The sequence below is a fragment of the Pseudophryne corroboree genome, chromosome 4 (genome assembly GCF_028390025.1).
Source record: "Pseudophryne corroboree isolate aPseCor3 chromosome 4, aPseCor3.hap2, whole genome shotgun sequence".
NCBI lineage: Eukaryota > Metazoa > Chordata > Amphibia > Anura > Myobatrachidae > Pseudophryne > Pseudophryne corroboree.
Window position 1 is genome coordinate 928,697,787 of NC_086447.1, and position 72,089 is coordinate 928,769,875.

Consider the following 72,089-nt stretch of genomic DNA (forward strand, 5'->3'; position numbering starts at 1 on the left):
TGCCCAACTTGACAAGCCAGTTCTGCTTCTCTCTCCTCGGTCCCACGATGCAGGGAGCCTGTTGCCAACAGGACTCCCTGAAAATAAAAAAACCTAACAAAATTTTTTCCACAGAAAACTCTGGAGAGCTCTCTGCAGTGCACCCATTCTCCTCTGGGCACAAGATCTAACTGAGGTCTGGAGGAGGGGCATAGAGGGAGGAGCCAGTGCACACCCATAGTCAAGTTCTTTTTAGGTGCCCTATCTCCTGCGGAGCCCGTCTATACCCCATGGTCCTTACGGAGTCCCCAGCATCCTCTAGGACGTAAGAGAAACCTGATTTAAACACAAATTTTGTATTGCGTCGCAAACTACCTCCCTGTCGGGAAGAGAAACTAGTAAGGCCGATTTGAAAAAAAAAAAACAGCGAGGAGGGGCGTCTTGAAACTCCAGCTTGCACTCTTGGGATACTATTTGTAATATCCAAGGGTCTAGGTTCGAACGAACCCAAAACCGACTGAAGAGTTTCATACGGGCCCCCACCGGTGCGGACTCCCGCATAGGAGTCCCAACGTCATGCGGTGGAGGTGGCAGAAACCTGGGAGGACTTCTTCTCCTTGGAGCCTGACAAGGCTGGAGATCTTTTACCTCTTCCCCTTCCTCTAGTAGCAAGGAAGGAAGAACCCCGGCCCTTTCTAAATTTATTTGGCCGAAAGGACCGCTTCTGATAATGGTGCGTTTTCTTTTGTTGTGGAGGAACATAAGGTAAAAAGGATGACTTACCCGCGGTAGCCGTAGACACCAAATCATCAAGGCCATCTCCAAATAAGGACATACCTTTATATGGTAAAGCTTCCATACTTTTCTTGGAGTCAGCATCAGCATTCCATTGGTGAATCCACAACGCACGCCTAGCTGAGACAGACATGACATTGGCCTTTGATCCCAAAAGGCCAATATCCCTTGCAGCTTCCTTTAGCTATGCTGCGGCGTCCCTATGACCTAGAGTCAAGAGCACGCTATCCCTATCTAGGGTATCTATATCAGATGACAAGCTATCTGCCCATTTTTCGATTGCACTACTCACCCACGCAGATGCAATGGCAGGTCTGAGTAGCGTACCCGTGGTGACATAAATGGATTTCAATGTATTTTCATGCCTACGATCCACAGGATCCTTAAGGGCTGCTGTGTCCGGGGACGGAAGAGCCACCATTTTGGACAGCCGTGATAGAGCTTTGTCCACAATGGGGGGGGGACGGACTCCCATTTTTCCCTATCCCCAGAGGGAAACTGATATGCCACCTGAATCCTTTTGGGAATCCGAAACTTTGTCAGGACTCTCCCAAACCGTATCAAATAGAGCGTTCAGTTCATGAGAGGGAGGAAACGTTACCTCAGGCTTCTTTCCCTTAAACATACAGACCCTTTTGTCAGGAACAGCAGGGTCCTCCGAGATCTGTAATACGTCTGTTATCGCCACAATCATGTACCGAATGCTCTTTGCCAATTTTGGATCTAATCTGGCAACACTATAGTAGACACTGGAGTTAAGAGTCCGTGTCGGTATCAGTGTCTGCCAACTGGGCAAACGATCTTTTTTATGACCCCGAAGGGGTCTGGACTTGCAACAACGCATCCTCCACAGATCTCTTCCATGCCTGGTTCTGAGACTCAGATTTATCCAATCTTACTAATAAGAGCCACATTTGCATTCAAGGCATTCAACACATTAACCCAATCAGGAGTCGGCCGTGCCGACAGGGTCACTCCCACAGCCGTGTGTCCCCCCAACACAGTCTCCTCCTGGGAAGAGCACTCCGCCTCAGACATGCCGACACACGTGTACCCAACACTCACAGACACACTGGGCATATAGGGGACAGACCCACAGTAAAGTCTGGCAGGGAGTTTGCCAGCTCACAACCCAGCGCTTCACCAACGGTTCTGAAACCCAAATTAATGCCTCAGACCTGCAGCGCTATAATAATAATATGCACCAAAATTACTGTGCCCCCCCCCCCCCCGTTTTGCAGCCTGTTACTTGTACAGCAGTGTGAGGAAGGACCAGCGTCTCTGCAGCCTGTGTAGAGAAAATGGCGCTGAGCTGGGTGAGCTGAGAGGTCTAAGCCGCAATGGCGCGCTTCAGACCCGCGTTTTTTCAGTAAATGTTTATACTGGCGGGGGTAGGACAGTGTCTCCGCACCTATGTCCCCTCTTGCCAGTCTGTTTTGAGAGATAGATAGATATGCCCGAGGAGACGACAAACTTTGAGAGAAGGAATTACACAGATAGTGGCGAGATTCATACCAGCTCACACAACATGCAAATCCGGCCAACATGCCGGAAAAAAACTCAGCAACAGCTGAAAACCTTAACGCAGAACTTACTTAGGAACCAGGCAGAACTGAACTATAAAACCAAAGCAAGAAAACGCAGCGCTGGGCGGGCGCCCAGCATCCTCTACGGACTACGAGAAAAGGATTTACCGGTAGGTAACCAAAATCCTATTTTCTCTTACGTCCTAGAGGATGCTGGGGTCCATATTAGTACCATGGGGATGTACCAAAGCTCCCAGTACGGGAGGGAGAGCGCGGACGCTCCTGCAACACTGCTTGACCAAACTTGAGGTCATCAGAGGCCAAAAGTATCGAACTTGTAAAACTTGGCAAACGTGTTCGACCCAGACCAAGTAGCTGCTCGGCAGAGTTGTACCGCCGAGACAACCCGGGCAGCCGTCCAGGAAGAGCCCACTTTACGAGTAGAGTGGGCCTTTACAGATTTCAGACACGGCAATCCTGCCGTGGAATAGGCATGCTGGATAGTGAACCTGATCCAGCGCGAAATCGACTGCTTAGAAGCAGGACATCCAATTTTCTTGGGATCATAGAGAACAAACAGTCACTTTTCCTATGATGAGCCATCCTCTTCACGTCAATCTTCAAAGTCCTCACTACATCCAAGGCACTTGAAGCAATTGAGGAGTCAGTAGCCACTGGCACCACAATAGGTTGGTTGATATGGAAAGCCGACACAACCTTAGGCAGGAACTGTGGACGAGTTCCGCCCTGTCCTCATGGAAGATCAGATAGGGCTTTTACAAGATAAAGCCCCCAATTCAGACACGCGTCATGCAGAAGCCAAGGCCTACAAAGTGACCGCCTTCCACGTGAGAAACTTGAGATCGGCCTCCTGTAGAGGCTCAAACCAAGCAGATTGCAGGAACTGCAACACCACATCAAGATCCCATGGTGCCGTAGGCGCCAAAAAGGGAGGCTGGATGTGCAGAACCCCTTTCAAAAAGGTCTGAACCTCAGGAAGAACAGCCAATTGTTTTTGGAAGAAGATGGACAAAGCAGAGATCTGGACCTTAATGGAGCCCAATCTGTCCCATATCCACCCCTGCTTGCAGGAAAAGGAGAAAACGTCCACAAGTTGAAACTCCACCGCCGGAAACTTCTTGGCCTCACACCAAGAAACATTTCTTCCAAAGGCGATGGTAATGTTTAGACGTTACCCCCTTCCTGGCCTGTATCAGGGTAGAAATGACCTCACTCGGGATACCTTTCCGAGCCAAGATCTGGCGTTCAACCGCCATGCCGTCAAGCGTAGCCACGGTAAGTCTTGATAAGCGAACGGCCCCTGCAGGAGCAGATCCTCCCGAAGAGGTAAAGGCCGTGGATCTTCCAGCAGAAGTTCCAGCAGATCCGCGTACCAAGCCCTCCTTGACCAGTCCGGAGCAATGAGGATTGCTAGAACCCTTGTTCTTCTCACGAGCTGAAGAACCCTTGGTATCAGAGGAAGTGGAGGGAACACATACACTGACTTGAACACCCACGGTGTTACCAGTGCATCCACCGCCGCTGCCTGTGGTTCTCTTGACCTGGAAAAGAATCTCCGTAGCTTCTTGTTGAGGCGGGAGGCCATCATGTCTATGTGAGGAACCCCCCCAGCAACAGATTACCTCCTCGAACACCTCCGGATGGAGGCCTCACTCCCAGTTGTCTACACCCGGAATGAAGATTGCCGACATCGCCACCGCGTGCCTTTCTGCCCAGATGAGCATTTTTGACACCTGACATGGCAGCCCTTCTCTTCATACCGCCTGGTCAGTTTATGTAGGCCACTGTGGTCACATTGTCCGACTGCACCTGAACAGCCCGATCCTGTAGAAGGTGTGCTGCTTGCAGAAGGGCGTTGTACATGGCCCCGAGTTCCAGGATGTTTATTGGGAGGAGTGATTCTTGATCCGACCATCGTCCCTGAAAAGTTTCCCCCAGAGCGACTGCTCCCCAACCTCTTAGACTTGCATCTGTGGTTAAAAGGATCCAATCCTGAATTCCGAACCTTCGAACTTCCAGAAGGTGCGGAAGTTGCAGCCACCAGAGGAGTGAAATCCTGGCTTTCGAAGACAGGCGTATCCTCTTGTGCATGTGTAGGTGAGAGCCCGACCACTGGTCCAAGAGGTCCAGCTGAAAAGGTTGAGCATGAAACCTGCCATACTGCAGAGCCTCGTAGGCGGCAACCATCTTCCCCAGAAGTCGTATGCATTGATGAACAGATACCCGTGTAGGCTTTAGGACATCCCGGACCATTGTTTGAATCACCAACGCTTTCTCCACCGGGAGAAATACCCTCTGCACTTCCGTGTCGAGGATCATTCCCAGGAAAGACAGCCACCTTGTCGGCTCCAGATGAGACTTTGGAAGGTTCAGGATCCAACCGTGCTTCCTGAGCAGCTGTGTCGTGAGCGCGATGGACCGCAACAACCTCTCCCTGGACGATGCCTTGATCAGGAGATAGTCCAGATATGAAATTATGTTCACCCCGTTTGCGGAGAACCATCATGGGTTCAAAGACTACGTTTAGAATAGGTCGTACCGAACCATCCGGTTTTGGTACCACAAAAAGGTTCGACTAATAACCCTTGTTCCACTGCTGAAGTGGGACCGGAACAATGACCTCTGACACCACCAATTTTCTGATAGCCTCCAGAAGAATTGTCCTGTCTGCCAGCAGGGCTGGCAAGCCTGACTTGAAGAGACGGTGAGGCGGGGGATCTTGAAACTCCAGTCTGTAACCTCTGGACACTATATCCAGGACCCAGGGGTCCAGACCCGACGACACCCAGACGTGGCTTAACTGCCGGAGTCTTGCCCCCACCTGACCCTCCTCCAGGCCTAGCTGTGCACAGTCATGCGGAGGACTTAGGGGTGTCAGAAGCGGGCTTCTGGGCCTGGGAACCTGCGGGAGCAGGATTCTTTCCTTTGGCACGACCACCTTTGAAGAAGGTGTTCGAAGGCTTATTCTTTCTAGGCCTCGCGGGCCGAAAGGACTGTGACGTGGTAGATGAAAAAGGCTTCTTCGTAGCCGGTGCAGCTGAGGGGAGAAAAGGAGACTTATCCGCGGTAGCCGTGGCAATCCACGCATCCAGCGCCTCCCCAAAGAGAGCCAGACCTTTGTATGGTGGGCCCTCTACACACTTCCTGGATTCCGCGTCCGCAGACCAGTTGCGCAGCCAGAGACCCCTGCGAGCCGAGACGGACATGGAGGAGATCCCTCAGCCATGGAACCCAGGTCTTTCATGGAATCCACCAGGAACCCTGCAGAATCCTTAATATTACGTAAAAATAAATCAACGTCACCTTTGTCCAGTGTAGTCAATTCCTCCCGCAGAGTGATTGACCACCTGGCAATAGCTTTAGCAATCCAAGCACAGGCTATAGTAGGCCGCAATATAGACCCTGAAGCCGTGTAAATGGATTTCAGCGTAGCATCCACCTTGCGATCTGCCAGGTCCTTTAATGCGGTAGATCCCAGGACCGGTAATACCACCTGTTTGGACAGCCTGGAGACAGAGGCGTCAGCTATCGGTGGGGACTCCCATCTCTTCCTATCTTCCTCTGGGAAGGGAAAAGCCACCAAGACTCTCTTGGGAATCTGGAATTTCTGTTCCGGAGTTTCCCAGGCCTTTTCAAAGATAGCATTTAATTCTTTGGATGCCGGGAAGGTGAGGGGGGGCTTCTTATCTGTAAAGAAGGCCTCCTCCACCTGTTCCGGAGCGGTGTCCGAAATGTGTAAAACATCCCCAACAGCCTCAATCATCAACTGCACCCCCTTGGCAAGTGATGCTGTCCCCCTCAACACATCCCCGTCACCGTCTGCAGTGTCAGAGCCGGTGTCCGTGTCATCCTGCATAATTGCAAGTGCACGTTTGTGAGAATGTACCGCAGGGGACTCCGAGGAGGCAGTATCAGACCATACAACCATAGAAGACAGGAGGACCTGAGTGGCATGCTCAGTCCTAGCAACCCTATCAGAAATCTGAGAAATAGTCCCCTCAGAGAGACTAACCATTCTGACTCTCTAGCTGGGATCTGTGCTAAAACAGTGCAATCCTGATTACATGGAATGGAGTTTTCCTGGGAAGACCAATCGTCTGCAGCATATGAAACCGTGTCCCTAGACATGTTGTCACACACCCTCAAACACCCCACAAACACACAGGGTACTGGGCAGACAGAGTTTCCTCCCCCAAGAATGGCAGAGAGACACAGAGATTGGAGCCAACCCACACACAGCGCTGTTAGAGTATAGGGAGACCCTAAACCAGTGCTGACTGTTTCCCTTAATAGGTGACACAGCCTTAAAACAGTCTCCTCCCCTCCCCCCCCCCCCCCCCCCCCAATAGCTGGAGTTGTTCAGGAGGGACCTGGCATCCACTGGCAGTGAGCTGCAGGCTCTAAAATGGCGCCGAACGCTGCTGGGTCCGCTCTGAGAAGCTCCGCCCCCTCAATGGCGCTGTGTTCCCGCTCAATGGAGATTATACTGGCCGGAGGAATTCATGCTGGCATGGATCCGTAGACCCCAACAGGCTGCTTGTGGTCAGTGTAGGGTCCAGAGCTGGCCCAGGGCGCCCCCCCCAGCACCGCACCGCTGAGCCTTCCAGAAGCGAGGTTAAGACTGCGATCCTACCCTCTAGCCGCCTTCTTTACACTCTCCCCCCGCTTGCTGAGGGGGGACAGTGACTCACTTGCCTATCTTCAGCTCCCTGAGGGGGTGGCGGCTGGCTGCCGGGGCGAGTGTTCCCCTGCGGCGAGGCGCGATCAGACCCCTCTGGAACTCAACGTCCAGTCAGCGGGGGCAGTGGCTCAAGACCCCACAGGGCGGACACTGCCCCTTCCCCCCCCCCTACCCCTCACGTCCAGTCAGCGGGGGCAGTGGCTCAAGACCCCACAGGGCGGACACTGCCCCCCCCTCCCCCTCAGTCCCACGCTGCAGGGAGGCCATCGCCAGCAGCCTCCCTGTAAAAAAACAAACTCTGAAATAAAGAAAAATAACTTTTCCTAAGAGAACTCTGTAGAGCTCCCCTAGCTGTGACCGGCTCCTCTGGGCACAGTTTCTAAACTGAGTCTGGTAGGAGGGGCATAGAGGGAGGAGCCAGCCCACACGGTTAAACTCTTAAAGTGCCAGTGGCTCCTAGTGGACCTGTCTATACCCCATGGTACTAATGTGGACCCCAGCATCCTCTAGGATGCAAGAGGAAAAAAAATCCCAACTCATTTAGGGCTAATTCTCACCTGTGTGCTGGGGAAACGGGTAACACACAGAAAGATGAATGCACACTTTAGTAACGGTTTAGGTCCCAGATTAAGCGGCAGTGTGAGATGGGGGGATTCTGTATATACATGTATAGCTAGAGTGGAGCAGACGGTGCAGTTACTATGGGGCCTCTGACCAAGTCCATATATTTGTCTACAAAGTCCCTAGAATTGCCCGCTAAGCAACTGGGTCTGGATGAGAAGTGAGATATCAGCGCCCATACAGCTGGCGGTCTCTCCCTCTCCATTACGAGCCTTAGGACAGTTATATCAGGTATGGTTCCCAAAGACTGGCGTATAGCGGAATTATTGCCAATATTCAAAAAGGGAAGTAAAGCTGAACCAGGTAATTATAGACCAGTTAGTCTTACATCTATAGTGGGGAAAGTATTGGAAGGTATTCAGAAGTTCCTTGAAGCAAATAAGGTCATTAAAAGGAACCACCATGGATTTGTGAAGGATAGATCACATCAAACAAACTTATGAAACAGTAAGTGCGAACCTCGAGCAGGGTAAAGAGGTGGATGTAATCTTTTTAGACTTTGCCAAAGCTTTCGACACTGTACCACACATGCGACTTATCTACAAGCTGGAAGAAATAGGGCTAGGAAGCACAATATGCACTTGGGTCAAAAATTGGTTAGACAATAGGGAGCAGCGCGTTGTGGTTAATGGATCTTTTTCAAATTGGACTGCAGTGCTAAGTGGTGTGCCGCAAGGCTCAGTATAAGGACCGCTATTGTTCAATATTTTCATTAACGACCTAACAGAAGGTCTAGAGAGCATGGTGTCAATTTTTGCAGACGATACCAAACTATGTAAGGTTATAAATACGGAGGGGGATGCTGAGTCGCTTCAGAATGACTTAGTTAAACTAGAAGCATGGGCAGCCAAACTGGAGAATGAGCTTCAATACAGACAAGTGTAAGGTAATGCACTTTGGTAACGAGAACAAAAATAACACCTACATACTAAATGGGGTAAAATTAGGGGATTCTGTACTGGAAAAGGACTTAGGTGTTCTCATAGATAGCAAACTAAGCAGCAGTACCCAAAGTAGGAGTGCAGCAAAGAAGGCTAATAAGATATTAGCACGCATAAAACGGGGAATTGATGCAAGGGACGAGAGTATTATACTCCCATTATATAAATCACTAGTGAGGTCACATCTCGAATACTGTGGACAAGTCTACAAAAAGGATATCCTGGAGCTAGAAAAGGTTCAGAGGCGGGCAACCAAACTAATTAAGGGCATGGAGACGCTGGAATACGAGGAAAGACTTGCAAGGCTAGGCATGTTTACACTGGAAAAGAGGAGACTAAGAGGGTACATGATCAACATCCACAAATATATAAGGGGTCAATACACAGAGCTCGGGAGGGACCTGCTTTCGGTAAGATCAGCACAGACGACACGTGGACACTCGCTTAGGTTAGAGGAGAGGAGATTCCGCACAATACGGCGTAAAGGCTTTTTCACGGTAAGGACGATACGTGTTTGGAATTCTCTGCCTGAGGGAGTTGTAATGGCCGACTCAGTCAACACCTTTAAGAATGGGTTAGATAAATTCCTAATGGATAAGGATATCCAGGGTTATGGTGCATAGTTATGCATTATAGTTACTATGAAAAGAGGAATAAAACACAACGGCTGACATCAGAATCAGTCAAAATTAGTCCAAAAATAATCCTGCATAGGAGACCACAAATAGGTTGAACTCTATGAACAAATTGTCTTTTTTCAACGTTAGATACTATGTTACTTTGTTAGGACTTGCTTCAGAGTGCTCTACGTAGAGATACTTACATTTTAGCAGCCTTTATACTCAATGCAGCAAATTGTAATACAGCGACGTCTTTGAAGGAGGTAGAGACCTTTGCTCCAGCGGCCCATAGATTATGACATCACCCGGAAATCATTCAAAAAGTGGTTTTAACTTGAACACAATGATAGTGACAAATCTCGCACGTATTAGTTCCGTACTCCTTTGTGTTCTTTGTGGCCACAAACACTTAAATGATTGAGTTTTATTATTTTTGTTCAGAAAATAATTTACATATTCCGCCCTGCCACTGGGCACTATACAAGTGGCACAAAGCTTAATACAAACATACATTATTTTTAAACCAGTAAAAATAAAAAATATAAAACGTACTCTTAAAAACTGTAATAAATAAGCCGACGCCCGGTGTTATTCCATTCAGAGTTCTCCATAAAAATGTAAAAGAAACAAAAAGAAAAAATACAAGACCGATCAATAACTAAAACGACGGGACGTGGAAGCGTCATACCTCCAGCCGGAACCTGGCTAGCAGCGACAGGTGATCGGAGGAGTTGGTCTCGTTAGGTAGGCCATTGAGGCTCCACAGATCTTGCTCGGTGAGAAGTAGCAGCCTCCCGAGGAGCTGCAGTCCGTTGCATGGAACACTGCTGCCTGGAAAGAGAAGACCTAAGACTTACCTACAGATCGGGCACAGCTGATGCGGGCAACGTCCGTCGGCATTGTTTAGAGCCGATGCGGAAGTCTGCTTTGAAAGGCATTATAGCTGCACCTACTGGAGCCCGTCCCACTTCATGTACTTCCCCCCCCCCCCCCCCCCCGCCTCCTGCATCCCCGGCCACCTCTACTGGAAAACAACCCCCTTCATGTACTACCCCCGTCTCCTGCATCCCCGCCTCCTCTACTGGAGCACATCCCCCTTAGTGTACTACCCCCACCTCCTGCATCCCCGGCCTCCTCTTCTAGAGCACATCCCCCTTCATGTACTACCCCCACCTCTTCTACTGGAGCACATCCCCCTTCGTGTACTACCCCCGCCTCCTACATCCCCGGCCTCCTCTACTGGAGCACAACCCCCTTCATGTACTACCCCCCACCTCCTCTATTGGAACACGACCCCCTTCATGTACTACCCCCGCCTCCCCGACATCCTCTATTGGAGCACGTTCCTCTTCATGTACTACCCCCGCCTCCTGCATCCCCAACCTCCTCTACTGGAGCACAACCACCTTCATGTACTACTCCCGACCTCCTCTATTGGAGCATGTCCCCCTTCATGTACTACGCCCGCTTCCCCGACCTCCTCTATTGGAGCACGTCTCTCTTCATGTACTACCCCCGCCTCCTGCATCCCCCGCCTCCTCTACTGGAGCACATCCCCCTTAGTGTACTACCCCCACCTCCTGCATCCCCGGCCTCCTCTACTGGAAGCACGTCCCTCTTCATGTACTACCTCCGCCTCCTACATCCCCGGTCTCCTCTACTGGAGCACATCTCCCTTCATGTACTACCCCCGCCTCCTACATCCCCGACCTCCTCTACTGGAGCACATCCCCCTTCATGTACTACCCCCACCTCCCGCCCCCCCGACCTCCTCTACTGGAGCACATCCCCCTTCATGTACTACCCCCACCTCCTGCATCCCCGACCTCCTCTATTGGAGCACGTCCCCCTTCATGTACTACCCCCGCCTCCTGCATCCCCGACCTCCTCTACTGGAGCACATCCCCCTTCATGTTCTACCCCCGCCTCCTGCATCCCCGGCCTCCTCTACTGGAGCACATCCCCCTTTATGTTCTACCCCCGCCTCCTACATCCCCGGCCTCCTCTATTGGAGCACAACCCCCTTCATGTACTACCCCCGCCTCCTACATCCCCGACCTCCTCTACAGGAGCACAACCCCCTTCATGTATTACCCCTGACCTCCTCTATTGGAGCACGTCCCCCTTCACGTACTACCCCCGCCTCCCCTACTGGAGCACATCCCCCTTCGTGTACTACCCCCGCCTCCTGCATCCCCGACCTCCTCTACTGGAGCACATCCCCCTTCATGTACTACCCCCGCCTCCTCGACCTCCTCTACTGGAGCACATCCCCCTTCTTGTACTACCCCCACCTCCCGCATCCCCGACCTCCTCTACTGGAGCACATCCCCCTTCATGTACTACCCCCACCTCCCGCCCCCCTCTATTGGAGCACATCCCCCTTCATGTACTACCCCCGCCTCCTGCATCCCCGGCCACCTCTACTGGAGCACATCCCCCTTCATGTACTACCCCCGCCTCCTGCATCCCCGGCCTCCTCTACTGGAGCACATCCCCCTTCATGTACTACCCCGCCTCCTGCATCCCCGGCCACCTCTACTGGAGCACATCCCCCTTCATGTACTACCCCCGCCTCCTGCATCCCCGGCCTCCTCTACTGGAGCACATCCCGCTTCATGTACTACCCCCGCCTCCTGCATCTCCGACCTCCTCTACTGCAGCACAACCCCGTTCATGTATTACCCCCGACCTCCTCTATTGGAGCACGTCCCTCTTTATGTACTATCCTCGGCCTCCTCTACTGAGCGTTACGCTCTTTCTGTACTACCCCCGCCTCCTGCATCCCCGACCTCCTCTACTGGAGCACATCCCCCTTCATGTACTAACCCCGCCTCCTGCATCCCCGGCCTCCTCTACTGGAGCACATCCCCCTTCATGTACTACCCTCGCCTCCTACATCCCCGGCCTCCTCTACTGGAGCACAACCCCCTTCATGTACTACCCCCACCTCCCGCATCCCCGACCTCCTCTACTGCAGCACAACCCCCTTCATGTATTACCCCCGACCTCCTCTATTGGAGCACGTCCCTCTTCATGTACTATCCCCGGCCTCCTCTACTGAGCGTACCGCTCTTTGTGTACTACCCCCGCCTCCTGCATCCCCGACCTCCTCTACTGGAGCACATCCCCCTTCATGTACTAACCCCGCCTCCTGCATCCCCGACCTCCTCTACTGGAGCACATCCCCCTTCATGTACTACACCCACCTCCCGCCCCCCCGACCTCCTCTACTGGAGAACATCCCTCTTCGTGTACTACCCCCGCCTCCTGCATCCCCGACCTCCTCTACTGGAAGCACGTCCCTCTTCATGTACTACCTCCGCCTCCTACATCCCCGGTCTCCTCTACTGGAGCACATCTCCCTTCATGTACTACCCCCGCCTCCTACATCCCCGACCTCCTCTACTGGAGCACATCCCCCTTCATGTACTACCCCCACCTCCTGCATCCCCGACCTCCTCTACTGGAGCACATCCCCCTTCATGTACTACCCCCACCTCCTGCATCCCCGACCTCCTCTACTGGAGCACATCCCCCTTCATGTACTACCCCCACCTCCTGCATCCCCGACCTCCTCTACTGGAGCACATCCCCCTTCATGTACTACCCCCACCTCCTACATCCCCAACCTCCTCTATTGGAGCACGTCCCCCTTCATGTACTACCCCCGCCCCCCCCCCCCCACCTCCTCTTCTGAAGCACATCCCTCTTCGTGTACTACCCCCGCCTCCTGCGTCCCCGACCTCCTCTACTGGAAGCACGTCCCTCTTCATGTACTAACTCCGCCTCCTACATCCCCGACCTCCTCTACTGGAGCACATCCCCCTTCATGTACTACCCCCACCTCCAGCACCCCCCCCCCCCACCCCCCCGACCTCCTCTACTGGAGCACACACCCCTTCATGTACTACCCCCACCTCCTGCATCCCCAACCTCCTCTATTGGAGCACGTCCCCCTTCATGTACTACCCCCGCCCCCCCCACCACCACCTCCTCTTCTGAAGCACATCCCTCTTCGTGTACTACCCCCGCCTCCTGCGTCCCCGACCTCCTCTATTGGAGCACGTCCCCCTTCATGTACTACCCCCGCCTCCTGCATCCCTGTGTACAGAGCACACAGTAAATATACACAACTGAACAGTGAAACCATTACTAGGATTTACTGCTCCTTTACATAAACCTATAACAATTACCTATCATAGATCAGTGTAGACGGCGTCCACTTCATAGTGATTGCTGGAATATATTACCTAGCAGACATTGCACAAGTGCCGTATACAGTTTGTACGGGTCTGTACGCTCCTACCTGGCTGAGTGAATAGGTTGTTCTTTGCCGCAGAGTAGAAGATGTAATCCACGGTGACGGCAGACCGGGAGTGACAGGTGGTGACCTCCGGCAGGCCAGTGTCAGGGAAGAAGTGGGAATACACGGAGGAGAGCTGGAAGTGGTGCTGCAAGCTGGATTCCACCCTGTTCTGGTATCTGGAGAAGAATGAAACATTGGAGACACAGCGGCATCTTACCTACAGGCGGCAGACAAGCCTGCTGTGCGCAATAATAATCACACAATGTTTCATTAAACACACATTGTACTAGTTGTATCACACACCCCTGATGGCACTTCTCACCCCGTCCCAGGAGACTGCACATCCACATAGAGCTGTGCCCGCACAGATCCGAGACTACGGCTGTGTCCGCACAGGAGGCCGCTAATTGTGGTGCTGCTGTGTCTTTAAAGAGATACATAGATGTCGCAGTCTTTTGTACAGAGACCCCCAGCGCCAACGCAGATCAGCAGCATCGGAAAAACATCGGTCGCATTATTGAATTTCAGAGCAAACCTGTGGTTGGCTCAGATTGTCAGTTCCAGCTAAGCTGTTGCGGGTCCACTGAGACTGCGGTCTGCTCTGACACGCCCCTGAAACGGGCGCAACGTGCCTTCCTTCTATTCACCACTAACCACGCGGTCATCGTCTGTCACCGTGCGACCCACCGCACACTGGCCCATGCACAATAGAATAAATTGACTATTTGCGGGAGGGGGAGATTGCGGCCACCTCTGGAACCCTATCTTTGGAGAAATTTTACAGGTGTTTAGCAACACGGTAAAAGACGACCTACCTTTTATCCACTTCCGCCACTTGACCCGCATCCTTGGTGGCTTCTTCTTTCAAAGGCTCTTCAGAAAAAAACATAACAAAAATCCATTTATAGGTCATACGTTACATATTCAATTACGCTGAACAGTTTACTCCGGCGGTTCCAGAACATTAAATGGAATACATTATTCTTTCTTACGAGCCAAAGTAATGTACGCCCTGCGGTTTATGCATGGATTATTGATTCCTACACGAATACAGTTCTGCACATGCAGTCACGCCGGACGGTTTATACCTGTACAAGCTAGGATTTACCAGTAATGCTGGAATGACGTTCAACATTGCCTTAAATCCGTGATTCCCAAACTCAGTCCTCCAAGATGGGGGGTTTTAAGACAGTTCATGTTTTCCAGGTCTCCTCACAGAATCACAAGTAAAATAATTAGCTCCACCTGTGGATCTTTTAAAATGTTTCTGTGAGAAATGAATACAGCTGCAGGGTGACCAGGAAAACATGAACTGTTGCGGGACCTTGAGGACAGAGTTTGGGAATGCTTTAAATAAAATTGCACCCATGAAAATATATTAGGCTGATCAGAAGGTCTTTGCACCTGTTGTTTGGCCATCCTTACAGGCTTCATACACGCATTTATGGTTGATGCCCAAGCTGTCAGGCCAAATTGGAATAGATAAAATCCTTTGTCCTCTGGGGTACAGTTCCTGGCCAGACACCTACAAAACAGAATACTGGATGATAACTGTAATGGACCATTATCAGTCTTGCGCAATTCACAGATTTGAGTCAATACGAACTGGCTGATACCGGTGTGATGGGTCTCCATAACATGGTCCATAAGTCAGGACATCACTTTCCACCAAACCCTCAGCAACAGAGACCCTCCTTTCCCTGACCACCCCGCCCCATCTTTCTTGCCAAATCTAACTTGTTCCCCTGTATCTGGAGAGGAAGTCTTGGTCCTCATCTGGTCCTCACCCCCCTCCATCTCCCCACGTGACCCTATCCCCTCCCACCTCCTCCGCTACATCTCTCCTTCTGCCTGTTCCCATCTTGACCACCTCCTCAATCTCTCCCTCTCATCATGCCCTTGTCTCAAACATTTTTATAAAAACTACCCTTGATCCACACACCCTCTCCATCTATAGACCCAACTCTCTTCTCCCTTTTGCCTCCAAACTCCTTGAGCGTATTGTCTACAACCGCCTCACTTCCTTTCTTTTCCCTCACTCACTGCTTGACCCATTCCAGTCTGGCTTCCGTCCTCTCCAGTCCACCAAAACTGCCCTCACTAAAGTCTGCAATGACCTCCATCTTGCCAAATCCAAAGGCCACTACTCTCTGCTTAAACTCCTTGACCACTTTTGACATTGTGGACCACCCTCTCCTCCTGCAAATCCTTCCCTTCATTGGTCTGCGCGATACTGCCCTCTCCTGGCTGTCCTCCTACCTTTCTGGACGTTCTGTCTTCTCTCATAATTCCACCTCCACCCTACTTCCTCTACCAGTAGTCGTCCCCCAAGGTCCTGTTCTTGGACCTCTCCTGTTCTCTCTCGCTCTCTATACGTCCTCTTTGGGTGAGCTTATTAGCACTTTTGGACTTCGAGTATCATCTTTATGCTGATGATACTCAAATCTACCTCTCCCCCACTCTCCTCACTCGTATCTCCAACTGTCTCTCTGCTATCTCTTCTTGGATGCGATTTCTTAAACTTAACATGTCTAAGACCGAGCTGATCATCTTCCCTCCCTCCCACATAACCTCACCTCCCACACTCTCATTATCTATTGATGGCACTACAGTCTCCTCTAGCCCCCAAGTGCGCTATCTTGGCGTAATCTTTGACTCCTCCCTCTCCTTCACACCGCATTCAGTACCTCTTGCAATCTTTCCGTTTCCATCTCAAAAATATTTCCAGGATCAGACCCTCTCTCACCCAGGATGCTACTAAGACCCTCTCCACTCCAATCTATCCTCAATGCTTCAGCCCGGCTCATCTTCCTCCCCAAACGCACTACGTCCACCTCTCCTCTCTTACAAGCCCTTCACTGGCTCTCCTTCCCTTCCGAATCCAAATCAAGCTTCTCGGACTCACCCAAAACGCTAGTTTTTTTTCACAATATAAACTGTGAATTTACAAAGTTTTATTTATTGGGGCTGTAATATGTCCCCGATCATTCAAGACATTGTTACACGATAGTAGCCATTAGGTCTTAATTCCAGATATGGTCGACTATTACCTTCCCAATGGTCATGCCGGCATACTGGAGAGTTCCTTCCTTTATAAAGCGATGCAGGGGTGACCCGGGGACAGAGTTAAAGTCTCCGCATAGGACGATGGGGCAGAAGTTCCCATCCTGCATCCGAGCGACCTCCGTGATCTCCGCCAGGAGAATGGCCAGCTGGGCGAGTTTTATGTCCCCCCGCCGGGGATTGTACAGCAGGTGGGTGTTCGCCACGCACACAGACGAGGCGCACCTTTCAGTTTTGGGCTGCAGCATCAGCACCAGGCCTACATTGTCCCGGTCCAGCAGGGATATGTTGTGTCTGAAGTATTCCACAGGTTTCACCAACTTCAAAGTAAATTTAGCCGTTTTGAAGCAAATGGCGCAGCCGTCTGGCTTATTTCCGGTACGAGACTTGTACACGCAGCAGTACCCTGCAGCACAGACAACAGCGTTACATACCACCGTACAAATAGCGGCAGCCACAAACATGGAGTAGGGCTTCATCCATATGGGACTTAGGATCTAATTCAGACCTGATCCCAGCAGCAAAATTGTTCTCTAATGGGCAAAACCATGTGCACTGCAGGTGCGGCAGATGTAACATGTGCAGAGAGTTAGATTTGGGTGGGTTATATTGTTTCTGTGCAGGGTAAATACTGGCTGCTTTATTTTTACACTGCAAGTTAGATTTTTCAGTTTGAACACACCCCACCCAAATCTAACTCTCTCTGCACATGTTACATCTGCCCCACCTGCAGTGCAGCATGGTTTTGCCCATTAACAATTGTGATGCTGCGATCAGGTCTGAATTAGGCCCTTAGGCCGTCCAATACAGGCACAGGAATAAACCAGTTACTCTTCATAAAAAAGCCGACCTGTCATTACTGGAAAAACAAAAAAAACAAAGTTTTTTTAAAACCCTGTTAATACTGTAAGACAACCAACGCCGTTTTTGCTGCAACTCCCCCACTCACATGAATTTAAATAACTCAATACAAGACAAAGGGGGAATTAAATTCTTATTGCGGGTCCCCGCACCCGCCGTCAGCTATTTAAATGTTTCTGCCAACAGGCGCGAGAACTTCATTTCAGGTCACTTCTCCCGGGGGTGGAGAACTGAAATGCGCCCAAACGGGACTGTTTGCGTCGCGCCCATTTGTTTAGTCAGGTTTAGCCGCTTTACGCGGCTAAAACCGACTGCTACAGGCGCGAGAGGAGCAATAACGGGGGACAATTGAATATCGCCCCGCTATCTCCCGTCACTAAAGTGATCAAACCAGTGGCGTAACTACTGCCCCTGCAGCTCTCGCGGTGGCTTGGAGGCGCAGGGCTGCGGGGGGCGCTGCCACTGATTTAGCGCAGAGCAGATTGACATCTGCTGTCTCCCTCCTTCCCTCCGCTGGCACCCTAGCCGCTGCTGTGAAGGAGGGACACGGAGGGCACAGCGCGCGCCTGTCCTGTGTCCCTCCTGCGTCTCCGGCATGTCTGTTAAATGAAGTGCTGGTTCGTGAGCCAGACATGCCGGAGACGCAGGAGGGACACACGAGAGGCGCGCGCTGTGCCCTCCGTGTCCCTCCTTCACAAAACAGCGAGGGAGCAGGGGTGAGTTGTAACTGGCACTGGGGGAGCATATTTGGCACTAGGGGAGGGGGAGCATATTTGGCACTTGGGGGTATATGTGTACATGGCACTTGGTGGGGGGGGGGTTTAATATTTGCATTGGGGGCATGTGTGTACTTGGAACTGTGGGCGAATATCTGGCACTGGGGGCATATGTGGCACTGGGGGCACAGCCCTAGCACCAAGCATTACCCCCTAGCAACGAGCATGACACCCAGTGCATGAAACCCCTGGCAACGAGCATGACACCCTGAGCATGAAAACCCCTGGCACCGTGCATGGAACCAAGAGCATGAAACCCCTGACAACGAGCAGATAATTTAAAAGTAATTAGAAGCCTTACTGTAGGACTTAATGTGTAATGGGCATTGCGGTGTGTGGCATAATGTATCACAGACATTGCGGTGTGTGTCATAATGAGTCACAGGCATTACGGTGTGTGGCATACTATATCACGGGACATTGCAGTGTGGCTTAATGTATAACGGACACTGCGGTGTGTGGCATAGGGTATAACGGGCATTGCGTTGTGTCACAGGCATTACGGTGTGTGGTATACTATATCACGGGCATTGTGGTATAATGTCTCAGGGTCACTGCAGTGTGTGGCATAATGTATCACGGACATTGCGGTGTGTGTCATAATGTGTCAGGCATTACGGTGTGTTGTATACTACATCACAGGCATTGTGGTATGTGCTATAATGTATCAGGGGCATTGCAGTGTAGCGCATAATATATAACTGGCATTGCGATTCCTGTCATAATGTGTCACAGGCATTACGGTGTGTGCATATTGTGTCATGTGCATTATTGTGTGTGGCATAATGTCTAAGGGCCATTGCAGTATGTGGCATAATGTATACTGGGCATTACTATAAGGAGGAAAAATGACAAATAATGTAAGGGGCATGAATCAGGATTATTTTTCTTTCCTGTGGTGGCTAACGTCTGGGCGTGCAGGTGCAAAACTGGGGTATAAGGTAGTCTTTTCCTGCAATGCCATGCCCCTTTATGTAAAGCCACACCCATTTCAACAAAGCCACGCCTTTTTTGACGCACGCGCCTCAGGCGTGCGCAGATTCATCGCTTTGCTAGTGCCAATTATTGGGGGGGGGGGGGGTGTGCCAGAGAATTTTTTTGGCTTGGGGGAGAAAAATTTCTAGTTACGCCACTGCATCAAACCTTTTCCCATTATAAGCAGACCGCTGTCTTTGCGGGAGTCATCAGTTCACCTCTTTTCGTTGGTGGATAGCGGTTCCCTTACTTTAGCCTCATCCCTGCCTTTCATAAAGACATGTCAAAATTCTACTGGCGATTAAGGGTTGACATTCCGGAACCAAATTCTGTAATATGATAAATTTCCAGGCGTAAATACAGAAGTACCCTGGTGGTAGAGGGGTGGGGAGCCCCGGGTGTGGATTATTAGATCTACATTAAAAAGGTATACAGTCAATAGGACTGTCAATAGGACTACCACTAATGGTCGACGTACATTAGGTTGACAGGGTCAGAAGGTCAACACAGAATAGGTCAAACAATAGGAAAGGTCTACTGGCTCCAAAGATCGATGTGTAAATGGTTGACACAGCTGTGCCCCAGGTTCATGGAACTTTGAACCCACGATACAGTAACTTAGAGACTCCCAATTTAAAAAAAATAAAATAAACTAAGAGGGAGATCCATCAATAGTTCATTTTGATAATTATATTTATGTATATGTGCATGGTGCCACATAAATCTCAAACAGAAAAATAAAAAAGGTCTGCTGGTTTTCTACGAAGATCCTCAAACACGATCTCAATCGTTTCAGTGAAAAATTAGCGGCATTTCCCATTTAAATGGACAAAGCATTTTAAATTCGTACCGAAAGCGGATAGAAATGCACAGCCAATTGAAAGGAATATAAAATACCCAGATAAGTAAATACTTTAAGATGCATATAGAAGAGTGCAACGCTGCGTACCCAACGCCTCTAGACTGGGTTTGATCTGCTCCTGGTAGTGATTTTCTTGAACCTCTTGTAAACAAAGTATCTGCAAGAACAGAAAAGGCGTAACACACACATGGAAAATCGCTACATTCCCACCATCGTTATAATGCCGGCACCAGGCGAGCGCTCATTACCGGTTGTGTGAAAGGGAGATAATACTACTCAGGTTCTACACTAAGGTAGAGAGCGCTGCCAGTATCTTATTGGGCAGTTCTTGTGGACTCTGCACAAAAATTAAGTTTGCGGACATGACCTCTCATCCGTGTCAGCGCGGTATTAATGCTGACCTTACATTTTCCAGCACCGCCCGCCCACCTACGTTTAATTTGCAGATACCATTTGCCGCTCCAGGGTGCCAGTCACTTTCTCACATCGCAGTCTGGTTACGCTAGGTTTTATTTGACAAGTACCCAGGTTCTGTTTTTCCAATATAACGCAGAATTGTCCAGTGATCCAGACGGATGCTGCAAGCTTATCCTTTGTAGGCGTTAATATCTTGAATCTTGGGTCTAGAGCAGTGATGGCTAACCTTGACACTCCAGCTGTTGTTGAACTACACATCCCAGCATGCCTTGCTGCAGTTTTGCTATTTGGCCATGCTAAAACTGATGCAGGGCATACTGGGATGTGTAGTTCAACAGCTGGAGTGTCAAGCTTAGCCATCACTGGTCTAGAGCAAGGATGGGGAACCTTCGGCCCTCCAGCTGTTGTTGAACTACACATACCAGCATGCCTTGTTACAGTTTTGCTATTTGGCTACGCTAAAACTGTTGCAGGGCATGCTGGGATGTGTAGTTCAACAACAGCTGGAGGGCCGAAGGTTCCTCATCCCTGGTCTAGAGGCTTTTTCCTGCACTAAAGATTGCCGCTTCAGGAGTACAACACGCCTGTTTCCTTAGAGAGTGTTAGCCTACGAGCAGGGCCCTCCTGCCTTTCTGTCTGTTATTACCCAGTCTGGTCTCATTATTGTATTCCCTGGAGAGTGCAACGGAATATGCAGGCGATATAAGTAAATGTTACGAAATAATAATTTAGGGTCTGGGGCGTTTAACGGTAAAACATCGATCAAACTTACGTCAGCGTTCATTTCCTGCAGCTCATGCAAGATATTCGGGAGGCGGTAGTTCCAGAACAGGTAGGGTCTCCGGCAGTGGCTGTACAAGCTGCAGTTGTCCTCCAGCAGGTCTTGGGATAAGATGTTATAGGACATCACAGTAAAGTCAAACTTACTCTCCACCGGCCTATCAGGATAGAGGTGGCTGAAGTCCTCCCACCGCCTCATTACACTGGCTGCAAATAAATACAAAACAAAAATTCATTCACTAAATTATTTACAACCTTGTTATATTACTGGTAGAAGCCCCTGTAGCTGCAAATGCAGACGTGGTTCTATATGGGAAAGACTGCCAGCTTTACCCATCTGCAGGCTGCAACGCCTCCTTTATTGTGCCCGTCTATCATACTCCGCCATTGTTCCAGCGTTTCCCCAACCACGGTACTCAAAGCATGCCAACAGCACATGGGGCCTAATTCAGACCGGATCGCTCGCTAGGCTTTTTTGGCAGTCCTGCGTTCGTCTAGTCGCCGCCCATAGGGGAGTGTAATTTCGCTTTGTAAGTGTGCGATCGCATGTGTAGCCGAACTGTACAAACTGATTTTGTGCGGTCTCTGCGCAGCCCAGGACTTACTCAGCCGCTGCGATCACTTCAGCCTGTCCGGGACCGGAATTAACGTCAGGAACCCTCCCTGCGAACGCTTGGGCACGCCTGCGTTTTTCCAGACATTCCCTGAAAACGGTCAGTTGACACCCACAATCTCCTTGCGATCGCCCGTGCGAATGGATTCTTCGCAGAAACCCATCACTGAGTGGCGATCCATTTTGTACCCGTACGACGCACCTGCGCAGTTTAGCCCGGCGACTAGGCGAACGCAGGACTGCAAAAAAAAACTAGCGAGCGATCGGGTCTGAATTAGGCCCACGGTTCTTACCTTTCACTTCCATTTTGGGATCAGTCACCTCCGATGAGCCGTGCTTCGGCGGAACCCTTAAGTCGTTCGCCGGCGGGTAGGAGCGCTTCGGCCACGATTTCTGTCTCCAGTCTTCAGCCTCTGTATTTTTCCTACGTTTTCTAAACGATTCGTCCCCTGCAGAGCTCATGTTGCAGTAAGAAACCTGAATCCACGAGGGCTGGGGAGGGAACCAGGGGCAGGAGTTGGTGCCGCATGTGGCTGTTCTCTGTGGCGCACACCAGTTATAGGGCCTCGACTGTCCCAGGGGATGCTGGGTGATCGTAGGCGGATAAGGAGATGAAGGGTGCTGGCCGGTCCACCGTGGACATCGAAACAAGTTACTAGTCATAAACGGAGGCTGTGGGGGACCAGCGCGGGCCATATACCTGCTGCCCACGCAATGCAGGTGACGAGGTAACATCAGACTCCCTGAGAAGGAACGTCCTGGTGAGCAAAAGTGTTACATAACATCATTATCACGTAAACACAGTAACACATTCTGCATGCACAAATATACAATATATATTGTGTGAGCTATAACGGGTCTCTGTAAAGGCCGGGGCATCACACAGTCACTGTCAGATTGTTTTGGCGACACTGAATACAGCGGCTCCACATGATGCGTCAGCCTGTGGCGCATTACACACCTGTGTTACTTTTGTTGTCGCCTTTTGTCTCTTCTAGTACATTCTCTTTGCTGTTCTGTTTTTGTCTCTTTTTGCCGCTTCTGGGCCAGATTAATTTTTGTAAAACAGCAAGAAAAAGCAACTTTGTGCCTGGAACAATCCATGTTACCATGCAAGGGGAGCAAATAAATGTATATGGTTTCTGTGCAGGGTAAATACTGGCTGCTTTTGCATGTAGCCCACAAATGTTAGGCAGCTTTATATTTACAATACAATTTTTATTTCAGTTTGAACACACCCCACCCAAATCTAACTCTCTCTGCATATGTTACATCTGCCCCACCTGCAGTGCAACATGGTTTTGCTCAGTTGCTTGCTTTTTTGCTTTACTTACAAACATGTAGCAATCAGTAATGTGTGCAGAAAGCCACTGGGAGACACCAGGTAACGAGAGAGGACAATCAAGGGGAACTAGTCCCAAGAATGGAAACACAACAGCTCATGGCAGAGAACGCCGACGTAACGTTTTTGTACCGTTAGGGCAACGACACTTCCCGAACGCTGTAATGTCAACACTGAGACTGTCAACATGATGACTACATTATAACTCACCGGAGGAACTTTTTCTGACTGTAAAAGTGGTTTAATTACAGAGCTGGCTCCAGGTTTCGTTTTGTTTGGCCACCCGTAGAATAATGCCCTAGTCCGTATTTCCTCTGTCCCACTAGTAGTCAGTGACCAAATTACTATAGGCCTGGTGACCCGTTTAGCGCATCGGGTGTGGATATTAGGACTTGATGTTCCGAATAAAGCCATTGTGGTAAACCTCACCTGTAACAGCCCTTACTTATATTATGTATATGCTTTTAAACAATACACACTTAGTTGTATTCTTGTTTTATACTGGACAGAGATAAGCTACTGAGATATTTAAATCACAGTTGTGATGGTATAATGTTATGTACTATCAGCCGCTGCATTGAGCAGAACCTTCTCTACATCATAACGGCGGGCCACTGTAATTACGTATATATGTTAATTTATATACCGACTGTACTTACTGTATATATTTTGTTGCATTACCCATTTGTACTGTGCTACGGGGCTCTATGCCACCCTGTGCCAGCCCTACCCGTCCCAAGGACGCTGGGACAGCTCCGCAGGCTGCCTGCGCAAAGGGTCTCTTGGACGCTCCAGACGGCACCTTGCAGCCACATGTAGGTACCTTGGGGGAGAAACCGTGCCAACCCCAGGATCCTGGGCAACAGCACCTAGTTACAACCCTGCCATGCTATGGAACTCCTGCAGCACTTTAATTACAATATCACAAGAGAGCTCCACCCCAGCCACCATTGCACCCCACCTTATATCAGCAGTGTAAAAGTAATCCTGATAAGATACACAGCGGGCAGCCTGTAAGAGGCTACAGACCTATTCCAATAGCTGCGCCCACTGCAGAGAATCAGCAGCAGCGACAAAGCAGACGCCAGCCGGTGGTCACTATGCAGGGATAGAAGCGTGGGGCTAGAAGGTAAGACACATACTATAGAACACAGAGGTGCCCTCATACACTGGGCGTCTTTACTCCATATGGCACAAAACGCCTGGCGCTCCGAGGGGAGTACCGCACCACATTTTGCTTTACAGTGGCATCAGAGACGCCGGGAAAAGCCGCCCACCGTGTACTGGAGACGCTGGCCTGCGACGTCAGCCGTACAAGAGTCTCACACACACGTACAAAGGTGCAGATTAAGCGCATTACTTGGCGTGAGGATACGGAGCCCTTGTTACACCAATCAGACTCAGTCGCACACAAATGCACAAGTTTCGCACATCAACTTCATTGTTATAAATCTGCGTGCACACGACACAATTTGTCATACAATCACGGTACTCTGCACATTGTGTGGCGTGTACACGTTCAGTGTTTGATGACATGCGTTGTCGCATCTTCCCATGTGCTGTGCATCGGACGGGACATACGACGCGGCGCAGTTACAGCACACGTGTAACGCTATATCGCGTCATCGCACAACTTATTGAATCATTACACTGGCCCAGCGCAAGATTGCCGGCTTGTCACAGTGTGTACCCAGCATAACCTCCCACCACCTGGTACAGCATGCTGGGACTTGTAGTGTCTGCAGAGCCTCAGGTTGGCCAGGCCTGGGATATTTACATAGTGTACTTGTTACAGCATGGGTCTTCAACCTGCAGCCCTCCAGCTGCTGTGGAACTACACATACCAGCATGCCCTGCAACAGTTTTGCTATTAAGGCATGCTAAAACTGAGACAGGACATGCTGGGATGTGTAGTTTCCCAGCAGCTGGAGGGCCGCAGGTTGAAGGCACTATAGATTACATGAGGCCTCTCCTCCTATGGCTGGGTTCCCAGCACTACTGACCGGCCTCACACCGTGCCCCTTCCCTCGCCACCCCCGGGATGGGCCCTGAGCGGCCTCGGCACTCACCTGCAGTCATAGGCCGCCGGCTGGGAGCAGAGCTGGGGAGCAAGCACCATCACCAGCCTCCATAACAGCGAGGGGCATGCTGGGAGCGCAATGTAACAGTGCAGGGAATTGGTCAGCCGGCCCTGGCCGCTGATTGGCCAGAGGACCTTACAGCGATACATTGTAGCAACCGTCGGTCTGCGCATGCGGGTGGAGGCTGGGATATATTGTAACGGTAGATGCTAGAATCAAGTGGGCTAAGGGACCTTTTCCGTAAGGGGGAGGAGTTACACCTGCGGGTGAAGTCCCAAACTAGGGAGCTCAGGCACATGCGTAACCTTACTGAGGTTTAGGACAATAGGATGATTATAAATATATTAAATATCTCTCTCTCAGATATAGATATATATATATATATATATATATATATATATATATATATATATATATATATATATATATATATTCTATATATATATAAATATATATATACACACACACACATACACACACACACACACACACACAAAGAGTAACATACAGTAGCTGCTGATCCTTGATCTTGTACCTTCTACCCTCCAGTGCCTGGTTGGAGGAGGAGGGGGGGGGGGGGGGGGGGGATTGCCTAAATATGTATTGTTTTAGAACTTTTCCTGTCATTACATAGAATCCACTTATCGCATCCATTCACCGTGTGCCTGATGCGGGAGATATCACTGGCACCGCCCGGTCACATTTTGCCCCCAGATCTACCCACAGTCCCCATACTGTAGCGTGGGGACCCCATTCATTAAACTCCGAAAAGCTGAACATTTCCGGCGTATGACCGCAGAACTCATTCCATTGCGCTTGACTCAGATGGCGTTTATTCCCGGATCCCGGCTTCTTCCTATGGGACTGAGGTCCAGGATTGAAGAAGGATCACATTCGCTCGCGCGGCTGCAAACTCAGGTCACGTATGCGCACTTACAAATGCCCCATTTACACTGCACCGCGAGCCAGGCTGAACCAGTGTTCAACTCTGCTCGATACCCAGGTTGAAATACCGGGTCACTCAATCCAGGTAATTTCATCTGGGTGCTTTTACACTGCACATTGGGGGCGATTCACACCTGATCGTAGATGTGCTAAATTTAGCACACATCTACGATCGGTCTTCAGACATGTGGGGACACGCCCAGCACAGGGATCGTCCGCCCCACATGTCAAGCCCCCCGCACAAGTACAAAAGCATTGCACAGCGATGATGCTTCTGTACTTGAAGAGTAGCTCTCTGGCACCGCAGCTCCTGCGCGCTGGCAGGAGCTACTCGTCACTGCCTGGGTCGCAGCAGCTGCGTGTAACGTCACGCAGCCACCACGCCCCCCACCCCCAACGGTCTGGGCACGCCTGTGTTGCCCGGATCGCACCCCCTAAACGCCAGCCCGCCCAGCGACCGCCTCTGCCTGTCAATCAGGCGAAGGTGATCACAGGGCTGAGACAGCCGGCAGCTGTCTGGCATGCGCCGGCGCACTGCAGCGCCGACGCATGCGCAGTTCAGACCTGATCTCTGCTGTGCGAAAATTATCAGGTCTGAATTAGGCCCAATATACTGGGTTGCTGCTCGTTCATGAGCAAAAACCAGGGATATATAGTGCGGTGTAGAAAGGGGTATTAGTCTCTCTCCAAAGATATTCTAAAATAGAGATTCTATAATGACAGATTTGATGGAACCCCTTAGAAAAAAGAAAAAGTGGATTATAGGAATTTTTTAAACTAATTGCTTTCTTGAATTAGCATCACAGCCATCCGCTCTGGACGCAGCTTCAAGAGGAAAATCAGCCCCAGAGTAAACAGAAGGACAGCGAGAATAGTAAAAAATAATAATAATAATAATAATAATAATAATAATAATAATAAAAAAATATATATATAAAACAAGGAAAACTTCCAAAGATACACAAGCTGTACTCTAAAGGGTCCTACACACTGAGCAATATCTTGAAAGATATGAACGATATCGTTCATATCTTTCAGTGTGGATGCATCAACGATGAACGATGCGCGTGCCCGCAATCGTTCATCATTGATTGTTCATCGTTGATACATGCCAGTCAATTTGGACGATATAGATGTATGTACTCTCATATCGTCCAAATTGACCATCGATATCGCCCAGTGTGTAGATAATATCGATGGTCGAAACATCGCCCAGAGTGTAGGCCCCTTAAGGTCAAGGTATCTTAGTGTCTGATCGCACCATCTGCTTTTAAGTTGTAGTGGGCTCCAGGGATGATGACACAGGAGGATGCCACTGTAGAAAACAACAAAAAAACATAAAAAGCCAGACTGGATTTTCTGGAATGAACGCCTCTGGGAGAATGTCCTTTGGACAGATGAGTAACAAGTCACATTTGCTCTATGTTCAAGAAGTGAAGCTGTAGAAGAAAAGAACGCCATACCGGCTGTGACGCACGGAGGAGGCTGGGTTATTTTTTGCGGCGCCTGGCACAGGGTGCACGGAGTCTGTGCAGGGCATAACGAATTATCAGAACTATCAAGGAACATTTTGGTGATCCAGTGTCTCAGTCACTGATCAGGGCTCCTCCAATGGGATAATGATCCAACACACACAGCTAAAGGAACCCTCGGATGGAGAAGAACACAACGTTGGACTGTTCTGTAGAAGCCTCAATGATCCCTGATCTAAATCCTGAGAAACATCTATGGAAAGAGATGAAACATGCAGTATGGAGGAGGCACCTAGTGTTCATTCTAGCACCCTGCACCTTTCACAACCCATGCAGTTCCACTTTCTTGCCTGGGGTGTGGCTGTCTGCTCTAGTGCTTCTATCATACTATGGTCTTTATCTCAGTGCAGAGATCTAGATCAGAGTGTGCTATAAGCACCAGAGCAGAGAGTGACACCCTAGGCAGGAAAGAGGAACTGCATGGGTTGTGAAAGGTGCAGGGTGCTAGAATGAACACTAGGCACCCATCACACCTGAGACAGCTGGAGCAGACTGCAGCCACAATGTAGCACTGTACTTGTAATTGGCAGCTGCCAGGAACTAGTGCTCTGTCTGGGCATCAAATGCTTACAGCCATACACTAGCCCTATACCTATCATTTAGGTCTTGGGTATCGGAAACAGATGGTTGGCAGCCATCATCCATTCGAAGTCGGGAGTGCGATGGGTGCAGCCATTTCATGCTTCTTTCCACATGCTACTAGCATCGCTCCTGGACGCAGTGTCCGAATCAGAGCTCCTTTGCGCATGACCGAAATTCACTTGTCCACTGTGCAACGACGCCAGCCATGGTTAAGCCACAGAATGGTGAACGGGTGACGGCTGTATGACGCCGCAATGGCGGCTATGCTACAATAACTCAATGGCGCCCTTCTGGAGGCCTTCACTACTATAGTTGGGCATACCATACTGTCCCATTAAACTGGGACGCTCATGAAATACACAGGTTCTGGGGCTGGCTGAGTTCAAGCTTCCATTACACCTGGTTTTAAGTAGCCACAGAACCTGTGTCATTCATGAGCATCCCGGTTTAAAGTGACAGTATGGTAATCCTAACTATCATTATCCGTACCAGGAACTGGAGTGCAGTGTCGTTAGCTTCCGGCAGCCAGGGCCACCACTAGGGGGCATAGCCAAGTGTAGGGAGTCAGAGTCACACCACATTGGGATTCAGACACCTCTTTACATGCTACTAGCGGAGAGTCTGTAAAAAGACAGAAATCTAATAACTAACTGCCGGTAACGGAAGCTAGGGATGGCCATCGGTGCGTTATCCATTGATGTTACCATTGATGGATAACCACGCTGGTGTAAAACCATCTGATAGGGAACCATCAATGGTTCTACCCATTGATGGTCACCCCTACATTACTATAAAATGAACTGCGGGACAATCAGAGCCTGGGGGCGTGGCTTAATGGGTGTTAGGGGTGGGGCTAAGCTCAGTACCCTGGCACATTGATGAAAAAATAAATAAAAAAAGTTAATTTGGTAGCTTTGAACCATCGATGGCGGGAAACCATCTTGTTCTCCCCGAAACGATGGTAAAAAGTATTCAACATTGGTCATAGACCATCAATGATTTTGAATCATCAATGGTTGATGGTCATCCCTTATGGGCCCTACACACTTGGCGATGTTTCTGATTTGGACAATGTTCATTTTCAACGATTAACAACCATCGTCCAAATTGGCTTGCTATGCTTAATGAGGGAAAACAACGATGAATGACCACAGGGACGCGCATCGTTCATCGTTGCTGCCTACACACTAAACGACATGAACGATATATTGTTCACTTTTGAGCGATGTCGTTCATTTCACCCGTGTAGGTCGCCAAGTGTGTAGGGCCCATAACTGAAGCGCTGTCTGTAGTTAGCAAAGTGCCTAGAGCCAGCCACTAGCACAGCGCACGCAGTTATACACCGCCCAGAGCCAGCCACTAGCACAGCGCACGCAGTTATACACCCCCAGAGCCAGCCACTAGCACAGCGCACGCAGTTATACACCCCCAGAGCCAGCCACTAGCACAGCGCACGCAGTTATACACCGCCCAGAGCCAGCCACTAGCACAGCGCACGCAGTTATACACCGCCCAGAGCCAGCCACTAGCACAGTGCACGCAGTTATACACCCCCAGAGCCAGCCACTAGCACAGCGCACGCAGTTATACACCGCCCAGATACAGCCACTAGCACAGCGCACGCAGTTATACACCCCCAGAGCCAGCCACTAGCACAGCGCACGCACTTATACACCCCCCAGAGCCAGCCACTAGCACCGCGCATGTAGTTATACACCGCCCAGAGCCAGCCACTAGCACAGCGCATGCAGTTATACACCCCCAGAGCCAGCCACTAGCACAGCGCACGCAGTTATACACCGCCCAGAGCCAGCCACTAGCACAGCCCACGCAGTTATACACCGCCCAGAGCCAGCCACTAGCACCGCGCACGCAGTTATACACCGCCCAGAGCCAGCCACTAGCACAGCGCACGCAGTTATACACCGCCCAGATACAGCCACTAGCACAGCGCACGCAGTTATACACCCCCAGAGCCAGCCACTAGCACAGCGCATGCAGTTATACACCCCCAGAGCCAGCCACTAGCACAGCGCACGTAGTTATACACCGCCCCGAGCCAGCCACTAGCACAGCGCACGCAGTTATACACCCCCAGAGCCAGCCACTAGCACCGCGCATGCAGTTATACACCCCCAGAGCCAGCCACTAGCACAGCGCACGCAGTTATACACCGCCCAGAGCCAGCCACTAGCACAGCGCACGCAGTTATACACCGCCCAGAGCCAGCCACTAGCACAGCGCACGCAGTTATACACCCCCAGAGCCAGCCACTAGCACAGCGCACGCAGTTATACACCCCCAGAGCCAGCCACTAGCACCGCGCATGCAGTTATACACCCCCAGAGCCAGCCACTAGCACAGCGCACGCAGTTATACACCGCCCAGAGCCAGCCACTAGCACAGCGCACGCAGTTATACACCGCCCAGAGCCAGCCACTAGCACAGCGCACGCAGTTATACACCCCCAGAGCCAGCCACTAGCACCGCGCATGCAGTTATACACCGCCCAGAGCCAGCCACTAGCACAGCGCACGCAGTTATACACCGCCCAGAGCCAGCCACTAGCACAGCGCACGCAGTTATACACCGCCCAGAGCCAGCCACTAGCACAGCGCACGCAGTTATACACCGCCCAGAGCCAGCCACTAGCACAGCGCACGCAGTTATACACCGCCCCGAGCCAGCCACTAGCACAGCGCACGCAGTTATACACCGCCCCGAGCCAGCCACTAGCACAGCGCACGCAGTTATACACCCCCAGAGCCAGCCACTAGCACAGCGCACGCAGTTATACACCGCCCAGAGCCAGCCACTAGCACAGCGCACGCAGTTATACACCGCCCAGATACAGCCACTAGCACAGCGCACGCAGTTATACACCCCCAGAGCCAGCCACTAGCACAGCGCACGCAGTTATACACCCCCAGAGCCAGCCACTAGCACCGCGCATGCAGTTATACACCCCCAGAGCCAGCCACTAGCACAGCGCACGCAGTTATACACCGCCCAGAGCCAGCCACTAGCACAGCGCACGCAGTTATACACCGCCCAGAGCCAGCCACTAGCACAGCGCACGCAGTTATACACCGCCCAGAGCCAGCCACTAGCACAGCGCACGCAGTTATACACCGCCCAGAGCCAGCCACTAGCACAGCGCACGCAGTTATACACCGCCCAGAGCCAGCCACTAGCACAGCGCACGCAGTTATACACCGCCCAGAGCCAGCCACTAGCACAGCGCATGCAGTTATACACCCCCAGAGCCAGCCACTAGCACAGCGCACGCAGTTATACACCGCCCAGATACAGCCACTAGCACAGCGCACGCAGTTATACACCCCCAGAGCCAGCCACTAGTACAGCGCACGCAGTTATACACCCCCAGAGCCAGCCACTAGCACAGCGCACGCAGTTATACACCGCCCAGAGCCAGCCACTAGCACAGCGCATGCAGTTATACACCCCCAGAGCCAGCCACTAGCACAGCGCACGCAGTTATACACCGCCCAGAGCCAGCCACTAGCACAGCGCACGCAGTTATACACCGCCCAGAGCCAGCCACTAGCACAGCGCATGCAGTTATACACCGCCCAGAGCCAGCCACTAGCACAGCGCACGCAGTTATACACCGCCCAGAGCCAGCCACTAGCACAGCGCACGCAGTTATACACCGCCCAGATACAGCCACTAGCACAGCGCACGCAGTTATACACCCCCAGAGCCAGCCACTAGCACAACACACGCAGTTATACACCGCCCAGAGCCAGCCACTAGCACAGCGCACGCAGTTATACACCGCCCAGAGCCAGCCACTAGCACAGCGCACGCAGTTATACACCGCCCAGATACAGCCACTAGCACAGCGCACGCAGTTATACACCCCCAGAGCCAGCCACTAGCACAACACACGCAGTTATACACCGCCCCGAGCCAGCCACTAGCACCGCGCACGCAGTTATACACCGCCCAGATACAGCCACTAGCACAGCGCACGCAGTTATACACCCCCAGAGCCAGCCACTAGCACAGCGCACGCAGTTATACACCGCCCCGAGCCAGCCACTAGCACAGCGCACGCAGTTATACACCGCCCCGAGCCAGCCACTAGCACAGCGCACGCAGTTATACACCGCCCAGAGCCAGCCACTAGCACCGCGCACGCAGTTATACACCGCCCAGAGCCAGCCACTAGCACAGCGCACGCAGTTATACACCGCCCAGAGCCAGCCACTAGCACAGCGCACGCAGTTATACACCGCCCAGATACAGCCACTAGCACAGCGCACGCAGTTATACACCCCCAGAGCCAGCCACTAGCACAGCGCACGCAGTTATACACCGCCCAGAGCCAGCCACTAGCACAGCGCACGCAGTTATACACCGCCCAGAGCCAGCCACTAGCACAGCGCACGCAGTTATACACCCCCAGAGCCAGCCACTAGCACAGCGCATGCAGTTATACACCGCCCAGAGCCAGCCACTAGCACAGCGCACGCAGTTATACACCCCCAGAGCCAGCCACTAGTACAGCGCACGCAGTTATACACCGCCCAGAGCCAGCCACTAGTACAGCGCACGCAGTTATACACCCCCAGAGCCAGCCACTAGCACAGCGCACGCAGTTATACACCGCCCAGAGCCAGCCACTAGCACAGCGCATGCAGTTATACACCCCCAGAGCCAGCCACTAGCACAGCGCACGCAGTTATACACCGCCCAGAGCCAGCCACTAGCACAGCGCACGCAGTTATACACCGCCCAGAGCCAGCCACTAGCACAGCGCATGCAGTTATACACCCCCAGAGCCAGCCACTAGCACAGCGCACGCAGTTATACACCCCCAGAGCCAGCCACTAGCACAGCGCATGCAGTTATACACCCCCAGAGCCAGCCACTAGCACAGCGCATGCAGTTATACACCCCCAGAGCCAGCCACTAGCACAGCACATGTAGTTATACACCGCCCAGAGCCAGCCACTAGCACAGCGCACGCAGTTATACACCGCCCAGAGCCAGCCACTAGCACAGCGCACGCAGTTATACACCCCCCAGAGCCAGCCACTAGCACAGCGCACGCAGTTATACACCACCCAGAGCCAGCCACTAGCACAGCGCACGCAGTTATACACCCCCAGAGCCAGCCACTAGCACAGCGCACGCAGTTATACACCGCCCAGAGCCAGCCACTAGCACAGCGCATGTAGTTATACACCCCCAGAGCCAGCCACTAGCACAGCGCATGTAGTTATACACCGCCCAGAGCCAGCCACTAGCACAGCGCATGTAGTTATACACCGCCCAGAGCCAGCCACTAGCACAGCGCACGCAGTTATACACCCCCAGAGCCAGCCACTAGCACAGCGCATGTAGTTATACACCCCCAGAGCCAGCCACTAGCACCGCGCACGCAGTTATACACCCCCAGAGCCAGCCACTAGCACAGCGCATGCAGTTATACACCGCCCAGAGCCAGCCACTAGCACAGCGCACGCAGTTATACACCCCCAGAGCCAGCCACTAGCACAGCGCACGCAGTTATACACCGCCCAGAGCCAGCCACTAGCACAGCGCATGCAGTTATACACCCCCAGAGCCAGCCACTAGCACAGCGCATGTAGTTATACACCGCCCAGAGCCAGCCACTAGCACCGCGCACGCAGTTATACACCGCCCAGAGCCAGCCACTAGCACCGCGCACGCAGTTATACACCGCCCAGAGCCAGCCACTAGCACAGCGCATGTAGTTATACACCCCCAGAGCCAGCCACTAGCACAGCGCACGCAGTTATACACCGCCCAGAGCCAGCCACTAGCACAGCACACGCAGTTATACACCGCCCAGAGCCAGCCACTAGCACAGCGCACGCAGTTATACACCGCCCAGAGCCAGCCACTAGCACAGCACACGCAGTTATACACCGCCCAGAGCCAGCCACTAGCACAGCACACGCAGTTATACACCCCCAGAGCCAGCCACTAGCACAGCGCACGCAGTTATACACCGCCCAGAGCCAGCCACTAGCACAGCACACGCAGTTATACACCGCCCAGAGCCAGCCACTAGCACAGCGCACGCAGTTATACACCGCCTAGAGCCAGCCACTAGCACAACACACGCAGTTATACACCGCCCAGAGCCAGCCACTAGCACAGCACATGTAGTTATACACCGCCCAGAGCCAGCCACTAGCACAGCGCACGCAGTTATACACCGCCCAGAGCCAGCCACTAGCACAGCGCACGCAGTTATACACCGCCCAGAGCCAGCCACTAGCACCGCGCACGCAGTTATACACCGCCCAGAGCCAGCCACTAGCACAGCGCATGCAGTTATACACCGCCCAGAGCCAGCCACTAGCACAGCGCACGCAGTTATACACCGCCCAGAGCCAGCCACTAGCACAGCGCATGTAGTTATACACCCCCAGAGCCAGCCACTAGCACAGCGCACGCAGTTATACACCGCCCAGAGCCAGCCACTAGCACAGCGCACGCAGTTATACACCGCCCCGAGCCAGCCACTAGCACAGCACATGTAGTTATACACCGCCCAGAGCCAGCCACTAGCACAGCGCACGCAGTTATACACCGCCCAGAGCCAGCCACTAGCACAGCGCATGCAGTTATACACCGCCCCGAGCCAGCCACTAGCACAGCACATGTAGTTATACACCGCCCAGAGCCAGCCACTAGCACCGCGCACGCAGTTATACACCGCCCAGAGCCAGCCACTAGCACAGCGCACGCAGTTATACACCCCCCAGAGCCAGCCACTAGCACAGCACACGCAGTTATACACCGCCCAGAGCCAGCCACTAGCACAGCGCATGCAGTTATACACCCCCCAGAGCCAGCCACTAGCACAGCGCATGCAGTTATACACCGCCCAGATACAGCCACTAGCACAGCGCACGCAGTTATACACCACCCAGAGCCAGCCACTAGCACAGCGCATGTAGTTATACACCCCCAGAGCCAGCCACTAGCACAGCGCACGCAGTTATACACCCCCAGAGCCAGCCACTAGCACAGCGCACGCAGTTATACACCGCCCAGAGCCAGCCACTAGCACAGCGCACGCAGTTATACACCGCCCAGAGCCAGCCACTAGCACAGCGCATGTAGTTATACACCGCCCAGAGCCAGCCACTAGCACCGCGCACGGAGTTATACACCGCCCAGAGCCAGCCACTAGCACCGCGCATGTAGTTATACACCCCCAGAGCCAGCCACTAGCACAGCGCATGCAGTTATACACCGCCCAGAGCCAGCCACTAGCACCGCGCACGCAGTTATACACCCCCAGAGCCAGCCACTAGCACAGCGCACGCAGTTATACACCGCCCAGAGCCAGCCACTAGCACAGCGCATGCAGTTATACACCCCCAGAGCCAGCCACTAGCACAGCGCATGCAGTTATAAACCGCCCAGAGCCAGCCACTAGCACAGCGCATGCAGTTATACACCCCCAGAGCCAGCCACTAGCACCGCGCATGTAGTTATACACCGCCCAGAGCCAGCCACTAGCACAGCGCACGCAGTTATACACCGCCCAGAGCCAGCCACTAGCACAGCGCATGCAGTTATACACCGCCCAGAGCCAGCCACTAGCACAGCGCATGCAGTTATACACCGCCCAGAGCCAGCCACTAGCACAGCGCACGCAGTCATACACCGCCCAGAGCCAGCCACTAGCACCGCGCACGCAGTTATACACCGCCCAGAGCCAGCCACTAGCACCGCGCACGCAGTTATACACCGCCCAGAGCCAGCCACTAGCACCGCGCACGCAGTTATACACCGCCCCGAGCCAGCCACTAGCACAGCGCACGCAGTTATACACCCCCAGAGCCAGCCACTAGCACAGTGCACGCAGTTATACACCGCCCAGAGCCAGCCACTAGCACAGCGCACGCAGTTATACACCGCCCAGAGCCAGCCACTAGCACAACACACGCAGTTATACACCCCCAGAGCCAGCCACTAGCACAGCGCATGCAGTTATACACCCCCAGAGCCAGCCACTAGCACAGCGCACGCAGTTATACACCGCCCTGAGCCAGCCACTAGCACAGCGCACGCAGTTATACACCCCCAGAGCCAGCCACTAGCACAACACACGCAGTTATACACCGCCCAGAGCCAGCCACTAGCACAGCGCATGCAGTTATACACCCCCAGAGCCAGCCACTAGCACAGCGCACGCAGTTATACACCGCCCTGAGCCAGCCACTAGCACAGCGCACGCAGTTATACACCGCCCAGAGCCAGCCACTAGCACAGCGCACGCAGTTATACACCGCCTAGAGCCAGCCACTAGCACAACACACGCAGTTATACACCGCCCAGAGCCAGCCACTAGCACAGCGCATGTAGTTATACACCGCCCAGATACAGCCACTAGCACAGCGCACGCAGTTATACACCCCCAGAGCCAGCCACTAGCACAGCGCACGCAGTTATACACCGCCTAGAGCCAGCCACTAGCACCGCGCATGTAGTTATACACCGCCCAGAGCCAGCCACTAGCACAGCGCACGCAGTTATACACCCCCAGAGCCAGCCACTAGCACAGCGCACGCAGTTATACACCGCCTAGAGCCAGCCACTAGCACCGCGCATGTAGTTATACACCGCCCAGAGCCAGCCACTAGCACAGCGCACGCAGTTATACACCCCCAGAGCCAGCCACTAGCACAGCGCACGCAGTTATACACCGCCCAGAGCCAGCCACTAGCACAGCGCACGCAGTTATACACCGCCCAGAGCCAGCCACTAGCACAGCGCATGCAGTTATACACCGCCCAGAGCCAGCCACTAGCACAGCGCACGCAGTTATACACCGCCCAGAGCCAGCCACTAGCACAGCGCACGCAGTTATACACCGCCCAGATACAGCCACTAGCACAGCGCACGCAGTTATACACCCCCAGAGCCAGCCACTAGCACAACACACGCAGTTATACACCGCCCAGAGCCAGCCACTAGCACAGCGCACGCAGTTATACACCGCCCAGAGCCAGCCACTAGCACAGCGCACGCAGTTATACACCGCCCAGATACAGCCACTAGCACAGCGCACGCAGTTATACACCCCCAGAGCCAGCCACTAGCACAACACACGCAGTTATACACCGCCCCGAGCCAGCCACTAGCACCGCGCACGCAGTTATACACCGCCCAGAGCCAGCCACTAGCACCGCGCACGCAGTTATACACCGCCCAGATACAGCCACTAGCACAGCGCATGCAGTTATACACCCCCAGAGCCAGCCACTAGCACAGCGCACGCAGTTATACACCGCCCAGAGCCAGCCACTAGCACAGCGCACGCAGTTATACACCCCCAGAGCCAGCCACTAGCACCGCGCACGCAGTTATACACCGCCCAGAGCCAGCCACTAGCACCGCGCATGTAGTTATACACCCCCAGAGCCAGCCACTAGCACAGCGCATGCAGTTATACACCGCCCAGAGCCAGCCACTAGCACCGCGCACGCAGTTATAAACCGCCCAGAGCCAGCCACTAGCACCGCGCATGTAGTTATACACCGCCCAGAGCCAGCCACTAGCACAGCGCACGCAGTTATACACCGCCCAGAGCCAGCCACTAGCACAGCGCACGCAGTTATACACCCCCAGAGCCAGCCACTAGCACAGCGCATGCAGTTATACACCGCCCAGAGCCAGCCACTAGCACAGCGCACGCAGTTATACACCGCCCAGAGCCTGCCACTAGCACCGCGCACGCAGTTATACATCCCCAGAGCCAGCCACTAGCACAGCGCATGCAGTTATACCCCGCCCAGAGCCAGCCACTAGCACAGCGCACGCAGTTATACACCGCCCAGAGCCAGCCACTAGCACAGCGCACGCAGTTATACACCGCCCAGAGCCAGCCACTAGCACAGCGCACGCAGTTATACACCGCCCAGAGCCAGCCACTAGCACAGCGCACGCAGTTATACACCGCCCAGAGCCAGCCACTAGCACAGCGCACGCAGTTATACACCACCCAGAGCCAGCCACTAGCACAGCGCATGCAGTTATACACCGCCCAGAGCCAGCCACTAGCACAGCGCACGCAGTTATACACCGCCCAGAGCCAGCCACTAGCACAGCGCACGCAGTTATACACCCCCAGAGCCAGCCACTAGCACAGCGCATGCAGTTATACACCGCCCAGAGCCAGCCACTAGCACAGCGCACGCAGTTATACACCGCCCAGAGCCAGCCACTAGCACAGCGCATGCAGTTATACACCGCCCAGAGCCAGCCACTAGCACAGCGCACGCAGTTATACACCGCCCAGAGCCAGCCACTAGCACAGCGCATGTAGTTATACACCGCCCAGAGCCAGCCACTAGCACAGCGCATGTAGTTATACACCGCCCAGAGCCAGCCACTAGCACCGCGCACGCAGTTATACACCGCCCAGAGCCAGCCACTAGCACCGCGCATGTAGTTATACACCCCCAGAGCCAGCCACTAGCACAACACACGCAGTTATACACCCCCAGAGCCAGCCACTAGCACAGCGCACGCAGTTATACACCGCCCAGAGCCAGCCACTAGCACAGCACACGCAGTTATACACCGCCCAGAGCCAGCCACTAGCACAGCGCACGCAGTTATACACCGCCCAGAGCCAGCCACTAGCACAGCGCACGCAGTTATACACCCCCAGAGCCAGCCACTAGCACAGCGCACGCAGTTATACACCCCCAGAGCCAGCCACTAGCACAGCGCATGCAGTTATACACCGCCCAGAGCCAGCCACTAGCACAGCGCACGCAGTTATACACCCCCAGAGCCAGCCACTAGCACAGCGCACGCAGTTATACACCGCCCAGAGCCAGCCACTAGCACAGTGCACGCAGTTATACACCCCCAGAGCCAGCCACTAGCACAGCGCATGCAGTTATACACCGCCCAGAGCCAGCCACTAGCACAGCGCATGCAGTTGTACACCCCCAGAGCCAGCCACTAGCACAGTGCACGCAGTTATACACCCCCAGAGCCAGCCACTAGCACAGCGCACGCAGTTATACACCGCCCAGAGCCAGCCACTAGCACAGCGCATGTAGTTATACACCGCCCAGAGCCAGCCACTAGCACCGCGCACGCAGTTATACACCGCCCAGAGCCAGCCACTAGCACCGCGCACGCAGTTATACACCGCCCAGAGCCAGCCACTAGCACAGCGCACGCAGTTATACACCGCCCAGAGCCAGCCACTAGCACAGCGCACGCAGTTATACACCGCCCCGAGCCAGCCACTAGCACAGCACATGTAGTTATACACCGCCCAGAGCCAGCCACTAGCACAGCGCACGCAGTTATACACCGCCCAGAGCCAGCCACTAGCACAGCGCATGCAGTTATACACCGCCCCGAGCCAGCCACTAGCACAGCACATGTAGTTATACACCGCCCAGAGCCAGCCACTAGCACAGCCCACGCAGTTATACATATAATTTGGGCAGGGTCACGCTTACCTCACACATTACTGCATTTTATTCTTTACCCCAATCCCCTTGATGTACAGCACTGAGCACTCTGTTGTCACTTTATAATAATAAAATAAATAAGACATTTCAGATGGTTGCGTTGAGCGTTGCATGCGTCCCTTCTTAACCCAATAGTGTGAAATATGGATTTGGCATAAAACTCTTTAAATAAATGGTCACTTGTCCATCAACAATTAGGACCTGTGTTACAGACATCCGTTATTCCTTCCCTGCCATTTAAAGTGCTGACACACGTTGCGATGGAGGCTAACGGACGGCACTGACTATATTATGCCTGGAGGCATGTAGTCAGTATCTGCCCGCCTGCACACACTATATTTTCTTGTGATGCCAGGACCGCGCACACCAGGGACGTGCGGGGAGCTAAATGGCTAACAGAGGCACTGGCTGGCACCAGAGCCAGATTTACATGCAATATATGGGCTAAAGGGTACATCTGGGCGTTATACACAGGTGCAGCAGTATATACATCTGGGCGTTATACACAGGTGCAGCAGTATAGACTCCTGGAAATCTGGTGAGTTTTGATTAGAGATGTGTGGAAAGAATACACAGGTGAGGCACTGCTTCACCTGCCATAGACTTTTTACTCCAGAGTTTGGGCTATAAAAATTATTAGAATAATGCAAAGAAGATGTTTCAAACATATTCTTTATATTTTTCATATACTTTATACAGTCAAAACTCTGGCACAAATATTAGTATGACAGGAAAGGCTCTGCCTCACCCCACCGCACGTCACTGGCGCACATGGTGCGATATGCAGCATTAGTCACAAGACGAAAGACTAAATACAACAGGGAATAGATAGGACGTCACACATGTGCCGGACGGGGTGGTCTTCTGTATGCCGGCGGTCGGGCTCCCGGCACTCAGTATACCGGCGCCGGGAGCCTGACAGCTGGCATACCGACACTTATTTTCCCTCGTGGGGGTCCACGACCCCCATAGAGGGAGAATAAAATAGTGTCGCCACCGTGCCCGTAGCGTGGCGAGCGCAGCGAGCCCGCAAGGGGCTCATTTGCGCTCGCCACACTGTCGGTAAGCCGGCGGTCGGCTTCCCGGCGCCAGTATGCTGGTCGCCGGGAGCCCGACCGCCGGCCAGCCGTAGTGAACCCGCCGGACGCTACCTGGAAGTGTGCACTCAGTAACTTGGCCAGTATGGATGGACAGATCAGATGGCTTTTCTATATATACACACTGTATATTATATCCCTTTACACATGTCACACAAGACCGGCTAGTGTCCTTTCCTACTAATGATATGAAGTGATACCTTTTCTCTTGTGAGACAGCATGTCCACGTCTTGTGTATGCACTGACACGCTTCTTCCACACAGACTGCCTATAGTAACTGGAGGTGGGCGTTCAGGTGCTGCATCAGCAGCATAATGATTCCACCTGTTACCCATCTCTCACTGATTTCCCACATGTTCCTCTATACCAGGGGCGGGGAACCTTTTTTCTACCAAGGGACATTTGGATATTTATAAAATCCTTCGGGGACCATACAAAAATGATCACCTTAAAAATTTGCCTGCCCCCAGTAGTTATACCCCAGTATATATGCCCCCAGTAGTTATAGCCCAATATATATCCATACCTCCCAATATGACCCTCTCCAGGAGGACACAATGCTCTGCTTCTAGACTTTCCTCTTATTGTATGATTAGAGGCATCTGTGTTGAACAGGTAATGGATAAGAAAGGTGTTTCAGCACAGGTGATGGAAATCATAAACTAAGAGGGAAGTCCAGGAGCAGAGCATTCTGTCCCTCCTGGAGAGGGTCATGTTGGGAGGTATGTACATGCCCCCAGTAGTTATACCCCGTTATGCCCCAGTAGTTATACCCCCAGTCAGTAGTTATGCCCCAGTAGTTTTACCCCCAGTAGATACTGTATGCCCCCATTAGATATGCCCCCAGTCAGTTGTTTTGACCCAATAGATATACCCCCAGTAGTTATGCCCCCGTAGATATGCCCCCAGTAGATATACCCCCTTTAGTTATGCCCCCGTAGATATGCCCTCAGTAGATATGCCCCCGTAGATATGTCCCCAGTAGCTATGCCCCCAGTAGTTATGCCCCCAGTAGTTATACCCCCAGTAGATATGTCCCCAGTATATATGCCCCCAGTAGATATGCCCCCAGTACATATGCCCCCAATAGTTATGCCCCCAGTAGTTATGCCCCCAGTCAGTAGTTATGCCCCAGTAGATATGCCCCCAGTAGTTATGCCCCCAGTCAGTAGTTATGCCCCAGTAGATATGCCTCCAGTACATATGCCCCCAGTCAGTTGTTTTGACCCAGTAGTTATACCCCCAGTAGTTATGCCCCTGTCAGTAGTTATGGCCCCAGTAGTTATGCCCCCAGTGGATATGCCCCCAGTCAGTAGTTATGCCCCAGTAGTTTTACCCCCAGTAGATACTGTATGTCCCCAGTAGATATGTCCCCAGTAGATATGCCCCCAGTAGATATGTCCCCAGTACATATACCCCCAATAGTTATGCCCCCAGTACACATGCCCCCAGTAGTTTTGCCCCCAGTCAGTAGTTATGCCCTAGTAGATATGCCCCCAGTACATATACCACTAGTCACTTGTTATGCCCCATTAGATATGCCCCCAGTCAGTTGTTATGCCCCATTAGATATGCCCCCAGTCAGTTGTTTTGACCCAATAGATATACCCCCAGTAGTTATGCCCCCGTAGATATGCCCCCAGTTGACATGCCCCCAGTAGATATGTCCCCAGTAGATATACCCCCAGTAGTTATGCCCCCGTAGATATGTCCCCAGTAGTTATGCCCCCAGTAGTTATGCCCCCGTAGATATGTCCCCAGTACATATGCCCCCTGTAGATATGCCCCCAGTAGATATGCCCCCAGTGGTTATACCCCCAGTAGTTATACCCCCAGTAGATATGTCCCCAGTACATATACCCCCAGTAGTTATGCCCCCAGTCAGTAGTTATGCCCCAGTAGATATGCCTCCAATACATATGCCCCCAGTCAGTTGTTTTGACCCAATAGATATACCCCCAGTAGTTATTCCCCCAGTAGATATACCCCCAGTAGATATACCCCTTGTAGATATGCCCCCAGTACATATGCCACTAGTCAGTTGTTATGCCCCATTAGATATGCCCCCTAGTAAAGCCGCTTACACACACACACATAAAAAAAACAAAAACAAAACCCACAATACTCACCAGCCCCGCTCCTGCTTCCGGACCGCTGCCCTCCGCCTGGCCGCCTGCTCTTCGGAGATATGGGAGAGACGTCATGACGTCTCTCCTATAGCACCGCATAGCCGCACACCTCTTGAGCTGGAGGCTGGAGCTCAGTAGTAAGCTCCTGCCTCCGGCTGCTGCTGAGGGGAAGGTGCCAGGCACCCGCTGGTAACAAAATCTCAGCGGGCGCCCGGCATCTCCCTCGGTTAGGTGAGCCTGGCCGAGCAGATCAAGTGGCTTTGCGGGCCTTATACGGCCCTCGGGCCGGAGGTTCCCCACCCCTGCTCTATATGAACCTGTCTTTAATGAATGAGGTCAGTGCTGTTATTTAACATATTGCAAGCCAAAAATGTAACAGGCACAGGTATGACTGCTCTCTGCAGGGGTGATGTATCAAGACTTGGAGAGAGATGAGGTGGAGCTTCTGTCATCTGAAAGCATACTTGCCTAGTCTCCCGGATCGTCCGGGAGGCTCCTGAAAATCGGGTGGCGCTGCCAGCCCCCGGAAGGGCAGGCAAGTCTCCAGGAGCTGCCTCACCCCCCTCACAGCCACCCACTCCCCCCTCAGCCGTACTTCCAAGTAGGCGGTCCGGGGAGGAAGATTCACGCTTAAGCGCATCATAGTCCCGCCCCTCGCTATTCAGTGACGAAAATCCGGCCATTGAATTGTGGGGGTGGGACCATGATGATGCAATTACGCGTCCACACCCCCTGCACTGCCCACCCATGATGAGGCCACGCCCCCTGTTTAGCCGACCTGTTGTATATAGGAGGCAGAGCCGGCCATAGGCATAGGCAAACTAGGCAATTGCCTAGGGCATTTGATATGCCTAGGGACATCAGCAGCTTCTGCTGATTAAAATGATATGCGGCATGCCTATATTCTGTGTGTAGCATTTCATATGCAGATACAGCCACAGTCTCACACAGTATAAAGGCATGCTGCATATCATTTTAATCAACAGAAGATGCTTGTGCATCCTAGCCACATAGCAATGCAAATAAGATGCATTTTCATTAAAAAAATTTGCCCGACGTTAGCATTTAGGCAAGATTTATGAGGACACATCTGTATCCAAGCAGAGGCAGATGTCACAGTGTTAGTGGCAGTGTGAGTGCTGTGTGCATGTGAGTAGGTTGGTTGTGCAGTAGTGTTCAGAATATGTGTAAGGAGTATTATGTGTGTCATGTAAAAATGCATTAATAATGTGCAACATATGTGTAAGGGGCACTATGTGTGTCATGTGTATAAGGGCATTAATAATGAGCGGCATATGTGTAATAGGGTACTATTGTATGTGTCATTATGTGTGTAGGGGCACTAATAATGTGCAGCAAATGTGTAGGGGGCACTATGTGTGTCATTATGTGTATAAGTGCATTAATAATGCGCGGCATATGTGTAAGGGACATTATGTGTAAAGCAGCATTAATAAAGGTTGTCATAATGTGTAAGGCGCATTGTGTTTATAAGGACATTAATGTGTCTCATATGTGTAAGGGACATTATGTGTAAAGCAGCATTAATAAAGGTTGTCATAATGTGTAAGACGCATTATGTTTATAAGGACATTAATAATGTGTCTCATGTGTAAGGGCCATTACTGTGTGGCATTATGTGTATAAGGTGCTCTTCTATGTGGCGTTGCGTATAGAAAGGGCACTACTGTGTCGTCTAATGTGAATAAAGAGCAATAGGGTGTGGTGTAATGTGAATAAGGAGCAATTCATTATAATGTAATGTGAATAAGGGGCTCTACTGTGAGGAGTAACGTTTATAAGGTAAAGTGATAATACTGTGGGATGTAATATGAATTATGGAAAGTATCGCATGAGCAAATGTGAATAAAGTGCAGTACTGTGTGGCGTAATTGGAATTGGAATTACTATTGTGTGGCCATGCCCCTTGCCAGCAAAAACACACCCCTTTTTTGGGGGGCTGTGCACCAAATGTGTGAACTGTTTCTATTTAAAATATAGGGGGTACAAACACCAAAATAAGAACTGCTATGGATGAGGGGTGATGGTGCTGGGAAAGAGGTGCAAGGTCAGAGGCGGAACCAGCGGTGGTGCTAGGGGGCACCAGCCAAAATCTTGCCTAGGGCATCATATTGGTTAGGGCCGGCTCTGATAGGAGGGACCGCAGCAGTTATCCCTACTACCTGCAGCCGCAGCGCCATAGCTTTCTATAAGGAATGATATGCTGCCAGATTTATCAATTTATGGAATGCCAAGCTGGAGGCTTTGAATATGCGATTGATGATAACTAGACTCTCAGGTCCCGTGGGCTGCGCCGACTTTGGTTCTGCCTCTGATGTCTATCACCACAGTATATAAATAATTTACTTGCAGTGGAAGAGGTACACTACAAACGTTCCTAAGGAATGCCGTCAGCAGGAATCATATGAGATCATGACTGTGATTCATAGGAGTCAATCCAATCACCTGCAAAGGGGGCGAGTTGCCTGTTCTGCAGCGCATAAATGCCGGCAACAGCACCGCAATTTACCCCACTCGAGTCACAGCCCGATGTCACCCCAAACTTGCAGGTTTTGTATGCAGCCCTATGGTGAGTGAGGTGCTCACAACTCAGTGGGGTTGTGTATTCAGCAGTAATGTGATTTGTGCAGACGTACTCCATTATAAATACACACACACACACACACACACACACACACACACACACACACACACACACACACACACACACACACACACACTCTCCGCATGGAGCGCTCTACAGATACAATAGTTTGTACCTATTACAATAAAGTTCTGTCAAGTGATTGTTACATGATGAAACCATTCCTTACTGACTCCTCCACCTCTCCACAACTTCCTTACTGACTCCTCCACAACTTCCTTACTGACTCCTCCACCTCTCCACAACTTCCTTACTGACTCCTCCACAACTTCCTTACTGACTCCTCCACCTCTCCACAACTTCCTTACTTACTCTTCCACAACTTCCTTACTGACTCCTCCACCTCTCCACAACTTCCTTACTGACTCCTCCACAACTTCCTTACTGACTCCTCCACCTCTCCACAACTTCCTTACTGACTCCTCCACAACTTCCTTACTGACTCCTCCACCTCTCCACAACTTCCTTACTGACTCCTCCACAACTTCCTTACTGACTCCTCCACCTCTCCACAACTTCCTTACTGACTCTTCCACAACTTCCTTACTGACTCCTCCACCTCTCCACAACTTCCTTACTGACTCCTCCACAACTTCCTTACTGACTCCTCCACCTCTCCACAACTTCCTTACTGACTCCTCCACAACTTCCTTACTGAGTCCTGCACCTTTCCACAACTTCCTTACTGACTCCTGCACCTCTCCACAACTTCCTTACTGACTCCTCCACAACTTCCTTACTGACTTCTCCACAACTTCCTTACTGACTCCTCCACCTCTCCACAACTTCCTTACTGACTCCTCCACAACTTCCTTACTGACTCCTGCACCTCTCCACAACTTCCTTACTGACTCCTGCACCTCTCCACAACTTCCTTACTGACTTCTCCACCTCTCCACAACTTCCTTACTGACTCCTCCATCTCTCCACAACTTCCTTACTGACTCCTCCATAAATTCCTTACTGACTCCTCCACCTCTCCACAACTTCCTTACTGACTCCTCCACAACTTCCTTACTGACTCTTCCACCTCTCCACAACTTCCTTACTGACTCCTCCACAACTTCCTTACTGACTACTCCATCTCTCCACAACTTCCTTACTGACGCCTCCACAACATCCTTACTGACTCCTCCACCTTTCCACAACTTCCTTACTGACTCCTGCATCTCTCCACAACTTCCTTACTGACTCCTCCACCTCTCCACAACTTCCTTACTGACTCATCCATCTCTCCACAACTTCCTTACTTACTCCTCCACAACTTCCTTAGTGACTCCTCCACCTCTCCACAACTTCCTTACTTACTCCTCCACAACTTCCTTACTGACTCCTCCACCTCTCCACAACTTCCTTACTGACTCCTCCACAGCTTCCTTACTGACTACTCCACCTCTCCACAACTTTCTTACTGACGCCTCCACAACTTCCTTACTGACTCCTCCACCTCTCCACAACTTCCTTACTGACTCCTCTACAACTTCCTTACTGACTCCTCCAACTCTCCACAACTTTCTTACTGACGCCTCCACAACTTCCTTACTGACTCCTCCACCTTTCCACAACTTCCTTACTGACTCCTGCATCTCTCCACAACTTCCTTACTGACTCCTCCACCTCTCCACAACTTCCTTACTGACTCCTCCATCTCTCCCCAACTTCCTTACTGACTCCTCCACAACTTCCTTAGTGACTCCTCCACCTCTCCACAACTTCCTTACTGACTCCTCCATCTCTCCACAACTTCCTTACTGACTCCTCCACAACTTCCTTAGTGACTCCTCCACCTCTCCACAACTTCCTTACAGACTCCTCCACCTCTCCACAACTTCCTTACTGACTCCGCCACAACTTCCTTACTGACTACTCCACCTCTCCACAACTTCCTTACTGACGTCTCCACAACTTCCTTACTGACTCCTCCACCTCTGCACAACTTCCTTACTGACTCCTCCACCTCTCCACAACTTCCTTACTGACTCCTCTACAACTTCCTTACTGACTCCTCCACCTCTCCACAACTTTCTTACTGACGCCTCCTCAACTTCCTTACTGACTCCTCCACCTCTCCACAACTTCCTTATTGACTCCTCCATCTCTCCCCAACTTCCTTACTGACTCCTCCACAACTTCTTTATTGACTCCTCCACCTCTTTACAACTTCCTTACTGACTCCTCCACCTCTCCACAACTTCCTTACAGACTCCTCCACCTCTCCACAACTTCCTTACTGACTCCTCCACAACTTCCTTACTGACTCCTCCACCTCTCCACAACTTCCTTACTGACTCCTCCACAACTTCCTTACTGACTCCTCCACCTCTCCACAACTTCCTTACTGACTCCTCCACAACTTCCTTACTGACTCCTCCACCTCTCCACAACTTCCTTACTGACTCCTCCACAACTTCCTTACTGACTCCTCCACCTCTCCACAACTTCAATACTGACTCCTCCACAACTTCCTTACTGAGTCCTGCACATTTCCACAACTTCCTTACTGACTCCTGCACCTCTCCACAACTTCCTTACTGACTCCTCCACAACTTCCTTACTGACTTCTCCACAACTTCCTTACTGACTCCTCCACCTCTCCACAACTTCCTTACTGACTCCTCCACAACTTCCTTACTGACTGCTGCACCTCTCCACAACTTCCTTACTGACTTCTCCACCTCTCCACAACTTCCTTACTGACTCCTCCACCTGTCCACAACTTCCTTACTGACTCCTGCATCTCTCCACAACTTCCTTACTGACTCCTCCACCTCTCCACAACTTCCTTACTGACTCATCCATCTCTCCACAACTTCCTTACTTACTCCTCCACAACTTCCTTAGTGACTCCTCCACCTCTCCACAACTTCCTTACTTACTCCTCCACAACTTCCTTACTGACTCCTCCACCTCTCCACAACTTCCTTACTGACTCCTCCACAGCTTCCTTACTGACTACTCCACCTCTCCACAACTTTCTTACTGACGCCTCCACAACTTCCTTACTGACTCCTCCACCTCTCCACAACTTCCTTACTGACTCCTCTACAACTTCCTTACTGACTCCTCCATAAATTCCTTTCTGACTCCTCCACCTCTCCACAACTTCCTTACTGACTCCTCCACAACTTCCTTACTGACTCTTCCACCTCTCCACAACTTCCTTACTTACTCCTCCACAACTTCCTTACTGACTACTCCATCTCTCCACAACTTCCTTACTGACGCCTCCACAACTTCCTTACTGACTCCTCCACCTTTCCACAACTTCCTTACTGACTCCTGCATCTCTCCACAACTTCCTTACTGACTCCTCCACCTGTCCACAACTTCCTTACTGACTACTCCACCTCTCCACAAGTTTCTTACTGACGCCTCCACAACTTCCTTACTGACTCCTCCACCTCTCCACAACTTCCTTACTGACTCCTCCACCTCTCCACAACTTCCTTACTGACTCCTCTACAACTTCCTTACTGACTCCTCCAACTCTCCACAACTTTCTTACTGACGCCTCCACAACTTCCTTACTGACTCCTCCACCTTTCCACAACTTCCTTACTGACTCCTGCATCTCTCCACAACTTCCTTACTGACTCCTCCACCTCTCCACAACTTCCTTACTGACTCCTCCATCTCTCCCCAACTTCCTTACTGACTCCTCCACAACTTCCTTAGTGACTCCTCCATCTCTCCACAACTTCCTTACTGACTCCTCCATCTCTCCACAACTTCCTTACTGACTCCTCCACAACTTCCTTAGTGACTCCTCCACCTCTCCACAACTTCCTTACAGACTCCTCCACCTCTCCACAACTTCCTTACTGACTCCTCCACAACTTCCTTACTGACTACTCCACCTCTCCAAAACTTCCTTACTGAAGCCTCCACAACTTCCTTACTGACTCCTCCACCTCTGCACAACTTCCTTACTGACTCCTCCACCTCTCCACAACTTCCTTACTGACTCCTCCACCTCTCCACAACTTTCTTACTGATGCCTCCTCAACTTCCTTACTGACTCCTCCACCTCTCCACAACTTCCTTATTGACTCCTCCATCTCTCCCCAACTTCCTTACTGACTCCTCCACAACTTCTTTATTGACTCCTCCACCTCTTTACAACTTCCTTACTGACTCCTCCATCTCTCCACAACTTCCTTACAGACTCCTCCACCTCTCCACAACTTCCTTACTGACTCCTCCACAACTTTCTTACTGACTCCTCCACCTCTCCACAACTTCCTTACTGACTCCTCCACCTCTCCACAACTTCCTTACTGACTCCTCCACAACTTCCTTACTGACTCCTCCACCTCTCCACAACTTCCTTACTGACTCCTCCACAACTTCCTTACTGAGTCCTGCACCTTTCCACAACTTCCTTACTGACTCCTGCACCTCTCCACAACGTCCTTACTGACTCCTCCACAACTTCCTTACTGACTTCTCCACAACTTCCTTACTGACTCCTCCACCTCTCCACAACTTCCTTACTGACTCCTCCACAACTTCCTTACTGACTCCTGCACCTCTCCACAACTTCCTTACTGACTTCTCCACCTCTCCACAACTTCCTTACTGACTCCTCCATCTCTCCACAACTTCCTTACTGACTCCTCCATAAATTCCTTACTGACTCCTCCACCTCTCCACAACTTTCTTACTGATGCCTCCTCAACTTCCTTACTGACTCCTCCACCTCTCCACAACTTCCTTATTGACTCCTCCATCTCTCCCCAACTTCCTTACTGACTCCTCCACAACTTCTTTATTGACTCCTCCACCTCTTTACAACTTCCTTACTGACTCCTCCATCTCTCCACAACTTCCTTACAGACTCCTCCACCTCTCCACAACTTCCTTACTGACTCCTCCACAACTTTCTTACTGACTCCTCCACCTCTCCACAACTTCCTTACTGACTCCTCCACCTCTCCACAACTTCCTTACTGACTCCTCCACAACTTCCTTACTGACTCCTCCACCTCTCCACAACTTCCTTACTGACTCCTCCACAACTTCCTTACTGAGTCCTGCACCTTTCCACAACTTCCTTACTGACTCCTGCACCTCTCCACAACGTCCTTACTGACTCCTCCACAACTTCCTTACTGACTTCTCCACAACTTCCTTACTGACTCCTCCACCTCTCCACAACTTCCTTACTGACTCCTCCACAACTTCCTTACTGACTCCTGCACCTCTCCACAACTTCCTTACTGACTTCTCCACCTCTCCACAACTTCCTTACTGACTCCTCCATCTCTCCACAACTTCCTTACTGACTCCTCCATAAATTCCTTACTGACTCCTCCACCTCTCCACAACTTCCTTACTGACTCCTCCACAACTTCCTTACTGACTCTTCCACCTCTCCACAACTTCCTTACTGACTCCTCCACAACTTCCTTACTGACTACTCCATCTCTCCACAACTTCCTTACTGACGCCTCCACAACTTCCTTACTGACTCCTCCACCTTTCCACAACTTCCTTACTGACTCCTGCATCTCTCCACAACTTCCTTACTGACTCCTCCACCTCTCCACAACTTCCTTACTGACTCCTCCACAACTTCCTTACTGACTCCTCCACCTCTCCACAACTTCAATACTGACTCCTCCACAACTTCCTTACTGAGTCCTGCACATTTCCACAACTTCCTTACTGACTCCTGCACCTCTCCACAACTTCCTTACTGACTCCTCCACAACTTCCTTACTGACTTCTCCACAACTTCCTTACTGACTCCTCCACCTCTCCACAACTTCCTTACTGACTCCTCCACAACTTCCTTACTGACTGCTGCACCTCTCCACAACTTCCTTACTGACTTCTCCACCTCTCCACAACTTCCTTACTGACTCCTCCACCTGTCCACAACTTCCTTACTGACTCCTGCATCTCTCCACAACTTCCTTACTGACTCCTCCACCTCTCCACAACTTCCTTACTGACTCATCCATCTCTCCACAACTTCCTTACTTACTCCTCCACAACTTCCTTAGTGACTCCTCCACCTCTCCACAACTTCCTTACTTACTCCTCCACAACTTCCTTACTGACTCCTCCACCTCTCCACAACTTCCTTACTGACTCCTCCACAGCTTCCTTACTGACTACTCCACCTCTCCACAACTTTCTTACTGACGCCTCCACAACTTCCTTACTGACTCCTCCACCTCTCCACAACTTCCTTACTGACTCCTCTACAACTTCCTTACTGACTCCTCCATAAATTCCTTTCTGACTCCTCCACCTCTCCACAACTTCCTTACTGACTCCTCCACAACTTCCTTACTGACTCTTCCACCTCTCCACAACTTCCTTACTTACTCCTCCACAACTTCCTTACTGACTACTCCATCTCTCCACAACTTCCTTACTGACGCCTCCACAACTTCCTTACTGACTCCTCCACCTTTCCACAACTTCCTTACTGACTCCTGCATCTCTCCACAACTTCCTTACTGACTCCTCCACCTGTCCACAACTTCCTTACTGACTACTCCTCCTCTCCACAACTTTCTTACTGACGCCTCCACAACTTCCTTACTGACTCCTCCACCTCTCCACAACTTCCTTACTGACTCCTCCACCTCTCCACAACTTCCTTACTGACTCCTCTACAACTTCCTTACTGACTCCTCCAACTCTCCACAACTTTCTTACTGACGCCTCCACAACTTCCTTACTGACTCCTCCACCTTTCCACAACTTCCTTACTGACTCCTGCATCTCTCCACAACTTCCTTACTGACTCCTCCACCTCTCCACAACTTCCTTACTGACTCCTCCATCTCTCCCCAACTTCCTTACTGACTCCTCCACAACTTCCTTAGTGACTCCTCCATCTCTCCACAACTTCCTTACTGACTCCTCCATCTCTCCACAACTTCCTTACTGACTCCTCCACAACTTCCTTAGTGACTCCTCCACCTCTCCACAACTTCCTTACAGACTCCTCCACCTCTCCACAACTTCCTTACTGACTCCTCCACAAATTCCTTACTGACTACTCCACCTCTCCAAAACTTCCTTACTGAAGCCTCCACAACTTCCTTACTGACTCCTCCACCTCTGCACAACTTCCTTACTGACTCCTCCACCTCTCCACAACTTCCTTACTGACTCCTCTACAACTTCCTTACTGACTCCTCCACCTCTCCACAACTTTCTTACTGATGCCTCCTCAACTTCCTTACTGACTCCTCCACCTCTCCACAACTTCCTTATTGACTCCTCCATCTCTCCCCAACTTCCTTACTGACTCCTCCACAACTTCTTTATTGACTCCTCCACCTCTTTACAACTTCCTTACTGACTCCTCCATCTCTCCACAACTTCCTTACAGACTCCTCCACCTCTCCACAACTTCCTTACTGACTCCTCCACAACTTTCTTACTGACTCCTCCACCTCTCCACAACTTCCTTACTGACTCCTCCACAACTTCCTTACTGACTCCTCCACCTCTCCACAACTTCCTTACTGACTCCTCCACAACTTCCTTACTGAGTCCTGCACCTTTCCACAACTTCCTTACTGACTCCTGCACCTCTCCACAACGTCCTTACTGACTCCTCCACAACTTCCTTACTGACTTCTCCACAACTTCCTTACTGACTCCTCCACCTCTCCACAACTTCCTTACTGACTCCTCCACAACTTCCTTACTGACTCCTGCACCTCTCCACAACTTCCTTACTGACTTCTCCACCTCTCCACAACTTCCTTACTGACTCCTCCATCTCTCCACAACTTCCTTACTGACTCCTCCATAAATTCCTTACTGACTCCTCCACCTCTCCACAACTTCCTTACTGACTCCTCCACAACTTCCTTACTGACTCTTCCACCTCTCCACAACTTCCTTACTGACTCCTCCACAACTTCCTTACTGACTACTCCATCTCTCCACAACTTCCTTACTGACGCCTCCACAACTTCCTTACTGACTCCTCCACCTTTCCACAACTTCCTTACTGACTCCTGCATCTCTCCACAACTTCCTTACTGACTCCTCCACCTCTCCACAACTTCCTTACTGACTCCTCCATCTCTCCACAACTTCCTTACTTACTCCTCCACAACTTCCTTAGTGACTCCTCCACCTCTCCACAACTTCCTTACTGACTTCTCCACCTCTCCACAACTTCCTTACTTACTCCTCCACAACTTCCTTACTGACTCCTCCACCTCTCCACAACTTACTTACTGACTCCTCCACAGCTTCCTTACTGACTACTCCACCTCTCCACAACTTTCTTACTGACGCCTCCACAACTTCCTTACTGACTCCTCCACCTCTCCACAACTTCCTTACTGACTCATCTACCTCTCCACAACTTCCTTACTGACTCCTCTACAACTTCCTTACTGACTCCTCCAACTCTCCACAACTTTCTTACTGACGCCTCCACAACTTCCTTACTGAGTCCTCCACCTTTCCACAACTTCCTTACTGACTCCTGCATCTCTCCACAACTTCCTTACTGACTCCTCCACCTCTCCACAACTTCCTTACTGACTCCTCCATCTCTCCCCAACTTCCTAACTGACTCCTCCACAACTTCCTTAGTGACTCCTCCACCTCTCCACAACTTCCTTACTGACTCCTCCATCTCTCCACAACTTCCTTACTGACTCCTCCACAACTTCCTTAGTGACTCCTCCACCTCTCCACAACTTCCTTACAGACTCCTCCACCTCTCCACAACTTCCTTACTGACTCCTCCACAACTTCCTTACTGACTACTCCACCTCTCCACAACTTCCTTACTGACTCCTCCATCTCTCCACAACTTCCTTACTGACTCCTCCACAACTTCCTTAGTGACTCCTCCACCTCTCCACAACTTCCTTACAGACTCCTCCACCTCTCCACAACTTCCTTACTGACTCCTCCACAACTTCCTTACTGGCTCCTCCACCTCTCCACAACTTTCTTACTGATGCCTCCTCAAATTCCTTACTGACTCCTCCACCTCTCCACAACTTCCTTATTGACTCCTCCATCTCTCCCCAACTTCCTTACTGACTCCTCCACAACTTCCTTACTGACTCCTCCACCTCTCCACAACTTCCTTACTGACTCCTCCACAACTTTCTTACTGACTCCTCCACCTCTCCTCAACTTCCCTACTGACTCCTCCACAACTTCCTTACTGGCTACTCCACCTCTCCACAACTTCCTTACTGACGCCTCCACAACTTCCTTACTGACTCCTCCACCTCTGCACAACTTCCTTACTGACGCCTCCAATACTTCCTTACTGACTCCTCCACCTCTGCACGACTTCCTTACTGACTCCTCCATCTCTCCACAACTTCCTTACTGACTCATCCACAACTTCCTTACTGAGTCCTCCACCTTTCCACAACTTCCTTACTGACTCCTGCACCTCTCCACAACTTCCTTACTGACTCCTCCACCTCTCTACAACTTCCTTACTGACTCCTCCGCTCCATCTCTCCACAACTTCCTTACTGACTCCTCCACAACTTCCTTACTGACTCCTCCACCTCTGCACATTTTCCTGACTGACTCCTCCATCTCTCCACAACTTCCTTACTGACTCCTCCACAACTTCCTTACTGACTCCTCCACCTCTCCACAACTTCGTTACTGACTCCTCCACAACTTCCTTACTGGCTACTCCACCTCTCCACAACCTCCGTACTGACGCCTCCACAACTTCCTTACTGACTCCTCCATCTTTCCACAACTTCCTTACTGACTCCTCCACAACTTCTTTACTGAGTCCCCCACCTCTCCACAACTTCCTTACTGACTCCTCCATCTCTCCACAACTTCCTTACTGACGCCTCCACAACTTCCTTACTGACTCCTCCACCTCTGCACAACTTGCTTACTGACTCCTCCACCTCTCCACAACTTCCTTACTGACTCCTCCACAACTTCCATACTGACTCCTCCACCTCTCCACAACTTCCTTACTGACGCCTCCACAACTTCCTTACTGACTCCTCCACCTCTCCACAACTTCCTTACTGACGCCTCCACAACTTCCTTACTGACTCCTCCACCTCTGCACAACTTCCTTACTGACTCCTCCACAAATTCCTTACTGACTCCTCCACCTCTCCACAACTTCCTTACTGACTCCTCCACAACTTCCTTACTGACTCCTCCACCTCTCCACAACTTCCTTACAGACTCCTCCACAACTTCCTTAGTGACTCCTCCACCTCTTACAACTTCCTTACTGACTCCTCCACAACTTCCTTACTGACTTCTCCACCTCTCCACAACTTCCTTACTGACTCCTCCATCTCTCAACAACTTCCTTACTGACTCCTACATAACTTCCTTACTGACTCCTCCACCTCTCCACAACTTCCTTACTGACTGCTCCACAACTTCCTTACTGACTCCTGAACCTCTCCACAACTTCCTTACTGACTCCTCCACAACTTCCTTACTGACTACTCCAACTCTCCACAACTTCCTTACTGACGCATCCACAACTTCCAAACTGACTCCTCCACCTCTGCACGACTTCCTTACTGACTCCTCCATCTCTCTACAGCTTCCTTACTGACTCCTCCACAACTTCCTTACTGAGTCCTCCACCTTTCCACAATTTCCTTACTGACTCCTGCACCTCTGCACAACTTCCTTACTGACTCCTCCATCTCTCCACAACTTCCTTACTGACTCCTCCACAACTTCCTTAGTGACTCCTCCACCTCTCCACAACTTCCTTACTTACTCCTCCACAACTTCCTTACTGACTCATCCACCTCTCCACAACTTCCTTACTGACTCCTCCACAACTTCCTTACTGACTACTCCACCTCTCCACAACTTCCTTACTGACGCCTCCACAACTTCCTTACTGACTCCGCCACCTCTGCACAACTTCCTTACTGACTCCTCTACAACTTCCTTACTGACTCCTCCATCTCTCCACAACTTTCTTACTGATGCCTCCACAACTTCCTTACTGACTCCTCCACCTCTCCACAACTTCCTTACTGACTCCTCCATCTCTCCCCAACTTCCTTACTGACTCCTCCACAACTTCCTTAGTGATTCCTCCACCTCTCCACAACTTCCTTACTGACTCCTCCACAAATTCCTTACGGACTCCTCCACCTCTTACAACTTCCTTACTGACTCCTCCACAACTTCCTTACTGACTTCTCCACCTCTCCACAACTTCCTTACTGACTCCTCCATCTCTCAACAACTTCCTTACTGACTCCTACATAACTTCCTTACTGACTCCTCCACCTCTCCACAACTTCCTTACTGACTCCTCCACAACTTCCTTACTGACTCCTGAACCTCTCCACAACTTCCTTACTGACTCCTCCACAACTTCCTTACTGACTACTCCACCTCTCCACAACTTCCTTACTGACGCATCCACAACTTCCAAACTGACTCCTCCACCTCTGCACGACTTCCTTACTGACTCCTCCATCTCTCTACAACTTCCTTACTGACTCCTCCACAACTTCCTTACTGAGTCCTCCACCTTTCCACAATTTCCTTACTGACTCCTGCACCTCTGCACAACTTCCTTACTGACTCCTCCACCTCTCCACAACTTCCTTACTGACTCCTCCATCTCTCCACAACTTCCTTACTGACTCCTCCACAACTTCCTTAGTGACTCCTCCACCTCTCCACAACTTCCTTACTTACTCCTCCACAACTTCCTTACTGACTCATCCACCTCTCCACAACTTCCTTACTGACTCCTCCACAACTTCCTTACTGACTACTCCACCTCTCCACAACTTCCTTACTGACGCCTCCACAACTTCCTTACTGACTCCGCCACCTCTGCACAACTTCCTTACTGACTCCTCTACAACTTCCTTACCGACTCCTCCACCTCTCCACAACTTTCTTACTGATGCCTCCACAACTTCCTTACTGACTCCTCCACCTCTCCACAACTTCCTTACTGACTCCTCCATCTCTCCCCAACTTCCTTACTGACTCCTCCACAACATCCTTAGTGATTCCTACACCTCTCCATAACTTCCTTACTGACTCCTCCACAACTTCCTTACTGACTCCTCCACCTCTCCACAACTTCCTTACTGACTCCTCCACAACTTCCTTACTGGCTACTCCACCTCTCCGCAACTTCCTTACTGACGCCTCCATAACTTCCTTACTGACTCCTCCACCTCTGCACAACTTCCTGACTGACTCCTCCATCTCTCCACAACTTCCTTACTGACTCCTCCACTACTTCCTTACTGACTCCTCCACCTTTCCACAACTTCCTTACTGACTCCTCCACAACTTCCTTACTGGCTACTCCACCTCTCCACAACTTCCTTACTGACGCCTCCACAACTTCCTTACTGACTCCTCCACCTCTGCAAAACTTCCTTACTGACTCCTCCATCTCTCAACAACTTCCTTACTGACTCCTCCACAACTTCCTTACTGACTCCTCCACCTTTCCACAACTTCCTTACGTGACTCCTCCACAACTTCCTTACTGAGTCCCCCACCTCTCCACAACTTCCTTACTGACTCCTCCATCTCTCCACAACTTCCTTACTGACTCCTCCACAACTTCATTACTGACTCCTCTACCTCTCCACAACTTCCTTACTGACTCCTCCACAACTTCCTTACTGACTCCTCCACCTCTCCACAACTTCATTACTGACTCCTCCATCTCTCCCCAACTTCCTTACTGACTCCTCCACCTCTCCACAACTTCCTTACTGACGCCTCCACAACTTCCTTACTGACTCCTCCACCTCTCCACAACTTCCTTACTGACTCCTCCACAAATTCCTTACTGACTACTCCACCTCTCCACAACTTCCTTACTGACGCCTCCACAACTTCCTTACTGACTCCTCCACCTCTCCACAACTTCCTTACTGACGCCTCCACAACTTCCTTACTGACTCCTCCACCTCTGCACAACTTCCTTACTGACTCCTCCACAAATTCCTTACTGACTACTCCACCTCTCCACAACTTCCTTACTGACGCCTCCACAACTTCCTTACTGACTCCTCCACCTCTGCACAACTTCCTTACTGACTCCTCCACCTCTCCACAACTTCCTTACTGACTCCTCCACAACTTCCATACTGACTCCTCCACCTCTCCACAACTTCCTTACTGACTCCTCCACCTCTCCACAACTTCCTTACAGACTCCTCCACAACTTCCTTAGTGACTCCTCCACCTCTTACAACTTCCTTACTGACTCCTCCACAACTTCCTTACTGACTTCTCCACCTCTCCACAACTTCCTTACTGACTCCTCCATCTCTCAACAACTTCCTTACTGACTCCTACATAACTTCCTTACTGACTCCTCCACCTCTCCACAACTTCCTTACTGACTCCTCCACAACTTCCTTACTGACTCCTGAACCTCTCCACAACTTCCTTACTGACTCCTCCACAACTTCCTTACTGACTCCTGCACCTCTCCACAACTTCCTTACTGACTTCTCCACCTCTCCACAACTTCCTTACTGACTCCTCCATCTCTCCACAACTTCCTTACTGACTCCTCCATAAATTCCTTACTGACTCCTCCACCTCTCCACAACTTCCTTACTGACTCCTCCACAACTTCCTTACTGACTCTTCCACCTCTCCACAACTTCCTTACTGACTCCTCCACAACTTCCTTACTGACTACTCCATCTCTCCACAACTTCCTTACTGACGCCTCCACAACTTCCTAACTGACTCCTCCACCTTTCCACAACTTCCTTACTGACTCCTGCATCTCTCCACAACTTCCTTACTGACTCCTCCACCTCTCCACAACTTCCTAACTGACTCCTCCACCTCTCCACAACTTCCTTACTGACTCATCCATCTCTCCACAACTTCCTTACCTACTCCTCCACAACTTCCTTAGTGACTCCTCCACCTCTCCACAACTTCCTTACTTACTCCTCCACAACTTCCTTACTGACTCCTCCACCTCTCCACAACTTCCTTACTGACTCCTCCACAGCTTCCTTACTGACTACTCCACCTCTCCACAAATTTCTTACTGACGCCTCCACAACTTCCTTACTGACTCCTCCACCTTTCCACAACTTCCTTACTGACTCCTGCATCTCTCCACAACTTCCTTACTGACTCATCCACCTCTCCACAACTTCCTTACTGACTCCTCCATCTCTCCCCAACTTCCTTACTGACTCCTCCACAACTTCCTTAGTGACTCCTCCACCTCTCCACAACTCCCTTACTGACTCCTCCATCTCTCCACAACTTCCTTACTGACTCCTCCACAACTTCCTTAGTGACTCCTCCACCTCTCCACAACTTCCTTACAGACTCCTCCACCTCTCCACAACTTCCTTACTGACTCCGCCACAACTTCCTTACTGACTACTCCACCTCTCCACAACTTCCTTACTGACGCCTCCACAACTTCCTTACTGACTCCTCCACCTCTGCACAACTTCCTTACTGACTCCTCCACCTCTCCACAACTTCCTTACTGACTCCTCTACAACTTCCTTACTGACTCCTCCACCTCTCCACAACTTTCTTACTGACGCCTCCTCAACTTCCTTACTGACTCCTCCACCTCTCCACAACTTCCTTATTGACTCCTCCACCTCTCCACAACTTCCTTACTGACTCCTCCACAACTTCCTTACTGACTCCTCCACCTCTCCACAACTTCCTTACTGACTCCTCCACAACTTCCTTACTGACTCCTCCACCTCTCCACAACTTCCTTACTGACTCCTCCACAACTTCCTTACTGACTCCTCCACCTCTCCACAACTTCCTTACTGACTCCTCTACAACTTCTTCACTGACTCCTCCAACTCTCCACAACTTTCTTACTGACGCCTCCACAACTTCCTTACTGACTCCTCCACCTTTCCACAACTTCCTTACTGACTCCTGCATCTCTCCACAACTTCCTTACTGACTCCTCCACCTCTCCACAACTTCCTTACTGACTCCTCCATCTCTCCCCAACTTCCTTACTGACTCCTCCACAACTTCCTTAGTGACTCCTCCACCTCTCCACAACTTCCTTACTGACTCCTCCACCTCTCCACAACTTCCTTACTGACTCCTCCACAACTTCCTTAGTGACTCCTCCACCTCTCCACAACTTCCTTACAGACTCCTCCACCTCTCCACAACTTCCTTACTGACTCCTCCACAACTTCCTTACTGACTACTCCACCTCTCCAAAACTTCCTTACTGAAGCCTCCACAACTTCCTTACTGACTCCTCCACCTCTGCACAACTTCCTTACTGACTCCTCCACCTCTCCACAACTTCCTTACTGACTCCTCTACAACTTCCTTACTGACTCCTCCACCTCTCCACAACTTTCTTACTGACGCCTCCTCAACTTCCTTACTGACTCCTCCACCTCTCCACAACTTCCTTATTGACTCCTCCATCTCTCCCCAACTTCCTTACTGACTCCTCCACAACTTCTTTATTGACTCCTCCACCTCTTTACAACTTCCTTACTGACTCCTCCATCTCTCCACAACTTCCTTACAGACTCCTCCACCTCTCCACAACTTCCTTACTGACTCCTCCACAACTTCCTTACTGACTCCTCCACCTCTCCACAACTTCCTTACTGACTCCTCCACCTCTCCACAACTTCCTTACTGACTCCTCCACAACTTCCTTACTGACTCCTCCACCTCTCCACAACTTCCTTACTGACTCCTCCACAACTTCCTTACTGAGTCCTGCACCTTTCCACAACTTCCTTACTGACTCCTGCACCTCTCCACAACATCCTTACTGACTCCTCCACAACTTCCTTACTGACTTCTCCACAACTTCCTTACTGACTCCTCCACCTCTCCACAACTTCCTTACTGACTCCTCCACAACTTCCGTACTGACTCCTGCACCTCTCCACATCTTCCTTACTGACTTCTCCACCTCTCCACAACTTCCTTACTGACTCCTCCATCTCTCCACAACTTCCTTACTGACTCCTCCATAAATTCCTTACTGACTCCTCCACCTCTCCACAACTTCCTTACTGACTCCTCCACAACTTCCTTACTGACTCTTCCACCTCTCCACAACTTCCTTACTGACTCCTCCACAACTTCCTTACTGACTACTCCATCTCTCCACAACTTCCTTACTGACGCCTCCACAACTTCCTTACTGACTCCTCCACCTTTCCACAACTTCCTTACTGACTCCTGCATCTCTCCACAACTTCCTTACTGACTCCTCCACCTCTCCACAACTTCCTTACTGACTCCTCCATCTCTCCACAACTTCCTTACTTACTCCTCCACAACTTCCTTAGTGACTCCTCCACCTCTCCACAACTTCCTTACTGACTCCTCCACCTCTCCACAACTTCCTTACTTACTCCTCCACAACTTCCTTTCTGACTCCTCCACCTCTCCACAACTTACTTACTGACTCCTCCACAGCTTCCTTACTGACTACTCCACCTCTCCACAACTTTCTTACTGACGCCTCCACAACTTCCTTACTGACTCCTCCACCTCTCCACAACTTCCTTACTGACTCCTCCACCTCTCCACAACTTCCTTACTGACTCCTCTACAACTTCCTTACTGACTCCTCCAACTCTCCACAACTTTCTTACTGACGCCTCCACAACTTCCTTACTGACTCCTCCACCTTTCCACAACTTCCTTACTGACTCCTGCATCTCTCCACAACTTCCTTACTGACTCCTCCACCTCTCCACAACTTCCTTACTGACTCCTCCATCTCTCCCCAACTTCCTAACTGACTCCTCCACAACTTCCTTAGTGACTCCTCCACCTCTCCACAACTTCCTTACTGACTCCTCCATCTCTCCACAACTTCCTTACTGACTCCTCCACAACTTCCTTAGTGACTCCTCCACCTCTCCACAACTTTCTTACTGACGCCTCCTCAACTTCCTTACTGACTCCTCCACCTCTCCACAACTTCCTTATTGACTCCTCCATCTCTCCCCAACTTCCTTACTGACTCCTCCACAACTTCTTTACTGACTCCTCCACAACTTCTTTATTGACTCCTCCACCTCTTTACAACTTCCTTACTGACTCCTCCACCTCTCCACAACTTCCTTACAGACTCCTCCACCTCTCCACAACTTCCTTACTGACTCCTCCACAACTTCCTTACTGACTACTCCACTTCTCCACAACTTCCTTACTGACGCCTCCACAACTTCCTTACTGACTCCTCCACCTCTGCACAACTTCCTTACTGACTCCTCCACCTCTCCACAACTTCCTTACTGACTCCTCTACAACTTCCTTACTGACTCCTCCACCTCTCCACAACTTTCTTACTGACGCCTCCTCAACTTCCTTACTGAATCCTCCACTTCTCCACAACTTCCTTATTGACTCCTCCATCTCTCCCAAACTTCCTTACTGACTCCTCCACAACTTCCTTATTGACTCCTCCACCTCTCCACAACTTCCTTACTGACTCCTCCACCTCTCCACAACTTTCTTACAGACTCCTCCACCTCTCCACAACTTCCTTACTGACTCCTCCACAACTTCCTTACTGACTACTCCACCTCTGCACAACTTCCTTACTGACTCCTCCACCTCTCCACAACTTCCTTACTGACTCCTCCACCTCTCCACAACTTACTTACTGACTCCTCCACAGCTTCCTTACTGACTACTCCACCTCTCCACAACTTTCTTACTGACGCCTCCACAACTTCCTTACTGACTCCTCCACCTCTCCACAACTTCCTTACTGACTCCTCCACCTCTCCACAACTTCCTTACTGACTCCTCTACAACTTCCTTACTGACTCCTCCAACTCTCCACAACTTTCTTACTGACGCCTCCACAACTTCCTTACTGACTCCTCCACCTTTCCACAACTTCCTTACTGACTCCTGCATCTCTCCACAACTTCCTTACTGACTCCTCCACCTCTCCACAACTTCCTTACTGACTCATCCATCTCTCCACAACTTCCTTACTTACTCCTCCACAACTTCCTTAGTGACTCCTCCACCTCTCCACAACTTCCTTACTTACTCCTCCACAACTTCCTTACTGACTCCTCCACCTCTCCACAACTTCCTTACTGACTCCTCCACAGCTTCCTTACTGACTACTCCACCTCTCCACAACTTTCTTACTGACGCCTCCACAACTTCCTTACTGACTCCTCCACCTCTCCACAACTTCCTTACTGACTCCTCTACAACTTCCTTACTGACTCCTCCATAAATTCCTTTCTGACTCCTCCACCTCTCCACAACTTCCTTACTGACTCCTCCACAACTTCCTTACTGACTCTTCCACCTCTCCACAACTTCCTTACTTACTCCTCCACAACTTCCTTACTGACTACTCCATCTCTCCACAACTTCCTTACTGACGCCTCCACAACTTCCTTACTGACTCCTCCACCTTTCCACAACTTCCTTACTGACTCCTGCATCTCTCCACAACTTCCTTACTGACTCCTCCACCTGTCCACAACTTCCTTACTGACTACTCCACCTCTCCACAAGTTTCTTACTGACGCCTCCACAACTTCCTTACTGACTCCTCCACCTCTCCACAACTTCCTTACTGACTCCTCCACCTCTCCACAACTTCCTTACTGACTCCTCTACAACTTCCTTACTGACTCCTCCAACTCTCCACAACTTTCTTACTGACGCCTCCACAACTTCCTTACTGACTCCTCCACCTTTCCACAACTTCCTTACTGACTCCTGCATCTCTCCACAACTTCCTTACTGACTCCTCCACCTCTCCACAACTTCCTTACTGACTCCTCCATCTCTCCCCAACTTCCTTACTGACTCCTCCACAACTTCCTTAGTGACTCCTCCATCTCTCCACAACTTCCTTACTGACTCCTCCATCTCTCCACAACTTCCTTACTGACTCCTCCACAACTTCCTTAGTGACTCCTCCACCTCTCCACAACTTCCTTACAGACTCCTCCACCTCTCCACAACTTCCTTACTGACTCCTCCACAACTTCCTTACTGACTACTCCACCTCTCCAAAACTTCCTTACTGAAGCCTCCACAACTTCCTTACTGACTCCTCCACCTCTGCACAACTTCCTTACTGACTCCTCCACCTCTCCACAACTTCCTTACTGACTCCTCCACCTCTCCACAACTTTCTTACTGATGCCTCCTCAACTTCCTTACTGACTCCTCCACCTCTCCACAACTTCCTTATTGACTCCTCCATCTCTCCCCAACTTCCTTACTGACTCCTCCACAACTTCTTTATTGACTCCTCCACCTCTTTACAACTTCCTTACTGACTCCTCCATCTCTCCACAACTTCCTTACAGACTCCTCCACCTCTCCACAACTTCCTTACTGACTCCTCCACAACTTTCTTACTGACTCCTCCACCTCTCCACAACTTCCTTACTGACTCCTCCACCTCTCCACAACTTCCTTACTGACTCCTCCACAACTTCCTTACTGACTCCTCCACCTCTCCACAACTTCCTTACTGACTCCTCCACAACTTCCTTACTGAGTCCTGCACCTTTCCACAACTTCCTTACTGACTCCTGCACCTCTCCACAACGTCCTTACTGACTCCTCCACAACTTCCTTACTGACTTCTCCACAACTTCCTTACTGACTCCTCCACCTCTCCACAACTTCCTTACTGACTCCTCCACAACTTCCTTACTGACTCCTGCACCTCTCCACAACTTCCTTACTGACTTCTCCACCTCTCCACAACTTCCTTACTGACTCCTCCATCTCTCCACAACTTCCTTACTGACTCCTCCATAAATTCCTTACTGACTCCTCCACCTCTCCACAACTACCTTACTGACTCCTCCACAACTTCCTTACTGACTCTTCCACCTCTCCACAACTTCCTTACTGACTCCTCCACAACTTCCTTACTGACTACTCCATCTCTCCACAACTTCCTTACTGACGCCTCCACAACTTCCTTACTGACTCCTCCACCTTTCCACAACTTCCTTACTGACTCCTGCATCTCTCCACAACTTCCTTACTGACTCCTCCACCTCTCCACAACTTCCTTACTGACTCCTCCACAACTTCCTTACTGACTCCTCCACCTCTCCACAACTTCAATACTGACTCCTCCACAACTTCCTTACTGAGTCCTGCACATTTCCACAACTTCCTTACTGACTCCTGCACCTCTCCACAACTTCCTTACTGACTCCTCCACAACTTCCTTACTGACTTCTCCACAACTTCCTTACTGACTCCTCCACCTCTCCACAACTTCCTTACTGACTCCTCCACAACTTCCTTACTGACTGCTGCACCTCTCCACAACTTCCTTACTGACTTCTCCACCTCTCCACAACTTCCTTACTGACTCCTCCACCTGTCCACAACTTCCTTACTGACTCCTGCATCTCTCCACAACTTCCTTACTGACTCCTCCACCTCTCCACAACTTCCTTACTGACTCATCCATCTCTCCACAACTTCCTTACTTACTCCTCCACAACTTCCTTAGTGACTCCTCCACCTCTCCACAACTTCCTTACTTACTCCTCCACAACTTCCTTACTGACTCCTCCACCTCTCCACAACTTCCTTACTGACTCCTCCACAGCTTCCTTACTGACTACTCCACCTCTCCACAACTTTCTTACTGACGCCTCCACAACTTCCTTACTGACTCCTCCACCTCTCCACAACTTCCTTACTGACTCCTCTACAACTTCCTTACTGACTCCTCCATAAATTCCTTTCTGACTCCTCCACCTCTCCACAACTTCCTTACTGACTCCTCCACAACTTCCTTACTGACTCTTCCACCTCTCCACAACTTCCTTACTTACTCCTCCACAACTTCCTTACTGACTACTCCATCTCTCCACAACTTCCTTACTGACGCCTCCACAACTTCCTTACTGACTCCTCCACCTTTCCACAACTTCCTTACTGACTCCTGCATCTCTCCACAACTTCCTTACTGACTCCTCCACCTGTCCACAACTTCCTTACTGACTACTCCACCTCTCCACAACTTTCTTACTGACGCCTCCACAACTTCCTTACTGACTCCTCCACCTCTCCACAACTTCCTTACTGACTCCTCCACCTCTCCACAACTTCCTTACTGACTCCTCTACAACTTCCTTACTGACTCCTCCAACTCTCCACAACTTTCTTACTGACGCCTCCACAACTTCCTTACTGACTCCTCCACCTTTCCACAACTTCCTTACTGACTCCTGCATCTCTCCACAACTTCCTTACTGACTCCTCCACCTCTCCACAACTTCCTTACTGACTCCTCCATCTCTCCCCAACTTCCTTACTGACTCCTCCACAACTTCCTTAGTGACTCCTCCATCTCTCCACAACTTCCTTACTGACTCCTCCATCTCTCCACAACTTCCTTACTGACTCCTCCACAACTTCCTTAGTGACTCCTCCACCTCTCCACAACTTCCTTACAGACTCCTCCACCTCTCCACAACTTCCTTACTGACTCCTCCACAAATTCCTTACTGACTACTCCACCTCTCCAAAACTTCCTTACTGAAGCCTCCACAACTTCCTTACTGACTCCTCCACCTCTGCACAACTTCCTTACTGACTCCTCCACCTCTCCACAACTTCCTTACTGACTCCTCTACAACTTCCTTACTGACTCCTCCACCTCTCCACAACTTTCTTACTGATGCCTCCTCAACTTCCTTACTGACTCCTCCACCTCTCCACAACTTCCTTATTGACTCCTCCATCTCTCCCCAACTTCCTTACTGACTCCTCCACAACTTCTTTATTGACTCCTCCACCTCTTTACAACTTCCTTACTGACTCCTCCATCTCTCCACAACTTCCTTACAGACTCCTCCACCTCTCCACAACTTCCTTACTGACTCCTCCACAACTTTCTTACTGACTCCTCCACCTCTCCACAACTTCCTTACTGACTCCTCCACAACTTCCTTACTGACTCCTCCACCTCTCCACAACTTCCTTACTGACTCCTCCACAACTTCCTTACTGAGTCCTGCACCTTTCCACAACTTCCTTACTGACTCCTGCACCTCTCCACAACGTCCTTACTGACTCCTCCACAACTTCCTTACTGACTTCTCCACAACTTCCTTACTGACTCCTCCACCTCTCCACAACTTCCTTACTGACTCCTCCACAACTTCCTTACTGACTCCTGCACCTCTCCACAACTTCCTTACTGACTTCTCCACCTCTCCACAACTTCCTTACTGACTCCTCCATCTCTCCACAACTTCCTTACTGACTCCTCCATAAATTCCTTACTGACTCCTCCACCTCTCCACAACTTCCTTACTGACTCCTCCACAACTTCCTTACTGACTCTTCCACCTCTCCACAACTTCCTTACTGACTCCTCCACAACTTCCTTACTGACTACTCCATCTCTCCACAACTTCCTTACTGACGCCTCCACAACTTCCTTACTGACTCCTCCACCTTTCCACAACTTCCTTACTGACTCCTGCATCTCTCCACAACTTCCTTACTGACTCCTCCACCTCTCCACAACTTCCTTACTGACTCCTCCATCTCTCCACAACTTCCTTACTTACTCCTCCACAACTTCCTTAGTGACTCCTCCACCTCTCCACAACTTCCTTACTGACTTCTCCACCTCTCCACAACTTCCTTACTTACTCCTCCACAACTTCCTTACTGACTCCTCCACCTCTCCACAACTTACTTACTGACTCCTCCACAGCTTCCTTACTGACTACTCCACCTCTCCACAACTTTCTTACTGACGCCTCCACAACTTCCTTACTGACTCCTCCACCTCTCCACAACTTCCTTACTGACTCATCTACCTCTCCACAACTTCCTTACTGACTCCTCTACAACTTCCTTACTGACTCCTCCAACTCTCCACAACTTTCTTACTGACGCCTCCACAACTTCCTTACTGAGTCCTCCACCTTTCCACAACTTCCTTACTGACTCCTGCATCTCTCCACAACTTCCTTACTGACTCCTCCACCTCTCCACAACTTCCTTACTGACTCCTCCATCTCTCCCCAACTTCCTAACTGACTCCTCCACAACTTCCTTAGTGACTCCTCCACCTCTCCACAACTTCCTTACTGACTCCTCCATCTCTCCACAACTTCCTTACTGACTCCTCCACAACTTCCTTAGTGACTCCTCCACCTCTCCACAACTTCCTTACAGACTCCTCCACCTCTCCACAACTTCCTTACTGACTCCTCCACAACTTCCTTACTGACTACTCCACCTCTCCACAACTTCCTTACTGACTCCTCCATCTCTCCACAACTTCCTTACTGACTCCTCCACAACTTCCTTAGTGACTCCTCCACCTCTCCACAACTTCCTTACAGACTCCTCCACCTCTCCACAACTTCCTTACTGACTCCTCCACAACTTCCTTACTGACTCCTCCACCTCTCCACAACTTTCTTACTGATGCCTCCTCAAATTCCTTACTGACTCCTCCACCTCTCCACAACTTCCTTATTGACTCCTCCATCTCTCCCCAACTTCCTTACTGACTCCTCCACAACTTCCTTACTGACTCCTCCACCTCTCCACAACTTCCTTACTGACTCCTCCACAACTTTCTTACTGACTCCTCCACCTCTCCTCAACTTCCCTACTGACTCCTCCACAACTTCCTTACTGGCTACTCCACCTCTCCACAACTTCCTTACTGACGCCTCCACAACTTCCTTACTGACTCCTCCACCTCTGCACAACTTCCTTACTGACGCCTCCAATACTTCCTTACTGACTCCTCCACCTCTGCACGACTTCCTTACTGACTCCTCCATCTCTCCACAACTTCCTTACTGACTCATCCACAACTTCCTTACTGAGTCCTCCACCTTTCCACAACTTCCTTACTGACTCCTGCACCTCTCCACAACTTCCTTACTGACTCCTCCACCTCTCTACAACTTCCTTACTGACTCCTCCGCTCCATCTCTCCACAACTTCCTTACTGACTCCTCCACAACTTCCTTACTGACTCCTCCACCTCTGCACATTTTCCTGACTGACTCCTCCATCTCTCCACAACTTCCTTACTGACTCCTCCACAACTTCCTTACTGACTCCTCCACCTCTCCACAACTTCGTTACTGACTCCTCCACAACTTCCTTACTGGCTACTCCACCTCTCCACAACCTCCGTACTGACGCCTCCACAACTTCCTTACTGACTCCTCCATCTTTCCACAACTTCCTTACTGACTCCTCCACAACTTCTTTACTGAGTCCCCCACCTCTCCACAACTTCCTTACTGACTCCTCCATCTCTCCACAACTTCCTTACTGACGCCTCCACAACTTCCTTACTGACTCCTCCACCTCTGCACAACTTGCTTACTGACTCCTCCACCTCTCCACAACTTCCTTACTGACTCCTCCACAACTTCCATACTGACTCCTCCACCTCTCCACAACTTCCTTACTGACGCCTCCACAACTTCCTTACTGACTCCTCCACCTCTCCACAACTTCCTTACTGACGCCTCCACAACTTCCTTACTGACTCCTCCACCTCTGCACAACTTCCTTACTGACTCCTCCACAAATTCCTTACTGACTCCTCCACCTCTCCACAACTTCCTTACTGACTCCTCCACAACTTCCTTACTGACTCCTCCACCTCTCCACAACTTCCTTACAGACTCCTCCACAACTTCCTTAGTGACTCCTCCACCTCTTACAACTTCCTTACTGACTCCTCCACAACTTCCTTACTGACTTCTCCACCTCTCCACAACTTCCTTACTGACTCCTCCATCTCTCAACAACTTCCTTACTGACTCCTACATAACTTCCTTACTGACTCCTCCACCTCTCCACAACTTCCTTACTGACTGCTCCACAACTTCCTTACTGACTCCTGAACCTCTCCACAACTTCCTTACTGACTCCTCCACAACTTCCTTACTGACTACTCCAACTCTCCACAACTTCCTTACTGACGCATCCACAACTTCCAAACTGACTCCTCCACCTCTGCACGACTTCCTTACTGACTCCTCCATCTCTCTACAGCTTCCTTACTGACTCCTCCACAACTTCCTTACTGAGTCCTCCACCTTTCCACAATTTCCTTACTGACTCCTGCACCTCTGCACAACTTCCTTACTGACTCCTCCACCTCTCCACAACTTCCTTACTGACTCCTCCATCTCTCCACAACTTCCTTACTGACTCCTCCACAACTTCCTTAGTGACTCCTCCACCTCTCCACAACTTCCTTACTTACTCCTCCACAACTTCCTTACTGACTCATCCACCTCTCCACAACTTCCTTACTGACTCCTCCACAACTTCCTTACTGACTACTCCACCTCTCCACAACTTCCTTACTGACGCCTCCACAACTTCCTTACTGACTCCGCCACCTCTGCACAACTTCCTTACTGACTCCTCTACAACTTCCTTACTGACTCCTCCATCTCTCCACAACTTTCTTACTGATGCCTCCACAACTTCCTTACTGACTCCTCCACCTCTCCACAACTTCCTTACTGACTCCTCCATCTCTCCCCAACTTCCTTACTGACTCCTCCACAACTTCCTTAGTGATTCCTCCACCTCTCCACAACTTCCTTACTGACTCCTCCACAAATTCCTTACGGACTCCTCCACCTCTTACAACTTCCTTACTGACTCCTCCACAACTTCCTTACTGACTTCTCCACCTCTCCACAACTTCCTTACTGACTCCTCCATCTCTCAACAACTTCCTTACTGACTCCTACATAACTTCCTTACTGACTCCTCCACCTCTCCACAACTTCCTTACTGACTCCTCCACAACTTCCTTACTGACTCCTGAACCTCTCCACAACTTCCTTACTGACTCCTCCACAACTTCCTTACTGACTACTCCACCTCTCCACAACTTCCTTACTGACGCATCCACAACTTCCAAACTGACTCCTCCACCTCTGCACGACTTCCTTACTGACTCCTCCATCTCTCTACAACTTCCTTACTGACTCCTCCACAACTTCCTTACTGAGTCCTCCACCTTTCCACAATTTCCTTACTGACTCCTGCACCTCTGCACAACTTCCTTACTGACTCCTCCACCTCTCCACAACTTCCTTACTGACTCCTCCATCTCTCCACAACTTCCTTACTGACTCCTCCACAACTTCCTTAGTGACTCCTCCACCTCTCCACAACTTCCTTACTTACTCCTCCACAACTTCCTTACTGACTCATCCACCTCTCCACAACTTCCTTACTGACTCCTCCACAACTTCCTTACTGACTACTCCACCTCTCCACAACTTCCTTACTGACGCCTCCACAACTTCCTTACTGACTCCGCCACCTCTGCACAACTTCCTTACTGACTCCTCTACAACTTCCT

At 50.9% G+C, this 72,089-nt stretch overlaps 1 protein-coding gene across 3 annotated transcripts; it reads right to left on the minus strand.

Moving 5' to 3' along the window:
- Positions 1 to 9,593: 9,593 nt before the first annotated feature.
- Positions 9,594 to 41,522, minus strand: ANGEL2 (angel homolog 2). Of its 3 annotated transcripts, none has more exons than XM_063919062.1 (9): positions 41,460 to 41,522; positions 22,134 to 22,598; positions 21,220 to 21,434; positions 20,118 to 20,187; positions 16,544 to 16,962; positions 14,898 to 15,018; positions 14,309 to 14,366; positions 13,494 to 13,669; positions 9,594 to 10,015 (listed from the first exon to the last, which is right to left on the minus strand). In XM_063919062.1, the coding sequence occupies exons 2-9, from the start codon at positions 22,573 to 22,575 to the stop codon at positions 9,867 to 9,869; spliced, it is 1,650 nt and encodes a 549-aa protein (XP_063775132.1). In that variant the 5' UTR covers positions 22,576 to 22,598; positions 41,460 to 41,522; the 3' UTR covers positions 9,594 to 9,866. The 3 variants fall into 3 exon arrangements, with proteins under 3 accessions (XP_063775132.1, XP_063775130.1, XP_063775131.1); XM_063919060.1 differs by lacking the exon at positions 41,460 to 41,522 and adding an exon at positions 41,133 to 41,242; XM_063919061.1 differs by lacking the exon at positions 41,460 to 41,522 and adding an exon at positions 25,252 to 25,364.
- Positions 41,523 to 72,089: the final 30,567 nt, after the last annotated feature.

Coding starts and splice junctions, on each gene's coding strand:
- ANGEL2 (XM_063919060.1), bottom strand. CDS start 41,154: ATGCTGTCTCACAAGAGAAAAG. Junction 13,670..14,308: donor GTGGCGGAAGTGGATAAAAG/GTAGGTCGTCTT, acceptor ATTCTTCTCCAG/ATACCAGAACAGGGTGGAAT. Junction 10,016..13,493: donor CAACCTATTCACTCAGCCAG/GTAGGAGCGTAC, acceptor TTCTCTTTCCAG/GCAGCAGTGTTCCATGCAAC.